The sequence below is a fragment of the Delphinus delphis genome, chromosome 1, assembly GCF_949987515.2.
Source record: "Delphinus delphis chromosome 1, mDelDel1.2, whole genome shotgun sequence".
Lineage (NCBI taxonomy): Eukaryota > Metazoa > Chordata > Mammalia > Artiodactyla > Delphinidae > Delphinus > Delphinus delphis.
In genome coordinates, this window is record NC_082683.1 from 91,017,902 (window position 1) to 91,089,990 (window position 72,089).

The window sequence follows — 72,089 nt, forward strand, 5'->3', positions numbered from 1 at the left end:
CCTAGCTTTCTTCATTAAATATTAAAGCCATCAGATTTTAACAAGGACATTTAAAACAATAAGTAATATTTTAGTTGAGATGGCACAGATGGAAAATGGTTGCTTTACTGTTAAAGTCTAAAACCTGTAATCTAAAACGTACCGTCCTCTTGCTTTTTGACCACCTAGAGGGGTGGGATAGGGAGGGTGGAAGGGAAGGAGATGCAAGAGGGAAGAGATATGGGGACATAAGTATATGTATAACTGATTCACTTTGTTATAAAGCAGAAACTGACACACCATTGTAAAGCAATTATACTCCAATAAAGATGTTTAAAAAAATAAAGCAGAAAGTTAAAAACAAAAATGTACCATCTTCTAGTAGCTGTTTTCTCACATATTTGTAATTAATCTCAAATAAAACAAACAAAAAATAAGTTGAACTAATAGCTGAACCAAACAACTTAGTCCATTCTCTCAATTTGTATAAGCAAAGTTATACTTCTATTAATTTAAAATGCCTTCTGAAACTATTAAATTTTACTCAGTTCGACAAAATTCTTGATGTTTTTGCTACATGGAATGTATAATATTAGGAGGCAAGAATGAGCAGAAAGGTAAAAAGATGTGGTTTCTACTCTTAATGTAAGCTTATAAAGTATTTTAAATCATGTAATGTAAGCTTAGACAAAGTATTTGTCTAAGTAGACTACATGAATTGTCAATACAGTTACATGTTTTGGTAAAAGGTGAGGAATTAATGAACAAAAATGGAAAAGAGATCTGACAACTTGCTGGGGAGTACAGAGAAATAGTTTCAAATGAACTGGAAGATTCAGGGAACTCTAGAGAGATGCCACTGGAGCTAGAAATTGGAGATTGTGATAGATTTTAAAAGATGGAGAATGGGGGTGGGCTAAACCAGGGGATTATGCTTTCCAATCAAAGGGGACAACCTAAGCAAAAATAATTTATCAGTTGGGCTTCCCTGGTGGCGCAGTGGTTGAGAGTCCACCTGCCGATGCAGGGGACATGGGTTCATGCCCTGGTCCGGGAAGATCCCACATGCCGCAGAGCGGCTGGGCCCGTGAGCCATGACCGCTGAGCCTGCGCGTCCGGAGCCTGTGCACCACAATGGGAGAGGCCACAACAGTGAGAGGCCCACGTACTGCAAAAAAAAAAAAAAAAAAAAAAATTATCAGTTATCTATTACTTCATAACAAATATTCCAAGAAGAAATTCCACCTGTGGATGGCAGCATCTGCTCCTGCCTAAAAGTTTCCAGTCTGCAGGCCTTCCCTACAAATGTCAGACTCACCAGCCTCCGTAATTACAAAAGCCAGTTCCTAGAAATAAATCTCTTTATATATATATATGTGTGTGTATACACATGCACATGTATATACATAATTATAATATATATACATAATTTTAAAATATATTTACCTGATATACCTGACATAACCTGACCCTCCCCTGGTACTATTCCTTGGGGAAAAATGGAACACTGGGGAGCTTGCCCTTATTTTTGCCTTTCATTTCCGTTCTCTCAGTGAGGGAATAAAAGCTTGATTATTACTTCCAAAAAACAAAAATAAAAACAAAAAAATACTCCTAAATTTAGTGGCTTTAAACTTATTTTAATACTTAGGTATTTGCACTTTGGGCAGGGGTTATCTGGTGTTGCTTGCCTTTGCTCCAGGAGGTTTTAACTGAGGTAAATCCACTGTCAGTATGGCTCACTGTCATAGTTGGAAGGTAAGTGCTTACAGTCTGCTGGAAGCTCAGTGGGGCTGTAGGCCAGAGGGATGTCTGACGGCAGTGATCCAAAAGTGAAGATTTCAAGAGAACAAGGCAAAAATGCAGGATATTTTTATGGTCTAGCCTTGCAAGTCATATAACATCACTTCCACCATGCTGTAATGGTCTGGGTTGTCACAAAAGCCCACACAATTTCAAGGAGCTAGTACCTAGACTCTACCTCTTGGTGGGTTAATTTCTAATTTCTAGAAAACATGTGGCAGAGAGCAGTATGGTGCTTGCTAGGGGCTATAGGGTGGGGGAAATGAGGAAAGGTTAGTAAAATATTGCAAACTTCCAGTTATAAGATAAAGTCTGACCATTTATATGTATAGCATGTATAGTGTGGTGACTATAGTTGATAATACTGTCTTATATAATTGAAATTGGCTAAGAGAGTAGATCTTAAGCATTCTCACCCAAAAAAAACCCAGAAAAGATAAATATGTAAGATGCTGCATGTGTTAACTAGATGTGAGAATTCTTTCACAATGTATATATAATACCAAATCATCACATTGTGCACCTTAAATACATTACAATTTTATTTGTCAATTATTCCTCAATAAAGCTAAATAAAGACATAGAAAACATGTAGGACAGGAGCATTTTTGTGTTCTTCTTTGAAAAAGAAAATATGCCACTGATGCCATTTCTGTCCTCTGACCACAATAAATATCGTTCTTCACGTTTATAAATTCTCCCCTCCTCCCTCAACCCCTCCACATTATCACTGTATTATGGAATAAGCCTCACACTCAGACTTCAGGTTTCTTAGTTCCATGTGTACTATTTTTTTTTACTTAAAAAATCAGTGAACTAAAGAGATGATTATGACCTCTCCATACACTCAGCCCATAATGATAGGACTGGCATAAGACAATCAGTATAGACATTCCTGCTCAAAACAAAGGGAAATAGGAGGTTCACAGCAGTCCCTGGTCCATGTCAATCCTAAAACCCAACTGGGCACATACTATATCAGTTTCTTGATTATGGATAATTACTACTCTGACTGTTGTTCTCTGGGATCTTGGTCTGTCTGCCTGAGATCTTATTTCATTCTTTCTTTTCCATAAAAACAACAAACAAACAAAAATTTAAAAAACCTGAGATTGAAACTGAGTTACCTTCTCATCCTGCTTCATGTCCATAAAATGATGGAGATTCAAGGACCTTTATCCATTTTGTACTGTGTCTGTCCCTTTTAGTACAAGCTGACAGTACTTCCGCCAATATATTTCTCTTAAAATGTTGTGGATTATTCTATGAATCTTACTGTGATTCCCTCCTCTAGACAGATCCACAACCTTATGAAGCTGTTGTGAGACAATGTATCTAAGATTCTTAGAAGTTCTGTTGTTTAGTAGAGAGAATCTGTGAATCATTTCTTTATGATCTTTAGGGGACCCTTTGTCTGAAAGGCTCTATGAGTCCCAGACTTATATCTTTCCGAGGGCTTAAAAAGGATCCTAGATTCCCACTCAGGATTTGATTAGCCTGAGGTCCTTTCTTAATCTGAAAATCATTTGTCAAGATTATCTAAAAATGAGAATCAATTTTATTTTTAATCCAGTACATCTTGGCTTTTTTATATTTAACAGATTCTCTTTAGCTCATTTCTATCTTCCTACATTTTGCCAGGAGCAACAAGAAAAATACAGGCATTACTTTCAATATTTTGCCTTTAACTGTGCTTAGCTGTATCATCACAATCATCAAGTACATTTCCTGTTATCTACTTTCCTGCAGGTGACGGAGTTGGCAGTCTTTCTGTCACACAGATCTCCTTCCCTTCAATTTTTAATATCATTTTTCTTACTTTCCTGTAAGTCTTCACCAAGAGCCTCCTTGAAGCCCTTCAGGGCCTTAGAGTTTACTAACAGTCTCCTCAAGCCCTTCAAGCTTCTGCCCGCTGCTCAGTCCCAAAGACAATGCTACTACATTTGAGGATTTTTGGGGCAGCAACCTAGATGCAGTTGCTAAAATCTATTACAGCTCATATTCCTGCATAATAAACCACCCCAACATTTTATTACCACACACATTCTATGAATCAGACATTTGGGAAGAGGCTAGATGAATGGTTCTTGTTTGAGTCTCTCATGAAGCCATGGTCAGATAGTAGCTAAAATGGAGGAGTTGGAAGTTGGTTGGGCATTTCTCTCTCTTCACACAGTCACACAGATTCTCCGTGTTTTCTCCATGTGGGGTAGTTCGGGCTTCCTTTCCATGTGACAGCCTCAGGACTTCAGCATGAGTGTTTCAGTAAGCAAGGTGAGCAATGCATAGTCTTTTCTTACTTAGCCTTGGGGGTCATGCAGCATGATATCCATCACATTCTATTGGTTATAAGTAAGTCATAAATCCATAGATTTAAGGGGAAGGAAATTGGATTCCACACGTGAAGGATGTGTCAAGTTTCTAGAACAGAGTTTGACAAAGTTTCTGCAAAAGGGCAAAGAGTAAATATTTTAGGCTTTGCTGGCCACATACAATCTCTGTCACATATTCTTAATTATTTTATAACTGTTAAAAATGTGGAAAAAAATCCTTGCTTGTGAGCAGTAAAAATCAAAAGAACAAGGTGGTATAAATCTAAGCTGATTTTCTTCATACTCTGTAGCTTGGCAAGTTCCGTTCTAGAAGAACATGTGGGATGAAGGATATTGTTGCTGCAGCATCTTTAGAAAATACTGTATGCCACAACAATAAATATGAAAGAGACTCTCAGACAAGATGACCACTGGGGCTGGATATCAGAGTGTATAAAGTAGAGTAGAAAATTAGACTCAGTGTAAAGAATAATAGACCATGCATACTTAATAATGTTTTAATATTTTATTCTACACATTCATTGTCAGTTCTTATGTCCATATTTATAAAATAGCTTCTAAGTTCTGGAAGCTGTATGAGGCATTGGTAATATACAGGTGAGACTAAGGTATGAACCCTATATTTGAAGAGTTTACATTCTGTTAGAGGGACACACACATAGATACATGATAGAAAAGCATGATCAGTGTTGTAGGAAACATTTATGCAAAGTGCTGTCAGAGACTAGTGCATAGAAGGAAAATTAGTTTTGTCTTGAGGGATGACCTCAAAGAAGAGGGAGTATTTGAAGGATGAATTTAAGTTATTAAGCATGGAAAGGGAAAAAAGAAAGAAGAAATGCAAAATAAAATAGATATGAAAATACATGCTAAGGATTTCCCTGGCAGTCCAATGGTTAAGACTGCACTTCCACTTCAGGGGGCACCGATTCGATCCCTGGTCAGGGAAATACGATCCCGCATGGCACGTGATGAGGCCAAAAATAAACAAACAAAAAACCCCAACAAAATGGAAAATGCATGCTATATTCAATGAAATGTTATTAGGTTAGGATTGCAAAGTTTTGAATAACTGGTGTGAGAATAGTAAAAAAAAATAGATAAAACCAGTTTAGGAAGGATCTTCAATAGCATACTAAAAAGTTTGAGGTTTTTGACCAGGATTTTCAGATCCTTTATCTTGAATTCTTAGGATTCATCAGAGGTGTTCCAGAATGTAGTGAATAAGAAGATTCATTGGGTGAAACTCTAGACCCTCCACCCTCTACCACTCCCATGCCTACTTTGGCTCAAGAAACTCTCTTTTTATCTATGGACTTCATTGCAGAGAAAACAATAAAGAGCCATTGTTAACATGATAAAATAAACTGATAATCACTGCTATATGCAAAGAGGAGCCATCAAGTGTTTTAAAGAAGGGGAATGATGTGCTGAATTATGGGTTTTTTAACTTTTTTTTTTTTAATTGGAGTATAGTTGCTTTACAATATTGTGTTAGTTTCTGCTGTACAATGAAGTGAATCAGCTATATGTATACATATATTGCCTCCCTCTTGGACCTCCCTCCCACGCCCATCATCCCACCCATCTAGGTCATGACAGAGCACCAAGCTGAGCTCCCTGTGCTATACAGCAGGTTCCCACTAGCTATCTATTTTACACATGGTAGTGTATATATGAATTATGTGTTTTAAAGTGCTATTCTGATGATCTTGTGGAGAATGTGCAGTTTGGAGGAAGTAGACATGGAAAGCATGGACACCAGTTAGGAGGCTGGTGAGTTGAAAAAGCCTCAGTTAAAGGCAGTGGTAGTGCAGTTTATAATAAATGCATTTAGGAAGCATTTTTAAGGTAATGCAGAAAAAAACTGGATGTGAATTAAAAAGGGAAAATGTAGCCAAATAATGATTCATAAGATAATTGCAAAATTTTCTCTGATGCAAATAGCATAAGAAAAGCAGGTTTGGAATTTAAGGAAGGTAATGAGATTCATTATGAACATATTAGGTTTGAGATATTATCAGAACAATAATACTTAGTAAGCAGTTGAAAATACAAATTGGAGCATGAAATAAAAGTTAGAATATCTTAAACGGAATCCAGATAAAGACTGGAGAGCAGACGACATGCCCATCGGACAAGTGTAACAAAAAAGAAAAATGAAACAAGACTGACCCCTAGGGAGTCAATCATTTAAGAGGTAGTGAAAGAGAGTAAAAACAAGAATTGAGAAACAGAGAAAAAGGATCAGGAAAGATCAATCAAAGAATCCAAACTAGAACAGAACACGAGAAAGAAGTAATCAACAGAATCAAATTCATCAGTGATGAAGTAATGTAAAATAACTCAAAAGAAGCCACTAGTTATTGGGATGAGAAAGTCATTAGGGAGTTTTGCAAAAAGTTTCGGTAGAAAGGTGGGGAAAGAAGTCATATTTGGTATGTAATTTCAGGGCTGTATTATCTTGGCTAATCCTGTATTTCATATTACTTGTTGGGTCAATTTATATTGACTTAACAAGTGCAGAAATTATCTCTGTTAGAAGTTCTCAAAGAAAAAAATAAAATCAATAGCACAAAAAAATTACTAAATTTTAAATTGTAAAATTAAAATTTTCATTTAAAATAAATCTCTGAAATTTTTCAAGTTTAATTTTTTCATAAAAATAGTTCCATAAGGAAATATTGAGAGAGCATACTATATATCTGAAAAATGTACATGGAACAGTAAACACAGACATTCTGATAAAACTACTAGATTATAATAGAAGGAAAATATCCTTTAGGCCTCTAGGAAATGTCACTTCTAAGTGAAGGAAATCAAATTATTATTAGACATTTCAATAATAATAATTTTATGCCAGAGGACAATGAAATAACACATTTAATACTCTAGGAAAGAAATGTGATCCTGTGACTTTATATCCAATTAACTGACTTTCAAATAAAAAGACTGTGCACTGTTATAAATATACAGGTACACAGTATCTTCACAATCACTTCCTCAGGAAGTATTATTTCCATACACATTTCCTGTGGAATCTGTTAAAGAATTAGATTAGCTTACTAAATGACAGAATAACATCAGCATGAGTACTGGTGACAAACATAAAAGATACATTTTCCTTCAGAACCAAGATTAGACAACGATTATAAAAAAGGACACAAGTGGTTATAATAACTATTATCAAGGAGTAAAGTATGGTATACCTATCGCTCTGATGATGTAGAAAGAGTATATTCATAAACAAATAAGAAGAAAAGTGAGAGGATCATATGAAAGGTAGAATAAACTTGTTTCAAAATTATTAATTGAGACTAAAATTTGTTATTATATATCAGATACTGTGGGAAAGGGAGGGGAGGTCTAACAGCTAATTTCCTTCTTGCTCACAGGAGGGTACCAATACACAATGAAAGGAAAAAAAGGTCATCAACTTTATATATAGTTATTAATGAAAAGCAAGCATTGAAATAAAAATAAAAACCCTTTTATATATAAAAATAAACGTTGAGTAAATAAATAAACCTCATAATGAAATGATTATATAAACTATATAAAATGGTTAACACAGAACAAACATATCAATCATATCAACAAGTGCAAATGAGCTTAACTAACCTATTGAGTAAGAATATTTTCATATTGCCTGGCAAGCAGCATATTAGATAGTAAATTGGCAAAGCGTTTCATTTTTTTTTGTTTAGGCCTCGCCATGCAGTGTGCAGGGATCTTAGTTCCGCCCCCTGCATTGAGAATGTGGAGTCTTAGCTACTGGACCACCAGGGAAGTCTCTAAGGATTAGTCAAATAAAATATGGTATGTCCGCCAATGAGACAGGGCAATAGGTGGTGTGGATGTCACATAATTAGATGCAAATTATTTTTAGTTCATCTGAAGTACCCATCATTCTGAATCTTATATTCACTCTCTCCTTTATTTTATAGTAAAATTTTATTGCACCTATATGTGTACTATAGAGTATATTTTTGAATTTTAATTCTTTTGATTAATTAAAAATTATGTGTTGTGTCTTCTGTAGGACTTATTTTTCACTTCTATTAATGCTAACATCTATGTGGTTCTACTTCATTTGCTCTGCTTCATAATAGTTGTAGCTGTGTGTGTGTGTGTGTTTGTGTGTGTATGTGTGTGTTTGTAAACTTATTTGTCCTCTTTTCCATTGTTACCCACTTAAGTTTATTCTAGGTTTCTGCTATTGTAAATAGTTTTATTGTGGATGGATAATCCTGTACCTGAATGAGGTAAGGAACTATTTTCATCCTTTTTCACATAGTTAATTACGTTTTCTAACTTATTTTGTCACTCATTTGACCTGCCAACTCTGGCTTATTCCAAGTTTCATACTTGCATAGGTCAGTGTGTGGGCCCTCTATTCTGTCCCCTTGGTCTATTTCTGTCAATATATCAAAAGCTTAATTACTATGGTTTCATAAGTGCATGTCTCTGCTCTAGGATCCATCCTTCTATCTCTTCTTAGTTTCCTATTGTCTTTCAACAGATCCTCAGTCTTTCCTTGTCTTTCAGGATCTTGACACTTTTGAAGTACTGATAAGTTATTTTTCAAATTCTCTCAGTTTGGGTTTGTCTGATATTTTGTCATAATTGGACTGTGGTTATGTTTCTTTGGCAAAAATACCGTAGGAATCATATTGCATTGTATTGTATTGTACCATAGCAATGATACTGTGTTTTTCTGAGTACATCATATCATGGAGTTCATGATGATGATGTTTTTTACTGGTGATGTTGTCTACTGGTGACGTTGTCATTGATTACTTGGTGAAGGTGTCTTCTGTGGGCTTCCTCTACTGCAGGATTACCATCTATCACTTTTTTTTTTTTTTTTTTTTTTTTTTTTTTTTTGCGGTACACGGTCCTCTCACTGCTGCGGCCTCTCCCGTTGCGGAGCACAGGCCCCGGACGCGCAGGCCCAGAAGCCCTGGCCCACGGGCCCAGCCGCTCCGCGGCACGCGGGATCCTCCCGAGCCGGGGCACGAACCCGCGTCCCCCGCACCGGCAGGCAGACTCCCAACCACTGCGCCACCAGGGAAGCCCCATCTATCACTTTTTAGTTAATAAATATTTGGGGAGAGATACTTTGATATGATGCAAATCCCATTTCTCCTCAAGTTTACACTAACTTTAACATCCATCAGTAGATCTGGTCTGCAGAAATGATTACTATGATATTTGCTTAATGCTGATTTTCTATTTTCCTCTTTCCTTCCACATTTATTAACTGGAATTATATGATAAAGAAGAGCCATCTCTTATTTCCAAATTGAGTATTTATTTATATCAGTACAGACTTGTGGATATTTCTTTTACTTTATGGGTTAAATTTCAATATTATCATTATTTATTTTGATGTTCGGACTGTTCCAGTTTGGACCATTAGAAGTGCCCCCAGGTTGGCTTCTGTGTTCTTTTGCCAAGCCCTTATGTTTCTTTGAGCATTTTCTTATTTTCTGGAACCAGGCTCATTATTTTTTCTGCATAGTCCTGGAATTAACCACTTCTCCAAGAAGCTCCAGTTCTATTTATTGGTGAATATTTAGAAACCAAGATAGAGATGCTAGGTATGCATTTGGAGGCCATTTTGAATTTAAGAATCGCATAGTATGTTAAAAAGCAAGACTCACACTCACCAAAGAAAAGATGTTTTCACTCTGAGGGAAATATGGGAACTGAAAATGAGGGAGATTCAGATTTTATACACACATGAAGACCTGTTCTCATTGAGTATAATTGTCCACATTATTTTAAATATTAATTCCCTTTTCTCTTCATTAGTATATGCAGATGATTGTGTCTAAGTTAAGTTTATATAGTACAACCTCACCATAGTATGAAATTCCAGATTAGGGAAAAGTTTTCTCATCTTGAGGGAATCAGGGAAAATTATTCTTGTTCATTGACTCTTATTGGCAATTGAGAAAAATCCAATGTTACAAGCAAAAATTAAATATATAAACAAAATAGACAAGGAAAGGTGGTTTTTGTTTATAATTTCACATATCCTTGGGAAGTACAGGCCTCAGGGACAAGTGGAGCTAGGAGCCCATTTGAACATGTTCAGGACTCCGGCTCTGTCTAACGTTACAGCTTCTTTCTGTGTTGTTGGATACAGGTTTCAAATTACTTTTTTAGCAACTTCATTTCTGGCAGATGCCATGCCTCCTGTAGCATAGCTTAGTCATCAAATAGGAGCTGAATCTCTTTATGCAGCCCAATCAACAAAAGCATGAAAATAGACTATTTGGCATGGCTTGGACTATATGTCCCTGAACACATCAACAGGGATCAGGAGATGTAAATCCACAATTAGGACCCCTCACTAGAATCATATATGGTAGAAATATGGGAAAAATAGTTCCCCCCAAAATGGAATTCGGTCTCAGAGAATGAGTACTCAGAATAAAAACCAAGGTCTCTAGTCTTAGACAATAATTTAAAAAATAGCAACAAATCCATTACATGGGTGTGTGTGTGTGTTTATGTGTGTGTATTAGGGAATATTCTGTGCAAATGAAATTGGAACCTGGAAGTCAAGGAAGCACAGGAAATCATGACGTAATCAGAGGAGACTGGAAGGCAGAATGTATGTGGTGTACAGGATGTACAAGATGTAAGGAGATGAGGTGTGTGTAGCAAGAATATGAAGTATGTCACAGGAGATAAGTCCATAAAGAGTTGGGTTCACAATTTATTTATTTAATTTTTTAATTGAAGTATAGTTGTTGTACAATATTATTAAATTATAGGTATACAATATAGTGATTCAAAAATTTTAAAGGTTATATTCCATTTATAAGTTTTTATAAAATATTGGCTATATTTCAGTGTTGTACAATATATCCTTGTAGCTTAGTTTATATCTAATAGTTTTTACCTCTTATTCCCATACCCCTTTATTGTCCCTCCCCATTCCCTTTCCCCGCTGGTAACCACTAGTTTGTTTTCTATATCTGTGAGTCCGCTTCATGAAATGCTCAGAAGTTTGAACTTTATCCTGGAGTTGGTAAGATCTATTTATATATTTATTTTTGTCTTAACTAGGGCAGTGACATTATCAGATTGCATTTTGCAAAGCAATCACCTTGGCAGTGGTTATTGGATGGGTCAGGGGCAGAAACTCCTGTTTGGGTGAGGAAGGAGAGAGCTCCACCTAGGGGCAATAAAAAGGGGAATAAAAGGAAAATCAACAAATTCTTCAAGCTTATTTTATTTGAAGGAAATGGTAAGTCAAATAGGACTCCTGGTTTTGATTTGGCCAAATGAGCAAATGATTATATTATTCACAAATAGTGTGATCATCCATCCTCATTTGCCTAAGACTGCCCAAGTCTACATGCATTGTACCTGCATACGAATTAATTAGTGACCCCTTCACTCTCAAGTGTGTCTTGTCTTGGTCATAAGATTATTTATAGAGAATAAGATTACAGAAGCAGAAATGGGCTTGAGGGAGAAAATAAACTATTTTAGAATACATGTTTGTGCTACATCCAATTGCAAATGACCATACCAATCTGATTAAATGTGCCAGTGTACTATTAATTTACCTATGTTGATTAGATCAGTTATTTTGCATCCTGAATGAAATTTGGTTCCTAAGTGGAACTGTTTGCTTCACTTTGTTCCTTCTCTACCGACTACCTCTTTAGCTCTAACCAACTATCTTGCAAATGTACAGACTTAGGCACAGGAAAGCTTGAGTTAGAATATATGTATCGATTAGCACCAACTTACTACAATTCTTGGGAAAAACCTCACAAACTACAGTCCTAATGTTTATGGTCAATAGCTGCTTTTGCATGTGAAGTAAAGCATATGTGCAGTGAACATATTTTCTAAACCAAAACCTTAGATATTTGATCTGATAAAATTGTTTTGTGATGCTTCTTAATATAAAATGCAGAAAATGAAGTAGACTATAGATAGTAAAATATTATATTTTCTGGAATTTTAATGATTTACATGGACAAAGGAACGAAATATTTGAAAAAATACATTTTCCTTGAAGTATAGGAATTATAGCCATCATAAGATTTCAGGATAATTTAGGAAATATTCTTTTATTTCTTATCTTAATTAACATCTTTAATGTAAATTATACTGATTTTCTTACTTTCATTTACCCTTTCACATTTCATTCTGAACATCTTCCACAGAATATAAAATGTAGCACAGTAATTTAAAAATTATATATCCTTTCCCCTGAATTTAATTAAAAATATTTGCTTTGTTAGATTTCCTCCTATATTATGTATATACATCCCTTAGATGCAAAATAACAAATTAAAACAGAATATCTTGAAACGAAATTCATTTATTCTTCAAATACTTCACTCAGCTTCAGGATATATTCTTAAGTTTCAACAGCTATTTACTTCATAGTTTTATAAATGCTTCTGCTATTTTCCAACACAGTATTTATTGCCAAAAAATTTGTTATAGTTTTACAAATCACTTAAGAATATAAAAAATGCAAGTATATAAATATTCTTCCTAATTTTTGCCATGTGCAAAAATACCCTACAAAACCTTATCATTCCAATGAAACACTAATAGACATCTTGAAAAATAATGTTAAATATTCACCTGAACCCCCAAATCACTGTGAATTAGTGAACAGATATGGGATAAATTGAGCTTTAGTGATATACTATAAAAATAGTAGCTTAAGTATTTTTGGCTTTATAAAGAATGATAGAAAGTTTCCCCATGTGACTGATGGTAAATATTTTTAATATGAGAATGTAAGTTTAGGCTTCAAGAACTCATGGAGATGGGGAGATGTTAGTCAAAGGGTATTAATTTCCAGTTATAAAATGAATAATTTAATGTACAGGATGATGATTATAGTTTAATGATATTGTATACTTGAAATTTGCTAAGAGAGTAGACTTTAAATGTTCTCACCAAAAAGCAGAGAAACAAAATGGTAACTGTGTGAGATGGTAGATGTGTTAACTAACCTTACTGTGGTAATCTTTTTGCAATATACATATATATCAAATCAGCATATTGTATACCTTAGACTTACACTTACTTATGTCAATTATATCTCACTCAATAAAACTGAAGGAAAAGAGGCAACTGAACACTCAAATTATAAATAATGCACATTTGCTCATTTGAACAAAAAAGAATTCATGGAATGAGAATGTTGTGATTTATTTTTAAAAAGGAATAGGATTTTTAAGCTGAATCTACTGTGGTTCTGATAACAAAGCTGATGTGTAGGTGGTAGGTTGTTGTATTGAGCTAAAAAGGCATTTCATAAAAGGAAGAATCAGATAGGAAAGAGAAAGAGCAGGCAGAAGAAAGCAGAGTGAGTTGACTCAGGAAAGGGAGGCAGAGAAAACCTCATGAGAAAAGACATGACAGTAAGGAAGGAGACATGACAGGAGGAAGCCAAAGAAATAATAGGACAGATTTGGGTCTGCAAAGAGTGGAAAAAACATTGAAAGTGTTGCTAAAGTGTGATTCCACATAATAACTAATGGAAAAACCTGCTTCTGAAATGAAAAGAAATACTGGTCACATTTTTAACGTGGGCATTATTCTAGTTAAGATGGTGAGATAAGATACCTGTAGCCAAAATTGTGTGCTGTAGGAGTCATATGATTGACAACTACACTTTCCTTAGAAACTAAGAGATTTCCTATTATATGAGAAAGGCACATATATAGAACACGCAGGGCTATTCTTCCCTCCCTTTTCCATAGCAAATAGGTAATACCTTGTGATCCTTTTCTCTTTGGAGCCTGGATGTGGTCTCATGACACTTCTCATTACGGTGCTTCAGAGGACCACTGCCAACCAAAGCTGGCACATGACCGACAACCTCTTTCCCTGATCTATGTTGAATCTGTAAGCTTGTGCTAGTCAAAGCAACATAATATAATCATATTATATGGTTAGAAATGCATCAAACAACATTGGGTTTGTCACCTGCCCACAATTGTTGAATCTTTTCATTAGAACTTTCCCAAATTTTGACCTACAGTGCAGCTAAAAACAGAACCACTGGGAGAGGTATTATAAAGGAGGGAAAATTCTTAGGTCTAACATTTGGGCAGTTTGATGCTGTTTTCTATTTTCTTAATCTTCTTCCTAAGATGAGTATTATGGATTGAATTGTCCCTCTCAAATTAAGATATCAAAGCCCTTGTTTCCATTACCTTAGAATGTGACTGTATTTGGAGATAGAGCCTTTAAAGAGGTAAGTTAAAATGGGTTCATTAGTGTTGGTCCTAATCCAGTATGACTGCTGTCCTTATAAGAAGAGGATTAAACACAAGACAACACAAACTGAAAGGTGACCATGTGAGGACACAGAAAGAGGGAAGAAATCTTAGCTCTCACAAGAAATCAAGCCTACTGATACTTTGATGTTAGAACTCTAGCCTCCAGAATGGTACTTTTTTATGGCAGCCCTAGTAAACTAACAAAATGAGAAACATTTCTCAGTTCAACACATCACTTTAAAATGCAAAGATTTTAACTGGCAGATCACTCCATTTTTATAAATTCTGCTTTTTCCCCCCCATGACTACTTTTTAGAGGTAAAATTGCCATGAAATCAAGCCAAGAATTTATCAAAAGCTTTATTTTTAACTGAATGTTATGTGTAGCAGATGATTTTATTAGAGGAGTCTCCTATCAACACTACATTTTGTGTCTTTAACTATTGTATATTGTGAATTAGCAAAGTATTATCTCTTTCCTTCATTTCATTGCATAGTATATTTTTACAAAAATATAATGCATAGCATATTTATACAAAAATATATTTTTTCCCGTTCATTTTATCCAAATGTATTCCATTGTATTTAATTATCTTGGTCATAATTTTCACTGAATATACTTTCTCTTTATACACAAATAGTATACTAGAACTACTTTTTACCTTTCTTTTGAATTATATATTTCTATTTGTTGCTTTTGGCTAGTTTTGAAACCTGATAAAGCACTTAAGATGCTATTTTCACATTTTGTATAATTTCATGTTTAACATTCATAGTCTGTGCATTGATATATAGACATTTGATGATATAATTGGTGTTTCTGATTTTCTAATTATACTTTTAAGTTAATTAATAGGAAAATTGTTCATCATGAGGTTTTGTTATTTTTTTACAGCCCCTTCCTCCTGTTCCCATATCATTAGTGGAGTTCTATATAGTACACTTTTCATGCATATATCTGAATATATTTTTCCCTTTAAAATCAGGTCACAAATACTCATATCAAAAAGACATATTCTTTCTAATAGTTTTCTCAATAACTTTGGTATGTGGGTATCCTCATCCTTATTTTACAGATGTGAAAATGTGGTGAAGATAATGGGTTTATGTCCAGGAATAGAATTGCTCTTAAAAACTAGGAGTAATATCACTTAAGAATCCTAAAGAAAAAGAATTGGTCATCAAGGCACATCTGACTCAACTGGTCATATCTGTGAATCTACAAAGATTTTTTAAAATTAATAAGCTCATTATTTTTCTTCACATCCACAAACAACACCAGCATCTTCTGGCTTCTTTTCAAGCAGGAAAGATAACCCATTACCCAATGAGACACAGATATGTGTGCATATTTATACATTCAGACACACATGAACGACAATTTTAAATTCTATATCTTACCAAAATAACTGCAAATCACTCTCAAAGTAACATGCTTAGGTTTTTGAACCATCTACCATGCTTGTTTACCTGCTGAATATGCAATTAGCCTTCAAAACTCAGATCAAGGATTAACTTTTTTTAATTAATTAATTAATTAATTAATTTATGGCTGTGTTGGGGCTTCGTTTCTGTGTGAGGGCCCTCTCTAGTTGTGGCAAGCGGGGGCCACTCTTCATCATGGTGCGCGGGCCCCTCACCATTGCGGCCTCTCTTGTTGCGGAGCACAGGCTCCAGATGCACAGGCTCAGCAGTTGTGGCCCACGGGCCTAGCCGCTCCGCGGCATGTGGGATCCCCCCAGACCAGGGCTCAAACCCGCGTCCCCTGCATCAGCAGGCAGACTCTCAACCACAGCGCCACCAGGGAAGCCCCAAGGCTTATCTTTTTATAAAGCATCTGCTGACTCTCTCTGATTAGCAAGGACTACTTCTTTCTATGTAAAACTTTGTATTGTTGAACATTTGATATCCTAGTCTGTATTTATTTGCATTACTGCATTTTATTAGACCATAAAAGCTCCTTGAGTATAAGAACTTATTCATCTTTATTTTTTTTTTTTTCGGTATGCGGGCCTCTCACTGTTGTGGCCTCTCCTGTTGCGGACCACAGGCTCCGGACGCGCAGGCTCAGCGGCCATGGCTCACGGGCCCAGCCCCTCCGCGGCATGTGGGATCTTCCCAGACCGGGGCACGAACCCGTGTCCCCTGCATCGGCAGGCAGACTCTCAACTACTGCGCCACCAGGGAAGCCCAGAACTTATTCATCTTTATATGTTCAGCATTTAGCACTGTTTGGCAAATAAGTACTCAAAAATGTGTGTTGGATTAAAGAATAAATATATATGAAGTGAAGTCTCTAGATATAAGCCAAATGAATATGGTTTTTGCAGGGTTCAGACAACCTAAAAAATTGTGTGCTTGCATTTTTACATTGAAAAGTGAAGTGTGTTAATGTCTTTTAACTGTTAAGAGATGGAGCTGGGCTATTAGAAATAGACTAATGAGTTTAATGCACATGGACCATATCTCATTTTTGCGCCCCAGCGCCTACTACAATAGCAGTAAGGGAAATGATTAATGGATAAAAAGATGATTATGTGTTCATTTTTTACCAAGAAAATAAGAATATTTGCAGTTTTGAATGAGGTAATATGGAGTCAATATATTTTTGAAATTGCTAAAAGTGTTAAATAGCAAATATAGAATATGTAGCACACTGAGTTTTAAAAAATCAAATCTCTGATTATGTAATAAACTGGTTTGCTTACCTCTCACTCTTGGCACAATTAGTATATAAGGTGAAAGAAAAAGAATACACCTATTCAGATAGAATTGTGTTTTCCTAAAATAGATAGAATTCTTTGCCAGGATTCTGAGGGACAGTAGTGTTACGACTAATTGTATGTAAGGGCAATTTAACTGAAATATCTTCCATATTTCTGATCACTGGTGGTAGTCTGGTTGGCTCATGAGCATCTACATCCTTGCTCAGAGCTCATGATTGTTCCTTTTGCTTTGCCACACAATACCAGGGTATGACTGTTCCAGAAGGAGGATAAATATTCTTTAGTCAAGGATATAGAAAATGAAGCTAAAAAGGAAGGAGAGAATTTTATAATATAATTTCAGCATATTTGCATTTCATCATCATTTATGTACTTCACTTTCTATATATTTCTAACTAGCAGTCTCTATTTCTGCCGTCAGGAATCTATGCATTGCAAACTCAGACTTGTGTAAAATGATGAAATTCTGCTTCCTGAATTTTAAATGCAAAATCTGGCATGCTCATTTACATGAGAGGAAATTTGTGGTTATGGCCAACAGCCACATTTCAGTACATTCAAAAACATATTTAATTATGAACAAAAAAGTATAATATTTAAACAAATCAAATGGCATACTTTTTGTACACAAATCAGTTGCATTTTTGGTTATTTCCTCCTATTATTATCTGACATTTATATTCTGCTTTGGTGAACTTTGTTTCCTCACTGTCTCCCACTTGCCATCATTCTTCAAACTTTGCCTGTGGATTTCTAACAATCTGGAGCACCCTCACCTTTCTTTTCTTCACTGTTCAAGTTCGCCATATTTTATAAGACTAACCATTTGTTTTCTTCTTACCAAAAGCCTTCCAGAAATATTTCAGTCTCACTTAAATTTCCTTTTTGCCCCTAATGACAATCACCTCCTTACTCCTTCTTAATTGTTTTAAATAAATATATCTTATTTCTCTATAATAATAATGAGACTTTTAATGACAAGGATTATGTCCTATAAATTTTTAGTGTTTTCCATTTCACTAAACTTAGTGGTAAGAACAAGATTCAACAAATATTATCTGAACTGAAAAAAACAGGTCTTGAAAAATGTATTTTATAGTAGAAAAATAGTTATCAAATCTTTATGACAAATGCTTTAAGACTGAGGAAGAATAAAATTGACATGGCAGTATAATAGAGGTTACTAAATTGGAAGCTGACATTGTGATCACAGAAATTGTATACCCTGATGAGGAGGTTAATATAGAATGCACTCTATTTTGGTTATCTATTGCTGAATAACAAACCTCAAACCTTAAACTAACAACAGCCATTTATTGTCTTTCATGGTTTTATGATTTGTCTAAACATGTTTGAGTGGATCTTCTGTTGCATGTGGACTTGACTGGGGCTGCAATCACCTGGAAGCTACGTGGAAACATCCAAAGTGGCTGACTTGCATGTCTGACAGTTTAGTAATGGCTGTTGTCTGGGAACTCAGGTGAGGCTGTTGAGCAAAGAGCCCTAGTTCTCACTACGTGGCCTCCCCCTATAGTTTTAGGGACAGCAGTGTCTCCCTCCCTATTAGTAGAGAGGACCTCTCTCTATAGCTTGGGTTTTTCACAGAATTACAGTTAGATTCTAAAATGGAGCGTGGCAGGTGTGTGAAAGTAGAAACCACAAATCTCTTCAGGTACAGCTTTAGAAGTTACATAGTATCACTGCCTCCAGATTCTGTTGATTAAAACAAGTAACAAGGCCAGACAAGAAGAAATAAGGGAAAACATGCCATTTCTTGATAGGAGGAGTGGCAAAGAATTTGCTGCCATCTTTAATAAAAAATCATCTCTTTGATTTTCAACTAAAATCCTGGACATTCATCAAATGACTACCTAATTAGCTGATATTTTGGAGTTAGACTTTTCAACTTTTAAAAGTTAATGTAAATGACTGCACTGGATTTTCTATCTTGCAATGTTAAATTGCACTTAGATGACTAAAGTATTATTTTTAGTAAGGAATATTTCATAATATTAATGTGCTTTATAAGATTTGTGTAAAGCAAGTATAATTACCTCTCTTCCTATACTTGTACTATCATATATATAACTTTTAATTTTTGTTCATTTTTTCACCTGTCCACTGAAGAAGACAAAATCCAGAGATTTCTTACAGACTGTGCATCCCAAATGGTGGTCCCAGACAACAAGTCAATCAGCAGCATATATCATTAAAAGCTAGAATGGTTTCAGGTCATTGCCTATTTATTTTTCCAGTTTGACAGACCTAGCTGACATCATTCTCTGAGATTCCCACAAAGTCTTCTAAGGTGATATGATGCTAATAACTCTGTGAGTCCCTGAAATGTTAGGATATAATCTTAGTATAGAAACCACAGAAAACTGAAAGCACCATCAGACATTTTCAGTACTGAATTGAGAATCTAGCATAATTTATCAGAGTTAGCAGTACAAATAAAATAGTTACTTGTGGTTTCTTATAAAAAGACTACTGTCATGGCTAGACTTAGAAAAACAGTATCATTTTCATCAGCAACTACAAACCAAATACTATAAAGATTGTCTTAAATTTTCTTTCACACTGACCCTATGACTTAAAATGTACATTTTAGAGAAAAATATATAAATAGTTAAATTATAATACTTATATAATTATAGGATATGTTTCTAGCTTAGGGAAACAGAAGACACATTATTAAACTACTTTTATAATTTGTACTACATTTTTATCATTCAGTTTTTTTAATTCTTCATTTTGAAATAAATTCAGACTTACAAAAAGTTACAAAAATAGTCATAGGATTCTTATACGCCTGACATTCAGTCTCCCAAAATGTTAAAGTCTTATATAACCACAGTGTGATTATCTAAACCAGGAGATTAATACTGATATAATACTGTTAAATAATCTACAGTCCTTATTTAACTAACATTAATTGTCTCAGTATCCAATTCAAGATCACAAACTGAATTTAGTTATCATGTCCATTTAGCTTCCTTTAATCCCAGACAGTTTCTTAAATTGAAGTCATTTCTATCTGCATTGAGAGAATGAAAAAAGTTCCTAAAAATAGGAAACCATAAACAAGACCAAAAGATAACCCTCAGAATGGGAGAAAATATTTGCGAATGAAGCAACTGACAAAGGATTAATCTCCAAAATTTACAAGCAGCTCATGCAGCTCAATAACAGAAAAACAAACAACCCAATCCAAAAAATGGGCAGAAAACCTAAATAGACATTTCTCCAAAGAAGATATACAGAGTGCCAACAAACACATGAAAAAATGCTCAACATCATTAACCATTAGAGAAATGCAAATCAAAACTACAATGAGATATCATCTCACACCAGTCAGAATGGCCATGATCAAAAAAATCTAGAAACAATAAATGCTGGAGAGGGTGTGGAGAAAAGCAACCCTCTTGCACTGTTGGTGGGAATGTAAATTGATACAGCCATTATGGAGAACAGTATGGAGGTTCCTTAAAAAACTACAAATAGAACTACCATATGACCCAGCAATCCCACTACTGGGCATATACCCTGAGAAAACCATAATTCAAAAAGAGTCATGTACCAAAATGTTAATTCCAGCTCTATTTACAATAGCCAGGACATGGAAGCAACCTAAGTGTCCATCAACAGATGAATGGATAAAGAAGATGTGGCACATATATACAATGGAATATTACTCAGTCATAAAAAGAAATGAAATTGAGTTATTTGTAGTGAGGTGGATGGACCTAGAGTCTGTCATACAGAGTCAAGTAAGTCAGAAAGAGAAAAACAAATACCATATGCTAACACATATATATGGAATCTAAGAAAAAAAAAAAAAGGTCATGAAGTACCTAGGGGTAAGAAGGGAATAAAGACACAGACCTACTAGAGCATGGACTTGAGGATATGGGGAGGGGGAAGGGTAATCTGTGACAAAGTGAGAGAGTGGCATGGACATATATACACTACCAAAAGTAAAATAGATAGCTAGTGGGAAGCAGCTGCATAGCACAGCGAGATCAGCTAGGTGGTTTGTGACCACCTAGAAGGGTGGGATAGGGAGGGTGGGAGGGAGGGAGATGCAAGAGGGAAGAGATATGAGAACAGATGTATATGTATAACTGATTCACTTTGTTATAAAGCAGAAACTAGCATGCCATTGTAAAGCAATTATACTCCAATAAAGATGTTAAAAAAAAAATCAACCCCCCCCCAAAAAAAATACATGCAATATTATCATCATTTTTCAAGTATCAGTATTAATTCCCCTTTATGTATTAGGATCTGAAAATAATTGTGAAACTGTGCTCAGTTGCTTTTTAGTCCCCAAAATAGCTTCTTACGAAGTGAGAGAGTGGCATAGACTACCAAATGTAAAATAGCTAGTGGGAAACAGCCGCATAGCACAGGGAGATTAGCTCAGTTCTTTGTGACCACCTAGAGGGGTGGGATAGGGAGGGTGGGAGGGAGATGCAAGAGGGAGGGGATATGGAGATATATGTATACGTATAGCTGATTCACTTTGTTATAAAGCAGAAACTAACACACCATTGTAAAACAATTATACTCCAATAAAGATGTTAAAAAATAAAATAAAATTTAAACCAGTTTAAAAAAAAAAAAAGCTTCTTACAGATAGATGATATCCAAGGTAACTCAACCATTTCAAGGACATGAGTTTGGCCACTAGATGACAATAGAGTCCTTTTCTTTCAGACTTGCCTAGGTTTCCAGTTTAAGGATTACCACCAGTGGCATCTTAACCAAAGGCTTTATAATATTCTAATACTATCTGGAGATGACACATTATGCTAGAAGATTCAACATTGTACAGATCACATTGTCTTATAATTATCTGTTTTAGTGTCTGTCTCCCCTACTACACTGTGAAGTACTTAATGAACGTAGTTATCTTTTATTTATTCTTACATTTATGATATCCAATACTACAGCCAATAATTTATAGTTGACTGTAAGTACATGCTTAATATATACATTGCATATATATTTTATATATATATATATATATATATATATGTATAAAATGTACTCTCTCTATATATGTCCATTATACCTTTAAAACAACTTTCAAACAAAATAAGGATTAATAAATTGCCAAATGTTTTATGTACACTCTATACCATTTAATGCTTTGTTTTTCAACAGAATTGAGATTTATCTCTAAATTTGTTCTTTGCAGGCTGGTTTGGAATTCTTTATTGGTCAGTTGCACCAGAAAACAGTACTTAGTAATTGTCTAGTCTTAATGTTGAAGGGTATTCTATCTGACCCATGCAATCTTCTTGATCAGCTTTTAACCAATAGTGACAATATAATCTAGGTTTAGACCAATTAAATGTAAATAGAAGTACACTGTGAGCTTCATATAGAGCTTTTGCTTTTCTTATATAGATGTCATCTTGTTCCCTTCTTTCATCTTTCCATTGAAATGAGTGCAATAAGACTCCTTTATAATGAGGTGCTACATTAGTCATCTTCTGATCATAGGAGACACAAGTGAAAGCCAAGGACAACAGCCAAGATTATAGTTCCACCTTTATTGAGCTCCTGAAGAAATGACAGCAATTGCCTACATCTGGAGTGTTTGTATATGAGATAAATAAGCCCTATATGTTTGTGCCACTGTATCTGGGCTTTCTGTTACTTAAAAGCTTGATTCATTCCAAATGGATAAAAAGTCTGTAAGTACTTTGGAAGTAAAAGCTATTATTCTTTGTTAACCAGTTTTTAAATTCCATGAACAGGTAACATGTTTAACCTTTATCGTGACTAGTAGAGAGCCTCATACATATTAGGGAGCTGAAAAATATTTGCTTAGTAAATTTATGAATGAATAATTTCTGAAATTTCTAGGCGAAGCTTATTTTAAATTGAAGTATTTTTTTGAGATGGCCATCCTTACTCAGAAATAAATAAATAAATAAACAAATAAATAAATAAATATTTCAGGAATCAATAAAAATATAAAACAAAAGGATAACCTATTGAATGGGAGAAAATATTTGCAAATGATATGACATGTAAGGGGTGAATATACAACATACATAAACAGCTCATACAACTCAACATCAAAAAAACAAACAACCTGATTTAAAAAATGGGCAGAGACCTGAATAGTCATTTTTCCGAAAAGGACATGCAGATGGCCAACAGGCACATGAAAAGATGCTCAACATTAGCTAATCATCAGGTAGCTACAAATCAAAACCACAATGAGATATAACCTCACAGCATGAAAAAAAACACAAATAACAAATGTTGGCAAGGATGTGGAGAAACGGAACCCCTTGTACACTGTTGGCCAGAATGTAAATTTGTGCAGCCACTGTGGGAAACAGTATGGAGGTTTCTCAGAAAACTAAAAACAGAACTAACATATATGACCCAGCAATTCCACTCCTTGGTATATATCTGAAAAAAAGGAAAAACACTAATTTGAAAAGATACATGCACCCCAATGTTCACAGCAGCAACTATTTACAATTGCCAATATATGGAAGCCACCTAAGTGTCTATCAACACTTTATATGAATGGATAAAGAAGATGTGGTATATATATATATATGTACAATGGAATACTACTGAGCCGTAAAAGAGAATTAAATTTTGCCATTTGCAGCAACATGAATGGATTTGGAGCGTATTAAGCTAAGTGAAATAAGTCATGTATCAATGTCTTTTGGAATTAGAGTTTTCTCTCTCCAATCCCAGGAATGGGATTGCAGGATCATGTGGTAACTCTATTTTTAGTTTTTTAAGGAACCTCCATACTGTTCTCCCCTGTGGCTGCACTAAATTACATTCCCACCAAGAGAGCAGGAGGGTTCCTTTTTCTCCACACCCTCTCCAGCACTTATTATTTGTAGACTTTTTAATGATAGCCATTCTGACTGTTGTGAGGTGATACCTTATTGCAGTTTTGATTTGCATTTCTCTAATAATTAGAAAACTTGAGCATCTTTTCATGTGCTTATTTGCCATCTACATGTCTGCTTTGGTGAGATGTCTTTTCAGAACTTTTGACCAGTTCTCAATTGGGTTGTTTTCTTATTCTTGAGTTTTAAGAGATCTTTATATGTTTTGGATACCAGTACTTTATCAGCTATGTGTTTGCAAATATTTTCTCCCACTCTGTGTCTTGTCTTTTTGTTCTCCTAAAAATAATTTATTTTTCAAGAAAATAAATTTGAAGAACAATAATATAACAATTTTAAGCTGTAGTCATAATTTGTAGAGATTCTCCACAGCAATAAAACATTATGTAACTATAAGTATTTACATGACTAAGGAAATATAATAAATAATATAATATTAAATAATCCTCAACTATTTCTGGGCAAATTACCTCCCATTATTTGAAATAATTTCTGAAAAAAATGTGTGCTTATGGTAGTGTTAGGTACTGGTATTGTTGATTAATGGAGGTAAAAGAAATAAGATGCTTCCAGGGTTTTTAGAATATAATGTTGCCGTAACTGACAAATGGTTTATAACTATGAGCTCTTCCTTGTTTCTAAGTATTTACACCACAAGCAGAGGCTTGGAACTTTTTTAGTGTTACAGATGAGAGTGGGTTTCATGAACTATTTATTGATAAACAACCTATTTATTATTGAAAAATAAGGAATTCAATAATGCAAAAAGAGTTAATTCAATGTAAGTTTTGCTCAGTGGCCCAATTATAGGTTGATTTTGATCAAGTAACTGAGAATACAGCTGTATTAGGCAGGATTCCCAGTTTCAAGCAAGCTACCTCTGGTCCATTTAAGCAAAACAAACAAACTTTTTAACATATTCATAGCACAATGTGAGAAAGATGGATAGCTATGGAACAGATTTGTACTTTCTATTCTGTCGGATAGAGTTGTTGCTGAGGAACTGCTGCAAATTATGGACTGTATCTCCCTTCACCTGTGAATCCATGTGGGTCTGGTGGCTGGATCTCATCTAGGATTGTGGGGATAAAGTGATGTGTGTCACTTCATAGAATGGCTTTAAAATGGAGTACTTCTTCATTCCCATTTGTTCTTGCTTTAACTGCAGATGCTGACAAAGCCTTAGTGGGAGATAGAACATAAAGATGAAAACAGCCCAAGCCATCCACCGTTGAAGTTCAGTGAGTTGATGAGAAATAAACTTCTATATTGTAAACCACTGAAGTTTTGAGTAGTTCATTCAAGAAGCTACAGTTACCTTAACTGATATTTGCATGGAGTTGCTGGAATTCTAGATGAACAGGCTTGGAAAACTGGCAATGATAATGGAAAAGTAAAAGTGAAAACCACAGCCAAATCTTACCACTGAATCAGTTGGGTGAAGACACTTCTGTTTCCACAGCTGAACACTAGAAATTGTAACTTTGCCACTGGCACTGGACACTGGGTTCAGCTGCTGGCTCTGTGGCCCCTGGAACACCAGGATACTTGAAGTTGCTGCAATCTCTGCAGCAACTATTAGAATTTATTTTCTATCACATTTGATTTATTGTATAAATAACTTCTGACTCAAAGTCCCAGGTGAAATTGGATGAGACACACATACAGGTGTCTAGTGTGCAATGTTGGGTGTTGGAAAAATGAGTATCTGCCCTTTTGGGCCTTTATAGTGGGAGGTGATCACCTAAATTTCTATGCTGAAGAGTCATCTGATTATTAGGCTATTCAGATATACACTAAACTAGCAATTAAGACATGAATTCTGAGACGTGTACTAGTTACCCATTACTGCACAACAGATTAATCCCAAATATGAAGGACTAAAACAATAAAATTTAGTATCTCACAGTTTCTATGAGTTAGGAATACATGACAACTTAGCTGAGCCTTTGTGTCTCACAGCCTCTTACGAGAGACCTGATAGGGGCTGCAGGAATCTGCTGGCTTGATAGGAGCTAGAGGATCTGTTCATAAGATGGCTCACTCACAGGGTTGTTGGTAGGGAGCATGGGTGGACCTCTTCATAGGATCACCAGGTGACCTCATGACATAGAAGCTAGCTTTCCCCAAACTACATAATCCAAGACAGAGCAAGAGAGGCAAATGCCACAATTTCCATTATGACTTAGCCTTATAATTCATACACCATAACCTGTCATATTTTATAGGTCACAGAGACAAACCATGAAGCAATATCAGAGAGGACTACACAATGATGTGAATGTTGGGAGATAAGGATCATGGGGAGCTATTTTTTGGACAGTGGCCACCACAGGAAGAGTGGAATTTTGTCACTCTATACTTCAGATTTCACTACAGAATTTTAATTGTGGAATCAGTAAGCTACAAATAAGAAGAGGTTATTTTATTGATCTGGTTACTACCAACTATTTCTCTGAGTTTAACTCTTTAATTGCTATACCTACCGATTTCTAGGGTTCCAGTCAATTTTGCAGGGAGGGGAAGAGCTCATCTCAGCTCTTAAAAATGACTGCCAAGACGGAAGAGAGAAGCCGAGTCCAGCCTCATTTCCGGTCCCGCCGCCTGCCAAGCCACTTCCGGTCCAGCGTCCAGAGCTGGGTGTGGCTCTGAGCGTCGCGTGTCGCCCCCGCTGGCTGGGTGTGGTGGTGGGCGCCGCCCCGACTCTCCAGTCTTGTGGTTCCCAGGGCAAGGTGGCAGTAATGCTGACGCTGGCAAGCCCACTGAGGCGGGATGATGGTTGGTCTCAAAGGGTCGCTCCCGGGAGTCAGCCAAAGCCTCTGACTCCCTCAGCGGGTTTCGGCGAGAGACAGTCTACTTGTTAAAGAGACTGCACAACTTGAAGCTAATTTACCTTGTACATGTAAAGTGCATTTTCCTCAACCAAACAAGCTTCATTGCTTTCAGCTAACTGTAACCCCAGGATTTTTCTTTTTTTTTTTTTTTTGGTTTTGTGTTTTTTGATAGATGAGGGTTACGACGAGGGTGGAAAATTTCGATTTGATACTGAAGTTCCTGATATGTACAACGTGGTGCCTCCCACAGTGAAATGCTTGACCAGGATCTGGCACCCCAACATCATAGAGACAGGCGAAGTATGTCTGAGTTTACTGAGAGAACGTTTGATTGACAGCACCGGCTGCGCTCCCACGAGGACACTGAAGGATGTTGTTCGGGGATTCAACGCTTTGTTAAGTGATCTTTTGAATTTTGATGATCCACTGCATATTGAAGCTGCAGAACATCATTTGCCAGACAAGGAGGACTTCCAGAATAAAGTTAAAGAGTACATGAAACATGCCAGAGGATAAGACGAGAAGACTGCAGCGCCGTGGACTGTGCATTATAAGTTTGTCTCCAACTGAAACAAAAAGGGAGCCTCTTCCTCAGTCCTCGCGCTCCCCTCGGTCCCATTGGGTCCTCAAGTCCTGTGACTATGTTGTCCTGAGGAAGAACCTCTTAATGACTGCCCATTGTAGATGGAGAGTTCTACATAAATACAGCAAGAGAATGTGTTTGGGGTTCTCAAGAGTTGTCCCCTTACCTTAACATGCTTACTTTTTTGCAACTGTACTCTATAGGCTGGTGGTGAGATTCTCGAGAAGTTGTAATGAACTCAGAATTGAGGCTAGATCTTGCTTCTTTCCCTTCTCCCAAAGTCAGTTCCCTGCACAGGTCATGCTAATAATGTGCTCAGTGTAGCTCACAGATTGGCAATCAGAAACCCACTACAAACTGTGATTGGATGCAAATTCTCTTAGTTCCTTCCACAAATGTTAGCCTTGCCTAGATGTCGTGAAGCTTCCTAAAATGCATAACCATTCACTGTAGATCACTTACTGAAATGCATATTTTATTTAATGTAAGTATATTTTGGAACATTTGTAATTTGTACGATTTAGTGCTTTAATTATTTTTTTCTATTCTCAATTTAGTTTGTATTTTCATTATATAGAGCAGAGAGAAGGATGTTGAGTCAAGCAACTATTGAAGAGAAATACAAAGAAAATATGAAAGAAAAAAAAATGACTGCCAAAAGCATTGCTAATAATTTCTATACCTTCATATTTCCAAGGCAGTATCAAGCAAATGGGCTGGTAAGAACTGGTAAGAATGAAGAGGTAAGATGAGAAGTTGATGCTATTCAGTTGTCTGGATGACAGTTAAAGCACATCATTTAGATGCCAATGCCTGTGGGAGAAAATATTACAGAAATACGGTGAGTATCCAAAAATAATGATGGACATTTAGGACCAGGATGGAATGCATGTATATTGGGAAAATACCAGCAGAGGAAAGAATGCATGGTTGGAGCAGGTAACAAGGAAAAGTGCAGAAGGATATAAGGCATAAAGTGGAATGGGGGAACAGATCATTTAGGGTTTTATAGGCAATTATAAAGACACTGGATTTTACTTTGATATAAGAATATTTTGGAGGGATTTAAGTAAATCAAAAACATTTAAAAATAGTTTAAGGAATAAGTGAATGCAAAGAAATAGAATAAGAAGATGATGCAATGATAGAAGCAAGAAATAATGGTTGGTTGAACTCTAATAATATCTCGGAGTTGGTGAGGATGGATCAGATACTGGATATATTTTGATGGTGCATATGATGTGAGGTATGAGAGAAACAGATAAGCCACAGATGATATCAGGAGGTTTGCCTTGAGCTCCTAAAGTAAGGGAAAGTTTTTTTTAAAGAAAAACCTTCTTTTATTAATGGTGGGGAAGATCAAGAGGTTGGTTTTGAACTTGTTACATTTTTTTAAGGCAAGCGAAACATCTGGGGAAATTTTGATTAGGCAGTTTGATATACTAAACCTGGACATTCTGAAGTGTAGAGGAAGAGGATGGAGAATCAGAAAGGAGACTGGGAAAGAGACAGGGTGGTGTCTCAGAAGCCAGTTGTAGAAAGTGAGTCAAGAGAATGGAACCATTAAATTGTACTAAAGGGTTGAATATGGTGAAAACTGAGTTTAGTCACATTGTGGCCACTAACGACCTTGACAAGCTTTGTTTTAGATGAATAGAGACTGCAGTCCTACTGGAGTGAGATCAAAGAGAATGGGAAGAAATGAATAAAAAGTAGCAAGGAGATATACGGCAAAGGAGAGTAAACAAAGGAATGATGTCTGTAGAGGGATGGGTGGGAATGGGGGGAAAGAGAGGGAGAGGGAGAGAGAGAGAGATTTATTTTTCCCAAGAGGGAGAACCCAAAGCCAAGTAGAAGTGTCTGGTACCTAATCAGTTTGTGGAATTGAGACTCTTTATTTATACTTATTTAATCCTTCCTTGGTTTTCATAAAGGGATAGTTTACATATAACTGAATTTTCATTCTAAGCAGCTGAGACAAAATAGAAGTAAGAAGAAGATTGATTTTGTTGAAAAATCATAAGAAATCTGCAGCTATACTCTCTTAGAAAACTCAGAAATGCATGGTATATAGTTAAAATCTTAAGTTTAAATACAAGTCTTAAAGGTCTCAAAGTTTTATTCATATATTTGTCCACCAAAAATGTTCTTTTTGGGACAACAGATTTAGTTTCAGGGTGAAACAAATTCCGCTGGCTGCTGGCACAGAGTTTCTCAATCTGTGAGCCACTGGACCCGGTGTTTTGGTAAGAAGTTCGCAAAATCTAGTATAAGCATTCCATTGTCTGCAGACCAATAAATAAAGGCATTGTACCTTTAATATGTGACATAAGTAAAGATATCATCCAAATCAAAAGATTGGGAACCACAATTTAGGGCTATAAAATATACATATCTATCTCATTCTTGAGTCTATAAATTCATCCAACTATGCTCTGAGTTTCTAATTTTGTGCAAAGCAATGTACACAAATAAAAAATGTATTAACCCTAAACAATTGTAATTTGCATGTTGTGCCTTAAAATAGGCTTTCAAAGTTATTTGAATAGAGTTTTACTGGGATCTGATAGTATCTTCTTTCTGCAGGAGACAAATTAGTTTAGAGCCTGTATCTTGGCTTATATAGTAATTACTTTTTAATCAGTTAGAAGTTGACAATTTACTACACTTTCTTACTTACATTATCTGGTTTTGGAGTCAGTAATAGCAACAAGATACCTTGATCAGGAAAATCCTGGTATTTACAGTTGAGGTAATAGCAAAATAAGATAGTCCTTATCTGATAAAAATACATGCAAAGCAGCATTTTTGTCTTACACAGTAGAAAAATAAGAAACAGGTTAGTTCCCTTCTCTTTGTTCCCATAGCTTTAGAACTGTTTACCTACACACAATATAAAGCAGATTAGTTTCTGATTACATAGAAGGTGATTCGTGCTATTTGAGGGATTACATTATATTTTTAGGATTATACCATATTACAATATGTTTTTATTGTGAACATTTGTACAGGAACATTATGGAATAATGAATGACTATATCCTAAAAAAATACAATACACATTGACTTAATTCCTTGAAAATACTTTATAATAAGTATTTCTTACGATTTATATGTCATTGAACTCCTAACTCTGTCTGTCTTTCTCTCTGCTTTTTAGGTTTTAACGTCCAGGGAATCTGTCTGGCATTTTACACTTTATACACAATTCTTCCTTCTCAGATGCTGTCCTCTCTGGGCATCTGTGACAATACAGCTTTTGGATCTCTTACCTTTCTGAGTCATCTTTCTCAGTTTCTTATTTATTTATCTGCTTGTTTGATTTTTAAAATTTTTATGCTCTTTGTTCATTGTTTGTTTGTTTGTTTATACTCTTTCTTATCCTGATCTTTAGATATTTTTTACTCTAAAGGCTTTTGCATTCAGGTGACATCTTTAATTTTTTTTTTTTTTTAAACTCACCAGTACAGTATTCCTTAATTCTGACTTTGAATTACAATCACCAGGGGAGATTTTACAAAACAGGATTGCCTGCCCCCCACCACAGAGATGTTGCTTCAGAATTTCTCAGGTAGATCCTGGGTGTTTTTATTTTTTTAAAAGCTCCGTAGGTAATTTTAAAGTATAGCCAGATTTGAGAACCAGTGCTATTTACATTCTCCCGGAGTGATCTCATCCACTCATAAAGCTTCAACTACCTGCTCTACACAGAAGATTTATAAATATATATCAGCAGCTCTAGCTTCTCTCCTGAGCCACAGGCTTGTTATAGATAATTGCTCAGTTTGCATTCCTTCTTTTCTTCACTCCCTGAATGTTTTTGAGTGCTACCAAGTGCTAGGTGCTCAGCTAGACAGAGGGATTCAGAAATGAGCTAGATATTGTTACTGCCCTCAGGGAATTTAAGTAATATATGAAATAAAGACAAATAAATAGACAACTAAGTACTGTGTTGTCATAGCCACTACAGAGGAAAGACGAGAACGTAGGATATACACCTAACCCAGATGGGGCAGACTTGTAGAACTCGGGGGACTTTTGTCTCAGGTATGTACAGAAGATAAAGTATGTCTCGAAATATGGAAATATATTTTCTAGGTGTAAAAGATGGTGATATGGGGAGAGAGAGGATTATTCACAGAAATAGGGACAAAGAAAACTGGGATATATCTAGGGAAGTACACATACAGCTTTCTGTGGCAGAACTGTCTCCTCTTCATGATTTCCCATTAAAATAGTTCTGCTAATTTTATAACTAAACTTCATAGAACAATTATATCTATCAGTTAAAGGGTCTTAGTGAAAACTCATATAAGAAAAATGTATATTTATGAACTCAAAATAATATGTGGGAAGTTGCCAGTTATATTCTAAAACATAATTGGTAGAATGTTAGATATCTATTCATGTGTAGATATTTTAAAAACCACATTGAATATAAACGGGGGACACACATCTTCACTGCTACTAGTCCTGAGAAAGGCAATCACACTCCCATATGTAGTCTGTGATATTCTCTGTCACTGTGTACTGTCATTGTCTTGAATATTTCAACTGTTTCTTTCATATTTAGCTTTTGTTTTTGCCTAGAGTTATATAATGAGTCACAAAAGTTTTTAAAAAGTTGAAATAAAATTCAAACAGAAGGTAGCAAGGAGCATGACAAAAGGGATTAAGACAGAAACACTACAGCACCATACAAAGAAAATCAGTAACAGGAATATGAACATAACTGCATTTTGCAATTCTCTCATGCTAGAGCATCAACCATGTGCCCTGATGATTTACCAACCTTTTTTGTGATAGAGTTCTTTCAGGTGCGCCAAAATGATGGAGACTATCAGATCCTCTGAATCTGATAATTGGTCTAAAATATTCCCTTCATCACTCAACTATTCAGCATCATAAACTTTCTTTTACAAAATTTTGGGGTTATAATTCATGTATCATGCAATTAACCCACTTATGGTATACAATTCAATCATTTTTATTATATTCACAAAGTTGTGCAACCATTAGTCACCATAATTTTAGAACATTTTCACTACCTCAAAAAGAAAACCTGCACTACTTAGCCCCCAGCTCCTAAGCCCTCATCTCCCCAGCCCTAGGCAATAACAGATTTACTTTTTGTCTCTGTAGGTTTGCATGTGTGTGTGTGTGTGTGTGTGTGTGTGTGTGTGTGTGTGTATGTATTTCATATAAATGGAATCATACACTCTGTGGTTCTTTATGACTGGCTTCTTTCACTTTAGCTTGTTTTTAAGGTTCACCCATGTTGTAGCATACATCTGTATTCATTCCTTTTTTTACATCAAAAATTTGGTTTATTTTTAGTGGTCTCATAACTATTTTAGTAAAGTTGATTTCCTTTGGAATCCAATGAATTTAGCTATTTTTTTGTGGTAAAATACAATAAGATGTACCATTTAACCCATTTTAAAGTGTACAATTCAGTGGCCCAAGTATATTCACAATGTTGTGCAACCATCATGACTATCTTGTACCAGAACTTTTCTATCACCCCAAATGAAAACCCATTAAGTAGCCACTCCCATCTCCTTCCCTACAGTCTCTGGCAATCACCCATCTGCTTCTGTCTCTATGTATTTGGCTATTCTGGATATTTCATATAAATGGAATCATTATAATATGTGACCTTTTGTCTCTGACGTCTTTCATTAATTTAATTTAATGTTTAATGATGTTATTCTGAGCAGGGACCTATGACACCATAGTGAACTGTAACTTGTAAATGGACAAAAGAAGATTTACAGCAAACTTCTCATTGCACAAACTGGCTTTTAGCAAGAGAAAAAAATGCTTATTGAGTTTGTGTTATGTGCTAGTAGTGAGGTCTAAGTACTTTGCAAGTATTTTTCCATCTTTATTGAGCTATAATTGACAAATAAAAATTGTATATATTTAAGGTATAAGACTTGATGTTTTGATATACATATACCTTGTGAAATAATCCCCACAGTCAAGCTAATTAACATGTCCATTACCTCACATAGTGACCATTCCTTTCTGTGTGTATGTGATCTACACATTTAGCAAATTTCAAGTATACAATTACAGTATTGTTAGCCATATTCATACTGCTCTACATTAGATCTCCAGAATTTATTCATCTTGCATAATGGAAACTTTGTATCCTTTGATCATCTCTCCCCATTTCCCCTTATCCCCAGGCCCTGGCAACCACCATTCTACTGTATGCTTCTATGAATTTGACTATTTTAGATTCCTCTTATAACAGAGATCATACAATATTTGTCTTTCTGTGTCTGGTTTATTTCACTTAGCATAATGTCTTCTAGTTTCATCCATGTTGTCACAAAGTTCAGGATTTCCTTTATTTTTAAAGCTGAATATTATTCCATGTCTGTATAATATCTCATGTATGGATATACAATGTTTATTCATTCATCAGTTGATGGACATTGGTGTTGTATCCACCTTTTGGCTATTAGGAGTAATATTGTTATAAACCTATGTACCTGTGGTCAACTGATTTTCAATGAGTGTGCCAAGACCATTCAATGGGAAAAGAATAGTCTTTCCAACAAATAGTCATGAGGCAACTGGATATCCATATTCAAAACAATGACTTTGGACCCGTACTTCACACAATATATAAAAGTTAACTCAAAATGAATCAAAGACCTAAATATAAGAGCTGAAACTAGAAAACTCTTGGGAGGAAAAATAGGTGTAAGTCTTATGACTTTGGATTAGACAAGGACTTCTTAATTATGACATCCAAAGCACAAGCAACAAAAGAAAACACAAATAAGTTGAACTTCACTGAAATTAAAAACTTTTGGCTCAAAGGGAACCATCAAAAAAGTGAAAAGGTAACCCTCAGAAGGGGAGGCAATATTTACAAATCATATAATTGATAATGGGATATTACCAATTATAAATAAACAATTCTTATAACTCAAGACAAAAGACAAAAACCCAATTTAAAAATGAGCAAAAGACTTAAATAGACATTTTTTCCAAGGAAGATACACATAATTAACAAGTACTTGAAAAGATACTCAACATCATTAGTCATCAGGGAAGAGTTTTAAAACCACAATGAAATACCACTTTATACCCACTAGGAAGCTGATTTTTTTAAAAAGGAAAAGGAAATTAACAAGTTTTAACAAAGATGTGGAGAAATTGGAATCCTAAATCCACTGCTGGTAGGAATATAAAGTGGTATAGCCCCTGTGGAAAACATTTGATATTTCCTCAAAAAGTTGATAAAGTTACCATACAATCCAGCATTTCCACTTGTTGGAATTGCTACCAAGTACACAAAGAAAATTGAAGACATATGTCCATACAAAACCCAGTATCATAAACTTTCACAGCCAGTGATAAACTGTGTCTGCTTCAAGTCTCCCTCCTCAACGTTTTTCATGCTTCAATTTTCTTTCTCATTTGGCAGTAAAAGTTCTTTTTGTGGAATCACTTAGCTTTTTTATTGAATATATTTAATGTATTTTGGTCTAACAAAAATTCATTTATTTGTGTTTTGGTTTTGCCTTGCTGTACTGTAAATGATAACATTTATGGCCTGACATACAAACAATATGTGTTATTGCATAAAAGTCAACATCTTGTTAACAAATATATTGAGTTTTAGCAATAAAATGGAGATATTTTAAGCATTGTGCATCTTAACACTATCAACTGTTATATGTTTTATTACACTTTTCTGAAATTGGTTAGGGATTTTAGCTTGATAACCAAATGTTGATTAATTTTTTCATTGGGAAATGGGGCCCTAATTGGCATTTTCATACATTGCCTAATTTTAGGGAAAGGATTACTGATGTTATGTTAAAAAAACAATGCCTTTATTTCATTGTGCCCAGAAAACAGAGCTTCAAGGTGCTGGCCTGTTGAAAAAAGACATAGACAGGTTTTAGATCATAATGAATTGTATCTACCATGATAATATATATATATATATATATATATATATATATATATATATATATATATAAAGGTGGCTTTGGAAAGTCTTTGAATGATCTTAGTGATATGAATTTGTTTGAACTTGGAAAATTTCTTCTACTGTCAGTGTTGAGACAGGAAGAAAGGGGCAATACTGGAGGTACTGGGAGTAGCTAAAAGACTGTAGTGGTAATCTGTACAAAAAATTCTGAGAAATTTTACAGAAGCAAAGAAAAGGAGGATAGGAAGTAGGTGACAGATTTTAGAAGTGTTAAGGAGGTAGACTCAAGTGTACAGGAGGCCAACAAAGGGTGAGCATAAAATATTAGTGTCCAAACTGGGATAATTTTCAAAGTTAAAGTGGCCACTATTGTTAATTGCACTGTGTACGCATACATAGTCTGTGTGTTCTGAGGAAATCAGAGACCTATAGCCATCCTAATGATGTATCATGGAAAATAATAATAAGAGAAAACATTTCACAAGAGCATGTATGTGTCAGACATCATGGTAAGTATATTCCATAGGTCCTATTATGTAATTCAAATACCTATCCCCTACTTATGCCCACTTTACAGATGATAAACACATCAGATAAGTTAAAAACTTTCCAAAAGTGACATCTGAACATCTGCTTTTCTGATTAGGAAGCATATTCCCTTAATTTTTGCATCATTGCCCTATTATTCTGAATTACTGATAAAGGAGTAACTCTTCCTCAAAATAACATGCCCAGACAAAATGAGTAATACTATCTTGACAGATGTAATTGGTCCTCATCATGAGGAGGGGGTAAGGCTCTTGTTACATTTTAGGGTAAGGGAGAAATTTATTTGGCACCACATGATCCATATGAGCTCTTCTTGGCTTCCACTTGCTCAATTTTGATGGGAAATGGACAAGTGTAGCAACCCCAATTGGAAAAGAGCATCATGACAATGTGCTCAGATCCCTCATATCAGGCCACCAGGAAAATAACCGGAAGGCCCCTTCCCTAACACAGTCAATAGGAGAGACAAGTGAAGTGGACTTTCTCCATCTTACTCCAAAAGAAAACCCCTGGAGGAAACTTGGAAAAGTCAGTGGGACGAACAGCAGTGCCCCCCACTGTAGCTGGTTCCAATTGAAGCCACAAATAACATTAATCATCTTCCTCCTGTATACCCAGTCCAGACTTCCCTCACCCTCAGCACCTCTTCTGGTCTTGAAACTGAGTGGGACCCTGTGGGGCTCCTGGGTACAAATCCTTTCCGTGTCCCCCATTTTTTGTTTTTGGCTGCACCACGCTGCACGAGGGATCTTAGTTCCCAAATCAGGGATCAAACCCGTGCCCCCTGCAGTGAAAGCGTGGAGTCTTAACCACTGGACTGCCAAGGAAGTCCCTGGTGTCCCCCATTTCTTGTTTGTAGGAAATAGGCTTTATTCACCCTCCTTGACCTTCCCTGAGTTCCAAAGGGCAGATTCAAACAGTAGCTAATCAGGGAAGGGAGGGGAGGCAGAAACTATGGGGGGAGGAATCAAGAAACAATAGTGCAGCCTTGGGACAGTATCCTGGTTCCTCCTCAAGGAATATACATAAAAATATCTTTGAGTTCTTCAGCAGAAACTAAGGCCCCCACCCAGGTGGAGGATAGTAACTTCAGGCTGAGCACAGGATTCCTGGAACACCACCATGTTACATCACCACCAACCAGTCAGAAGAAAGTCACACACCCGGCAGCCCTCACCCTAGATTTTGTGTTCCTTTTCTGGGCCCGGTGGTGACCATCCTGTTGGACCTCCTGTTTGGCCCTTGTCTGTTTCAGCTGCTCACAAAGTTTATCTCGGACAGGCTCCAACATTTTCAGACTAAGTTGTTGTTACTACAAGGGTGGAAGCCGAATTCGGACATGAAATACCTCAGTTTAGATAAGGTAGAGAGAGACTTCTACTCTCCTAGCCAGGATGGCACCCACTTCCAGGAAGAAGTAGTTACAGAAGAAAGAGACCTCCGCCCCAATTCCCAAGAAGTATCTTGAGTATGAAGTCTCTCGGTAGGGGGGAGTTGTTAGGGAACCATTGACAGAAAACACCTGCCCTGGCTAGCTTGCATGGATTATTTCACAACAGGAAGTCCCGATAAGGAACATGGAACTGACCAGCTGCAGCCAACCAGAATTCGGGGGTGGGGGGGCAAAAGCAGGGAGGAGAAGCCAACCCATATATGTCTTGCTGAAAACCATCTTGACTGAGAGATGCGTGCGCTGCCTGGAAAGTCCTTTAATTGGACCACATATAGGCACAGGCAAGATGGTTGGCCAGAGACAACCCAAAAGACTAACCCCACCTCCATAAAACCCTGAGACTGTGAGGCACTTGGCAGAGCAGTCCTCCTGGGTTCCGTTACCCTGCTACTCTCTGCTCCAGAGCTCTCTGCTTTGTCAGTATGTGTGTCTCCTCAGACAATTCATTTCCTAGTGTTAGATGAGAATCCACTCTCGGCCCTAGAAGTAGTCACCCTTCCCGTAACAACTGCAGATATAAAACCTAGACAGAATGCCCAGAGCAACTGTTTGAGGATTTGAAAAGTAAAAAGTAGCAGGGGAAGAAAAAACAGAACTCAGAACCTGAGGTAAGTATACCTTTGTTTTTGTTTTACTTTGGTATGATCTAACCTGAGCTCAATGTTGCCTGAAGCACAGACATGGCCACCGGAGCACAGACAGGAAGAGAGCCAAAAAAAACAAGCTAGTTTTGGCTCGAAGAACATAGAAAACCCTCATTTTTCCATTCTTTCCTTTTCTCAATTCCCTCTCACCCTAGGCCCACAGTCATCCTATGGTGGCAGTGGCAGCCCTGTCAGCAGGATTCCCAAGGAACCAAAATTCTTAAGGAGGGAATCTTCCTCTGATCAGTGGGACTGTAGCCCCAAGGGGTGAGGCAGGGGGCGTGAAACCCTGTTAGTGTTTTTCTTCTCTGCTCTCCTGCTGCTTGATCCCAAATGCAAATGCAGCAATGGAAAAGCATGGCAGTGGGGTAATAAGCTGCAAGTTTCTGACTGGAATAATGAAAAAGGGACCACTAGAAAACCAGAAAGTACTGGAGAGACTGTGGAGAGGGGGTTGTTCTGGGCAAGCAGACCCCAAGAGCTGTGTATGAAGTCCTGCACTTACTCCTGTGCTGCACAGGCAGAGACCTGATCCTCATTAGTATATCAAAGACTGGAGAACTGGACTAAGAGACCATCTGTTGGCCAGTGGTAGAGCTCATGTGGGAGAGACCCAAATCGTCCATCAAAGATTTTGAACACTGAGGTGACATTGGAACCACAGTCTACAGACGGTGGTTGGAATTGTGACCTGAAGAGGCTTTGTATTTTAGAGGAAAGAGAAATTCTAGTTAGAAGATGAAATGGGTACTCAAATACACAAAGCACTAGATTAGACACAAGCCTGAGATAAGTATACAATTTGTTCAAATGGCAAACTGGATTAGTGCCTGTTGATACCAAGCAGGACCCTGTGGGACTCCTGGGCACAAAGCCTTTCTGTGTCCTGCATTTATTTGATTACAAGAAACAGCCTTCACACAGCCTTCACTCAGCCTCCATGACCTTCCCGGAGTTCCAATGGTCAGATTCAAGCGGTTGCTAATTAGGGAACGCAGTGGATGTGAGACCCGGGAGAAACAGTCAAGAGAAACAACAATGCAGCCTTGGGGCAAGGTCCTGTTTTCCCTGGTTTCCCATACACAAAACAATATCTTTGAGCTGTGTTGCAGATACTGAAACCTCCTCCAGGCAGGAGAAGCTAACAATTAATTATGGTATGCTGCACACAAGCATGTAGACCCCAGACCAGTTGGAACCTGAAGGTTGATGATGCTGACTCCTGCCTACCTCACCACCAAACCATCAGAAGAATATCCATTAGCTGATCACGCTCTCTTTGAACCATTATTGTAAAACTTCTCACTATCCACTGCAAGTGGGGACACATAGTTTTTTGAGACAGAAATCTGCTATGTCCCCCTTTGCCTGGCAAAGTAATAAAGCTATCCTTTTCTATTTCACCTAAAACTCTGTCTCCAAGATTTGATTTGGCACCAGTGTACAGAGAAGCTGAGCTTTCGGCATCACTGTCTTTGAACAGAAAAAGAGATTTATACTTACATCCACTGTCAAAAATAAGCCAGCAACTGTAGTGCTGTCAGAAAAGTGTTTAAAGGGAGTTCCCTGGTGGTCTAGTGGTTAGGACTTGGCACTTTCACTGCTGTGGGCTGGGTTCGATCCCTGGTTGGGAACTAAGATCCTGAAATGAAAGCCTAGTGGCACAGCAAAAAAAAAAAAAAAAAAAGGTGATTAAGCAGTAACATAAGAAACATAAAAACAAAACATCACATCTGATCTGTTAAGTTTTTCCAGATGTTTATAATACAATTTTATGAAATACATTTAATAATTGAAATCCTAGAACATCAATGCATTTTAAAATTACAGGTCAGATTAACTGTACTAAACTCTTAATCCTAGAGGTTTGTGTTGCATACTTCCAAAGATTTAATTTTTTTTTAAAACAAATATATATTTTTAAAACAAATCTTTGTGAGTTATATTTTGGTTTTTAAGTGTGAGTAAATAGTTATTACTAAATATTGGTGCTCAATTTTCTTTTTTTATTTTTTTCTAAGAAAATATTAGAGGAAACACTAGATATTAATTGCAGAACTGAATGATTTCCCAAGGAGAATAGTTATTTATTCATGAATGATAAAGCACAAATTATTTCTGGCACACTAAAATAGGGCTTACATTTGAACTTCAGCTAACAAACTAAGAATTTTCCCTTATGAATCTAATTATAAATGTCATTTCAAAAACTACTTTTACTTCTGCTTTGGCTTAGTGATACTTTTAATTTCTAATAATTGGAGTATATTTAAAGTTTCAAAAGGTAAACAAGATATAGGTTTATCTTTCTCATTTTATAAGTTAAGGATGCATTTTTCTGATCCCTTTTCTCACACTCACCAAAGAGGAAAAGAGAAAACAATATAATTGATACTTGGTAAGGAATTAAATAAAATTATCTTGTTCAGATGCCTTATTTGTTGGGATATGTTTTAATACAGTTTCAGTTTCTTTAATGGCTTTTAACCTATCCAGATTTACTATTTCTTCTTGTTTATATTATGATATTGTTTATTTTTGAAGAGAAACACCTCTTTAATCTATATATTTTAAGATGCTTAAATTTATACAACTGTTATATTTTAAATGTAACTATATCTGTATATGACATCTTTTTTATTACCAATATTATTTCATTAGACAGTCTGTCCTCTTAGTTTTAGCCCTGTAAGTAGTTTGCCAATTTTAATTCATCTTTTCAAAATCTATGTTTATTCTTTGTTCAATTTAATGTGTGATTTTACCTTATTATTTTGTCCCTCACTATGTTTTAATGAATTATTTTCTCACTGCTACTTCTTGAATCCCACTTCTTCCTTCTGGCTTCATTTTTCTTTTTGTTGAAGGGATAATTTGTGAGTCTAAATGTCTTAAAATGTCTTTATTTTTGCATGTACTCTTTTTTTCTTTTTTTGTGGTACGCGGGCCTCTCACTGTTGTGGCCTCTCCCATTGCAGAGCACAGGCTCCGGACGCACAGGCTCAACGGCCATGGCTCATGGGCCCAGCCGCTCTGTGGCATGTGGGATCTTCCTGGACCAGGGCACAAACCTGTGTCCCCTGCATCGGCAGGTGGACTCTCAACCACTGCGCCACCAGGGAAGCCCTGCATGTACCCTTAACAATAATTTTACAGTACATATTGTGTCTACAGTTCTATTCTCTCAGTACATTTCTCATGGCATCTACATTTATTTTCTGGTAATTTGGGGTATTTTCTTTAATTCTTCATGTTCACCAGCTTTTCAATGATATGTCTAGATACTAGTTGAAAAAAAACTCTATATTTTGTGGATTTTTCAACTCATGAAATTTTTCAACATATGGAATTTTTTTCTCATAGATTCTGGGAAAGGCACACCCACAACACACACACTGTCATTATCTCATCGAATATCACTTGTCTCTGCTTCTTTATTAGAATATGTTGAGACTTCTTGCTCATCTTCCATATTTCTTAGTGTCTCTTAATTATCATTCATTATTTAACTTCTCTGTGCTGCATTCTTAGAGAGTTTCACCATTATAATGTAATCAATAAATTCTCTTTAACTATGTGCAGTTGTTAAATTATTTTAGTTGTTATCAAGTTTTCATATATATATATATATACACACATATATGTATATATACATATATTTATGTTGGCATTTTTACTATATTTTTAATTTCCAAAGTTCCTATAAAAAATTTACCTTGTTTTCAATTTCATAACTGCCCTTTAACATTTAATAAATTCTAGTTGTTTATAAACATTATTTCATTATTTATCTATGTAAGAATTATAGAGTTGCTCTATTATCTTCTTTTTTTGACATTTTGTTCAATCTGTTGAAAGTCTTTCATGGAAGCAGATATTCTTTTGTGTTTGGAATTTCATGTTTAAGAGCTAATCTGCTGAGCAAGCCCCTCCCTGTATTGTGATTGGGTTTTAGGCAAACCCTGGTCCTGTGGAATGTGTAGTTCTTTAGTTAGAAGCTTTGCTTGTGAATATGGGTGGTAGACTTTTAGGGTTTGGTCCCATATGCTCACAACTTGTACAGTCCATCAGAGCTCTTGAGTCATCTTTTATGTATGAAAAACACAATTCCAGCTTTAGACTTCATGAGTGTATGCCAATTATAATTTCCTGCCAAATGCAAGGTGTTTATCTTCTGTCCTCAGCTGGCCTTAGAATTCTTATGCCATATGTCTCACTCACCATAGTGAGTTTCATTTTTATTTTTAATCAAGCTATTTCTTTCTTATTTTTAAACATGGCAATGTGTTTTTTAACCTGACAGTATTTTTTGTATAAGTATAATTTGTGTACCATGAATGTACTCATTTTTCTTTTGGCCATGCCATGAAGCATGTGGCATCTTAGTTCCCCGACCAGGGATCAAGCCCATGCCCCCTGCAGTGGGAGCATGGAGTGTTAACTACTGAACCACCAGGGAAGTCCCGGAATGTACTCATTTTAAATGTACAGTTCATTGAGTTTTGACAAATGTATAGATAATCAAGATATATAATAGTTCCATGACCATATAAATTTACCTCAAGTCTATTTTTATTTTTAATACAAGTTTAAAAACAATTTCAAACTTTATAGAAAAGTTGCAGGTATAATACAAATAACTTTCTTTCCTAAACCATTTGAAAATAAATTGCCAAACAATGCCACATCACCCTGAATATGTTGTGGGTAATTTCTTATGGAACCACAATACAGCTATCAAAATCAGAAAATTAACACTAATCAGTAATTACATTACTAAATCTAATCTTCAGACCCCACTCAAACTTTGCCAATTATTACAATAATGTCCTTTACAGCAAGAGGATACAGTTGAGAATTATGCTATTTAGTTATCAGGTCTTTACAGACTCCTTCAGTCAGAAATTGTTCTTCAGTCTTCCTTTGCCTTCTATGACTTCAAAATTTGAGGGTACAGATCAGTTATTCTGTAGAATGTCCTTTGATTTGGTTTTGTCTCATATTTTCTCATAACTTGATTTAGATAACGTTTCATTGACAAGAATACTAGACGAGTGACGTGTATTCTTCTCATTGCATTTTATCATTTATACACAGATTCGGGTTATCTTAGTACTGTGCTGTTCACTTTGATCTTTTCATTAACAGTCATGTCTTATGGTTTCCTCTATTTGCAAACATTTTCTTTTGCCCTTTGTGATTTTTATGTATTTTGTGGAGAGATACTTTGGAATAACTCATTACTCATCCAACTCTCAATTTATTCATTTATTTATTTCAGTGTGGACGCACGTACCCTCATTTATTCAATACATAATGATTTACTTTTAATTTTGATACTGATATTGTCCCAGAGTTGGCCAGTTAGAGAAAGCTCCTTTAAACTGGCTGTTTTGTCCTCTTGGCATGTCTCCATTTTATTTTAAGCAGTTGTTTGTTTTCTGGCACAATGAACGTTCCAGGCTCATCTTGTAATCTCCCTGTTATACCCCTGGATTCAGCCATTTCTCCAAGAAGCCCTCATTTCATTTAGTGGATAATGATATTTATAATCCAGCATGTGAGTACTCTGTGTGCTCATTGCTATGGGGATTTCATCTACACAAGCTCCTGTCCTTTAACCTAAAATACCTGTGTCCACACTGCCTCCAACTCGTGTCACTCCTTTATTTTTTTTTAACATTTTATTGGAGTATAATTGCTTTACAATATTGTGTAAGTTTCTGCTGTATAAAAAAGTAATCAGCTATATGTATACTTATTTGTGTCACTCCATCTTTCTCCTTCATTTCACTTTTAGACATTTTTAAAGTCTATATTTTCTCTCTTCCTGCTTTAATCTCATCTTGCTTTTAATCTCCTTATTCTACTTCACAATTTAAATCAGCCTCCTACTTTGGTTTTCATGTTGTAGTCCTTAACATTACCATATTGTTCTTGAATAACGTATAAAAATGCAAAAAGTATCACTGAGGAAATTACTATGGCTGCTAAAATTATGAGCTATTCTAATCTACTTATAATATATGACATCTCAATATATCAAAAGAAAATATTCTTAAAAATGCAAAAATATTGAGATATCAGAACTTTCAAATTAATTTACTTACTTCTGGGCTTAATAATACCTTTTAAAATTTAAATAATATAAATGGAAAAAATGATAATTATTTTATATCACACACCATATAATGCTAATAAGATTGTGATACCAGTTGCTTCCAATCTACTCAACTTTTACAAAATTATGTTAGGAAAGAATTTTAACTTTGATTAGGTAGAGTGTAAAATTTAACTTAAATTTTCATATCAATAACATTTTTTTACTTTCATACTACATTGTCAGTGAAAAAATGGGTAATTTCTATTCATGGTAAAGGAAACCTCTTGTAGTGCCTTGAAAACCTTCAGGAAAAAGTCAGTCATGGGATAGCTCAAGAAAAATATACAAAAGGTACAATGTATTATAAATTTACAAAAATATGAGTGCCAGAACAGATGATTTTAATAAGACTGACTTTATCTAGATGAATCTTGAGGCACCCAAATTTATAAATATTTGGTGAGAATACTCAAGCACATTTATATTTCCCTTGTTTAAAAGACCAATCACATCCTGGCAAGGGCTAATATTGTCTGGTTCACCGATTTAACATCCAAATATTTGCCTGCAAGCAAGCTGTGTAAGCGTGCTTCATTATAACTGGTAATTGGCAAAGGATAGATAACCTTGCAAGAAAAGGAAACACAAAAGAGATTTGAGGCTTGTTATCAACACACCCCAATCCCAAGATTCACATTCACGGTAAAATTTGGTGCTTTATAACTACACTAGCAAGTTAAAGATTAGTTATTTTACAAATACTTGTTGAGCACCTACTATGTCACTGTGCTAGTTGCTGGAAGGGCAAAATTGAATAAGATTGAATAACATATAGTTGCCCTCAAGGACTGATCTTATAATTTAGTAGGTTTAGTGCTTATAAATATACAAACAGTACATTTCATTATCAGTTTAGAAGCACTGTGATAAGGATATGTTCAGGATGTCTTCCCACTGATGAAGACAATACCCATCCTGGGGGGACCACACTTTCATACACAAGTCATTTTGTGTGAAGATGTCATCTTTTTGCCATAGATGCTCCTCTAGAGTGATTTATGCCTCTACATCTTAGATATAAATCTGCTCATGTGACCTGTCTATAAAATAGGTGGTTGAATTTAGACATCAGTACTCTGTATAAGATGTGGATATATGATAGACTTTTAGTTGGAGCTATTTGTTTTAAAATGTCTTCTCACTCTTGAAACGTTGCAGTAGACAAATCATGAAAGCACCTGATCAGTTTTGATGTGGCAGTTTACATAGCCATGCCTGCTTGACTGTTGCATTAAATCACAGCCTCACTCAACTGTCTGAGGTGGGGAATCCAAGAATCACTCTCCCTAGTATTCTGAGACAATTAGACATTGCAGCCTTCAGGTAGAACTGCTATCCATCTGGCCAAGAGAGGACAATTTGTCTCCTTCTCAACCATCTGGATGCCATATATCTTGCTTGGAATAATGAACACCAGTGATTCTTTCCTCTCCTCTTTGACTAGGAACATTTCCCTTTCCTAATAAGGTCTCTGAAGGATTGGGAAGCAATCTTCTGTAAGCAAATTTAATCCACATTTTTTTTATTATTAATATATTGGAAAAACATTTTCAAAAGTATCTGTATTTTATCTTTATTGCTTTATATGTCTGTTTCTCATTTTTATTATTTGGAGCTTCAGTAATTTTATTATTTGTATAAAATTAAACATTTTTAAAACTTTATTGAAGCATATTTTACCTGCCGTATTATCCATACACATCAATGGCTTTTGAAATAAATTTACCCAATTGTACAAATATCACCAGAAATCAGTATTAGAATAGTTTCATCACCCCATTAAGATCCATAATGCCCACTAATTATTAGTCCTCACCCTGCTGCTCATCACGCCCTACCCTAGACAACCATTAATCTATTTTCTCTCTATAGATTTGCCTTTTCTGGATGTTTCATATAAATTGGAACCAAGAAATATGTGATGTCTTTTATCTGGCTTATTTCAATAATTTATTCTTTATCAATAATTTGTATGTATCAATAATTTATTCTATAATAATAAATCATTAATAATTTATTTAATAATAAATAAAATAATTTGTTTATTATTAAAATAATTTATTCTTTAATAAATCAATAATTTATTCTTTTTTATTCACATACTTGTTTTATTTATTCTAAATTTTTGGTTGTTGATTTTTTTTCTTTTTTTAATTGAAGTATAGTTGATTTACAATATTGTGTTAATTTCAGGTATACAGCATTATGATTCAATTTTATATATATATAAATATAAATATATTTTCAGAATCTTTTCCCTTATAGGTTATTACAACATATTGAGTATAGTTCCCTGTGCTATACAGTAGGTCCTTGTTGGTTATCTATTTTATATACAGTAGTATGTATATGGTAATCCCAACCTCCTAATTTATCCTCCCCCCCCCCACTACTGAACAATATTCCATTGTAAGGGTATTCCATTGATTTGTCTATCATTTTACCAGTTGATGAACATTTAGGTTGCTTACAATTTTTGACTTATAAACAATGCTGTTAAGAGCACTCATGTGCAGGGCTTCTTTGGTGGCACAGTGGTTGAGAATCTGCCTGCCAATGCAGGGGACACAGGTTCAAGCCCTGGACCGGGAGGATCTCACATGCTGCGGAGCAACTAGGCCCATGCGCCAGAACTACTGATCCTGCACTCTAGAGCCCGTGAGCCACAACTACTGAGCCTGCATGCACAACTACTGAAGCCTGCACACCTAGAGCCCATGCTCCACAACAAGAGAAGCCACCGCAACGAGAAGCCTGCACACTGTAACGAAGAGTAGACCCTGCTTGATGCAACTAGAGAAAGCCCAAGCACAGCAATGAAGACCCAACGCAGCCAAAAATAAATTAAATAAATAAATAAATTTTAAAAAAAGAACACTCATGTGAAAGTCTTTGTGTGGATATGTAAAAGTTAACATTTTTTGAAATGGTGTTGATGTCATCAATTTGATAACATTTGACATCAAAATGCAAGTCTTTTTTCAGGCTGTGCTGTGTGGTATGCTGGATTTTAATTCCCTGACTGGGGATTGAACCCATGCCCCCTGCATTGGGAGGATGGAGTCTTAAGCACTGGACCACCAGGGAAGTCTCAACAAGTATGTTTGTTTATTGTTCATATGGTTATTGTGAGGATCAGTGCAATATATAAAATGGAATTACTGTTTTCTTTTGTTTTTGTTTTTTTACTTTTCAGTACTCACCTCTGGGTTTAATTATAAATTGGAATTTACAATTTTTAAAAAATGTTTTCCTCATTTCTCATAATTTTGTGTTATTGTACACTTCCACTGCCTTCATGGAAAGTTTCTGTTTTCTTTTTTGTCACTGTTTCTGCTTTTCATACCAAAAATCCTGTTCCTTGCTGTTTTCAATGTCTCCAAGGTGAATTTTGTAATTATTTATAATAATTTTGATATATTAAAAAAAATAATTCCACTTTCAGCTCATCTTGCCATCTCCTCATGAATCTCAGTTTCTATCATTTTCTACCTTGTTTAGTCTACCAAATAGATACTGTCTCTGATTTTTATCTTTTTATATTATTTGAGCTTTCTGAGTTAAGAATCCAGGCCATCACTTATTCGACTACTCAGTGTCTCAACTTTCCTATCTGTAAAATGAGAAAATAATAATTATAGTAATAATGCCTACCACATTGATTCATAGTCAAGAATAATGACACATTACTTTCCAGATAGAACAGGACATGGTACAAAAGAAATGCTCAAAGGAGAATAATCTAGGCAAAATACTACTGTTTTGCCTTTGGGAATCATTCTTTACCTAAAACTGGATGCACAATAACAAATGATAAAAGAATGATTTAACTTCAGCCAGAATTTCAGCTCTTGCTAGGAAAGAAATTAAGTTTTTTGAGTACCTGAGGTATCCCTGATCTATATTAGGCTCTTTGGATATTTTAAATAATTGAATCTCATTTCACTGTAATGTAACTTACACAGCCTTTTCTCCCTCACTGAGGAAACTAATGTTCAGAAAGATCAAGAAACTTTCTTAAAGTCACACAGCTATGAGAATATATATGTGAAACTGGATTTATAACTTAGATCTGTTAAAACATAAAACCCATGTTCTTTTCACTATATTACACTAACATTTATTATAATAGTTTAGATAAAGCTTATCTTTAGTCAATCACTTGACATAATCTTGTGGTTTTATTTTACAAATTTTTACATTTTCTCTGATTGAAAACAAACAGATATTGTGGATTTCATTATGCTCTAAAAATATATGGAAACATGGGGTGCCCACCCTATCCTGTCTCATGGATGCCACGCCAAAGCCTTCCTATTGCCTCCTCCAGTGACCCATTCATTTCTTGAGAACTTTCTCTGGTGGATGTTCTTTTACAGGAGAGTTCTAAGGAGTTAGTTTCCCGGAGAGCAGTCTTCGAGCACTGAATTTCTTCCCCTTCTGATGTGAAAATGGTGAAGGGTATTATATATAATCTCTCGAGCTCCTAAAGATGCTTGAAACTAAAGTACAAAGTGAGAGTTTACTTATTAATATTAATTAACATACTCTTTTATTAGCTTTTTTCCTATCCTTGTTGCCCCACCGGTGCTTCCTGAAATCAGATCCTCTCCCAAATAAACTCTGTGTGCTCAAATCCATATCTCAGGGAACTCAAACTAAGACAAGTGGGTCCATCGTAAAAATATAAATTGTTTCAAAATTTATATAAATTCTTGGCTGATGCATAATGAATTAGTCAGACAATTGAATTATCTTTGATATTCAATCTTTTTTTTTTTTTGGCTGTGCCACACTGCTTACGGGATCTTAGTTCCCTGACCACGCCCTCAGCAGTGAAAGAGTCCTAACCACTGGACCCCCAGGAAATTCCCTCAATCTTTAATATTTGAATTAAGATAATTGATTTACTAGACAAAAAAATGAATCAGTATTTCCTTGTCAGTCTTTTATGTTTTTTTTAACAGACCACATAAAGCCATATAGAACTAAAAATTCTGTGAACTAATTGGGCATTTAATTTCTAGTCATTAAACATATAAATAATTGGTACTATAGTTTTAATATACTGAATATTTCATATTATATCAAAATATCTGTTATTATAAATACCTTGTGTATTAATATTAATTCCTTTTAACAAATACCGCTAGAAGACATTTGCAACAGACCATTATATTTAAGTATATTAATTTAATAGCTATTTTAGTATTATTATTGTAACTTTATTGCTAGCTATTAAAAGTGTATATATATCTTTACACTAAGTATAGATTTTTCTGTAGTAAACATTCTGAATTTTTTCCTAATAATAAAAGTCCCTTAGGTATTAGATACTATACATTCAGATATGTAAAAGATGTAATTTGACTCCAGGATTTGGAGTTAAACATCTGTCTAATTATGTTTTTACATATTTTGGGAGGAAATTACTCTTATCATGTTAAGAGTGTTAGAAATACAGAAATGATTAGTACACACCAGACAAAAACTGAATAAACTAGGACTGCACTCTTTACTCTTTATTCTTAGAAGTGTTTCATTTCTAGAGAAACATCCTGCTGCTGTGCTTGTCTTCTTCAGAGCTTGCTCAAATTCCCCAAGGACTTTTTTTGGATCGCTTGCCACAAAGATTACATTCTCTTTGGAGTTCAGACACCATACGTCAAAACACTGGAGGTTTTGCAAGTTTTCTTTCAACAGGGGAAATATATCCCCTACAGACTACAAGCAAAGCCAAAAGAGCAGTAAACAACTTCCTAACTCTCTTCTCCTAGTTTCCTTCATTAAAGAATATGACTATCCTGTTCCTTTCTTATAGTATGTTTCGTCATTATTACTAAATCAATGAGATGAATATTGCAAATGTGGAATTACAGTAGACCAATTCTTACTGCTTGTTTGTTTGCTTTTTCTTGGTACATGGCTTGATTAAATATAAACAAGAAATATAAACAGGAAACAATCTCAAGATTGTTTCTGAAACAAATATTTTCTAAATTTAATTATTGCATGTTTCCAAGTAGACTAAAAATGAAACTTTCTGGAATAATATAATGCAAGACTACAAACAGAAGCAAATCACATCAATTTGTTTTTTTTATTATTATTTAATTGTGCTTGAGCTCCTTATGTTTTATTTTATCTGCTTCTGAAAATAGGAATCATCTGAGTTCTAAAATTGATTTATTAGCATCCATGTCATTATTACATCTATGCAATTTGGGAAAAGTTATGGTGATGATTCCCAATATAACTGTACTTTTAACAAGTTCATTCATTTCTAATTATGATTTTTTTTATTTTTTTATCTGCTTTTTACTTTCTGTATATAGATTTATGACTCATATCTCCATCATAAGCCTGCATTTTAATTACCCAATGTCATCTTTATCCTGTTTATTGTTTTTAATCTTTTAAGATTTTCCACCTTGTCTAATATTAGACAAAGGCAACCGTTCTTATTTGCCTTTTGTTTGCATATCTATTTGTTCATCTCTTAATTTTAACTTTTATTTTTCACCATGCTTAGAGTATGTTTGTTATAAATATCATCTAAGTTATTTTCCTTTAACTTCAATCTGATAATTTTTGTATTTTAATGGAAAGATTTAGTCTGTTAACACTGTATGTAATGATATTATTTATTTTATTTTCCTTCATGTTTATTACTTGTTTTATTTTATTGTTTCCTCATTTTCATGTCATCTGCTTTTTTGTTCAAGGTGTTCATTTCACTTTCTTTTCCTTGCTAATAAAGAATTTCTATTGTCTTTTTCCATCTATTAATTGTTACATTTCTTTTCCCTGATCTTGTAATCAAGCACTCTGTATCAAATATTTCTCAGTGTAAGATGCTCAAATTCCCTTCTCTTTCTTTGAACACAAATAAGATAGATCTTTCCAATATTCTTATTTCCAGTACTTTCATCTTTTCTCTTTTGCTTTTACCACTCCTTTTCTGTTCTGTAGACATCACTGTAATTATTTTATTTCTCTCCCTCTCTTCACTTGCCCTCAATATTTTGTTGTTATGGTGATATTCTTTTTTTTTATTCACTAATTACTTTATTAACACTAAACTAAAATTTTAAAACAACTAAGAATCTTAGAGGTTATATTCCAGTGGACTCACTATAAAATAGTCAGAGTTATAACTTCAACTGATTAACAAATAACTTTACTGTTTTCCAAAGTTTTATGTAAAAAAAAAATTTTTAACATCTTTATTGGAGTATAATTACTTTACAATGTTGTGTTAGTTTCTGCTGTATAACAAAGTGAATCAGCTGTATGTATACATATATCCCCATATCTCCTCCCTCTTGCATCTCCCTCCCACCCTCCCTATCCCACCTTTCTTTTTTTTTTTTTAACATCTTTATTGGGGTATAATTGCTTTACAATGGTGTGTTAGTTTCTGCTTTACAACAAAGTGAATCAGTTATACATATACATATGTTCTCTTATCTCTTCTTTCTTGTGTCTCCCTCCCTCCCACCCTCCCTATCCCACCTAGGTGGTCACAAAGCACCGAGCTGATCTCCCTGTGCTATGTGGCTGCTTCCCACCAGCTGTCTATTTTACATTTGGTAGTGTATATATGTCAGTGCTACTCTCTCACTTTGTCCCAGCTTACCCTTCGCCCTCCCTGTGTCCTCAAGTCCATTTTCTATGTCTGCATCTTTATTCCTGTCCTGCCCCTAGGTTCATCAGAACCATTTTTTTTTTAGATTCCATGTATATGTGTTAGCATACAGTACTTGTTTTTCTCTTTCTGACTTACTTCACTCTGTGTGACAGACTCTAGGTCCATCCACCTCACTACAAATAACTCAATTTCACTTCTTTTTATGGCTGAATAACATTCCATTGTATATATATGACACATCTTTATCCATTCATTTGTCAATAGACACTAAGGTTGCTTCCATGTCCTGGCTATTGTAAATAGTGCTTCAGTGAACATTGTGGTACATGTCTCTTTTTGAATGATGGTTTTCTCAGGGTATATGCCCAGTAGTGGGATTGCTGGGTCATATAGTAGTTCTATTTTTAGTTTTTTAAGGAACCTCCATGGCTGTTATTCTAATACTAACCAGAATTTTCCTTATAGTAACTTACTTTTATTTCAAAAGTTCTTTTTTTAGCTTTTACATTCCCCATTTCTATGCTGTCTATCCTTATAAATAAGTATATCTCAAAATGTTCTTTGCTTACTTCTTTTCTTTCTTCTTTTCTTAGCTTGAAATCTTTTCAATTTTTCATCTTATGTTTGATTAGAATCTTTTTTCAAGTATTTTTCTCAACTTTGGAGTATGACTGTCAATTGCTTAGAATTTTCTTATGCCTGCCATCAGATATCTTTCTATATTTTCTTTCTAGGTAAGCTTTTTTTCTTCTATCTAGAAGATTGTGGTATTTCTCTTCAATCTAACACGTTTAATTAGGATTTGAATTGTTGTGCATCTAGCCTGGAACTTAGGGAGCTCTTTCAGTCTATAAACTAATGTTTATTTGGTTGATAGTTTTACTTCTATCATTTGTTTAATTATTGCCTCAATTTTATTAATCTTTGTTTTTTTTTCACTTGTTCTTCTTCTGAAGCTCCTAAGTATTAGGTCTCCTGAATCTACCCTCATGTCTTTTTATTTTTGTCTTATGATTTTTGCACTGTGCTTTGAGATATTTGTTGCACTGGATCCTCTGTGCTACTAATCCATGTCTCACCAGTGACTATACTCTCTGTAAATTTATCTACTAAGATTTTAAGTGGAAAAATCATGGGTTCCTTAGTCATCAAATCTCTTGGTGTGTGTGTGTGTGTGTGTGTGTGTGTGTGTGTGTGTGTGTGTGTATTTCACTTGAATATCCTTAAACTCTCTTATTTTCTTTTTTTTTGAATTTTATTTTATTTTTTATACAGCAGGTTCTTATCTGTTATCTATTTTGTACATATTAGTATATATATGTCAATCCCAATCTCCCAATTCATCCCACCACCACCAACCTCACCACCACTTTCCTCCATTGGTGTCCATACATTTGTTCTCTACATATGTGTCTCTATTTCCGCCCTGCAAGCCGGTTCATCTGTACCATTTTTCTAGGTTCCACATGTATGCGTTAATACACGATATTTGTTTTTCTCTTTCTGACTTACTTCACTGTGTATGACAGTCTCTAGATCCATTCACATCTCTACAAATGACCCAATTTCATTCCTTTTTATGGTTGAGTAATATTCCATTTTATATATGTACCACATCTTCTTTATCCATTTGTCTGTCAGTGGGTGTTTAGGTAAACGCTCTTATTTTCATAGCCAGGTTTTCAGCAGTTCTGTTTTGCTACTGTGTATTATAACAATAATAATGTGTTTTATTATTGTTGTTCGGCCAACTCTTCCTTGACCTGGCTGCTTGGGTCCTTTGAAGGAGTTGTTAGTTTTGTTGTTGGTTTGACTTATTTGACTTGGGTCTAGTTATTGAAGTATTAAGACAAAAACAAAAAAGATTGAAGAAGGGTAAGGGGCTTCTATCCCAGGGAATCTATATTGTATTATATAAACATGTAGGCTGTCAGTTACTGGATAAAACACCTGAGCAAAATCTTCTTATGCCTTGACCCCCTGAACTCACCAAGCCTGACCTTTTGGTGAGAGCAAGGCCGTTCAAGTGAAGCTGATACTTTTTTTTTTGGTAAGTCCTCTAATCTTTGCAAAGATCTTCTGTAGTTCAAGTATTTCAGTTTCTTACACCTTATTTTTTGACACTGTTTTCTGAGTCTTTTTCTCCAATACTTGGTCATTTTCTGAAGGAGGAAGTCCAATGCCAATTCTTTTGTTTTCTATGTTGGAACATCAACAGAGTTCCTGGCCTTATTCAAAGAATATGTGTCTGAAGTCTCCAGAAGTTGGTTCCCTTCATCTACAACACAAGGCATTCTAAAGCTGTAAAATTTTTGCCTCAGAGCAAGTATCCAAGAAATGCAAGGACCCTTGGATTTCATCAATAATGTGATTTTTCACATGAAGTTTTAGCTATCATGTAGTTTCATATTTGTAGAAAAGGAGTTTCAAAGCCACTAATAGAAGATGAACAGAAAGTAGCCATTGTCAGGGCTGTTGCTGCATGTTGTCCTCTCTGTCACATGTTCTAGGAGCTGTTGCAACCATAGATCTAGGAAGAACTGCTAAGTAAAGTCAATCAACAACAAATAGGGATCTATAAAACTTCCAGTTTTCCATGAGTCTCTCTAAAATCTTGGTCCAAAGAGAACAAAATGCATACTCATAAAGTTATGGTGAGCCCAGAGTACCTAGAGGACCAATTTTAAAGCTTTTTATCTATTTCCTTGTGGTTCCAAGATTATCCCTGTCCTATTTTTATTTATAATGTGGAAATAAAATATTTTATTTTAGAGTATATTATTTTCCAGGTTCTAGGGTCTTTATATGCATTATCTTATATAATGTAAGCTTTATGGTAAGCTAACTATGTAGCTCTATTTTATAGACGTGAAATGAAAGCTTGCAGAAGTTAAATGCTAGACTGAAGGTTACAAATAGCTAGTGGTAGGGCTAAGCATATCCACCGCAGAGACAGAAAATTGACAATGGTAAATGAGAGGCCTTATCAGAATGCTATTTGATTTCTGAAGGAAAGATGTTATGTAAGTCAAGAGTTACTAAAATTACATGTGCCTTTTCAACCTTACACAGATAAAAGCAACTTATATTACTTCAAATGCCAATCTGCTTCTGGGGACACACACTTTCTGGAAACAGAATTGCTTAATAAAGTACTTGGTTACTCCATTTGTGACAAGTGTATTTAAAAATGTTGTGAAATAGCCATAGATTATGAACCTCATCACACACATGGCTATTAATGCAATGAGACATGACAGAGCATGAAATATGCAATATTCATTCACATTGAAGGCTAAGTGTCATCAATGCATCTATCTGTGAATTAATATAGTATAACACACTCCTGGCTATGGAATGTCACACAGTGATGGTGATTGGGATTGTAAAATGCCTTAATCAAATATTATTTGGAAAGAACAAGTAGATGCTGTCACATCAATGACAAGGTTTAAATGTGTTCAGCTAAATAAATTATGCTGCACTATAGTCACTGCCCATTAATCCCATCAATTGTGTAATTATTTTGAATTCCCTTATTTGAACTACATTTCAATTCTGAAATCTTATATAAATCACAGGACATTGAAAAGGTAAATTAAAATCAGCAGTATAGCTTTTTAATTCCATGTTCAGAAATTTAAGCATATGTAAAATATAAATTGGATCATATTCGCTGTTATGTATCTGAGGACAGAGTCATGCTCCACTGTAATTTTGTTTTTCTCTCTCTCTCTCTCTCTCTCTCTCTCTCTCTCTCTCTCATATTTGAGATTTCTCTTTTTTTATTAGCTACTTCCCCACAGTCTATGTATAAGTGCTTCAGTAATTTTCATATTTAAAATTTACCTCCTTAGGTCTGGCAGGGCCCATTTTTCTACTGTTAACAGGAAACATTCTCAAGTATAATTCCCATTGACTATCATCACTACCTCACCTCCCACTCCATTGTCAACTGAAAACAACCATCTGTCTACCTAATACCTCTACTCCCATCTCAAACCCCAATCATTATACTGTAATTGCTGTAACTAAAGTCAACAATAATTTCTCAATTAATTATTTATAAGGAATTACTTTCAATTCTGTGAGTCTTGTTTGACCCCTTTTGTGTTTGACAATATCCATCACTCCCTTTCTGAAAAATTTCTCCTCCTTGGTTTCCATTACACTACTTCTAGTAGGTCCCCTTTGGTATCTTTGGTTATTCCTTCTTGGCCTTCTCCTCTTCCTCTTCACATTCTTTAAATATTCCTGTTTTCTACAATTCTGTTCTTGCCCTTCTTTGTTATCTCACTGCACTCACGCTGGGAAAGTTTCTTCATACCCTGAGTTTTCAGTGGTCGTTATTCAAACATGAACACTAGCCTGCAGCTCTCTGAGCTGTAGTCTCATATATTTGCTGCCTACTAGACACCTCCATCTATGGGATCTTTAAATTCAACATAGCCTAAATAATTATCCTTCCATTTATCACTTCATTTATTTTACTGTAATCCCCATCTTGATGAATTGTTTCACCATTAACCCATTTATCTAAGCCTAATACCTAAGACTCATCTTGTTTCCCACTTTCTCTACCTCCTTCACCATAAAGAAGTCTCTATTGGCTACTTTCTCTAAGTAATGGAACATTACTTTCTCTAAGTAATGGAACATTACATCGTCAATCTATGATTTTTACTAGCTCTGGATGTCATGACTTGGCCTTTTATACAAGTAGAAATATTTTTGTGGTAGGTAATTTTTCTTTCAATGTTTTAGTGTATTTTTAAATTTTGGTTAGATTCAGTGCATTAGATAAATTTATTACTTGAAATTAGGTTTTACATATAGCATTCCTAAATTCTTTATAGTAATTTTTTAATGATTGGTTATACTTTATCAAGGACATATTTTCAAAGCTAACTCAATGTTTCTCAATATTTTGTATTCTACCCAGTTTGAAAATGTCATTTTGTTGTATGTGTGTTTGTGTGCATTTTGGGTTTTATACAATTTTATTATATGTGTAGGTTCATACATCTACCAACACAGTCAAAATACAGAACAGTTACATCACCAAAAGGATCCTTCATATCACTTTTTTATTATCACACTCATGTACCTTCTTCCCTTCTCTGTCTTCTTATTCCTAAGCCCTAGCAACTACTGATCAATTTTCCATTTCTATAATTTTATCATTTCAAGAATATTGTATAAATTGAATCATACAGTATGTAATTTTTTTAACTCAGAATAATTCCCTTGAGATTCTTCCAAGTTGTTTTATATACCAATAGTTTATTACCTTTTATTGTTGAGTAATCTTCCATGGTATAGATATATGCTATGTATTTTAATAATCAGGAGCTATATTATAATATTTGCTAAGTTTGTTGTTATTATCATGATGGCAAGTTGCATTATGGAAGAAAATCACCAAAACATAAAATAGAAAGAAATGTCAATCATATAAAATTAATTTTCATATTAAAGATAGTGCACTAATAAGGAAAAAATGGAACAATTATGGTTAAAATACTAGTTTTCAAAATAAAATTAACAATTTCCCCCCAAATCAGTATGAGTCAAATATAAACACAAAATAAGAAATCTCATTTCTTAATTTTTTTCATAACAATTGTGAAATTTAGGTAAGAATACTGTATTGTTTTTCTAATGATGTGTAACAAATTACCAAAACTTAGCAATTTAAAACAACCCTCATTTATTATCACAGTTCTGTTGGTCAGAAGGTCAAGTGAACTCACCTGGATTTTTTGTTGTAGGTGTTACAAGACCAAAATCAAAGTGTCCACTGGGCTGGGTTTTATCTGGAGATTCAGGTGGAGAATCCACTTCTAAGCTTACACAGGTTGTTGGCAGGATTCATTTCCTTGTGGCTGTAGATCTGATATCCCATTCTCTCAACAGCTATCAGCCAGGCTCCACCATCTCTCCTAAAGGTACCTCCATTTCATCTCATGTGGCTCCTTCCATCTTCAAAATAGCAATGGCTCATTAAGTCTTTCTCACTCTTCAAATCCCTCTGACTTCTTCTGCTACCAGAGTGAGAAAATTTTTCTTTTAAAGGGACTTAAATTTCAGTTCCCTTTAGTGCCACTAACTGACAATGGGGTTAACAGACACCTTATATTGGGTGGGGCTTCTAATAAATTTTGCTTTGCTCAGCCTTAGCCCTGAGAACATCTGCTGGTCCGGAAGGAGGGACTCACTCTTCTGAACTTGTAAAATAGATCTTAGCTTCAGGACAATCAGCTACATCTGATATGAAAGGCAAGGCAATCTTTAAAAATCCTCAGGAATTTGCTAGGGAAAGATGGAAGTAGATGGGATATCAGAAGTGAATCTTAGAGTTCTGTGACAGATAGGGCTGCACAGGAGGGAGAATTGTGAGAGGCAGTCATATTGGCCATCACCCTCATGCTTTACCCTTCAGAATGTGTCCAGGTGTGTGTCAAGCACAAAATAGGTAAATCTACTGGGAAGGGAAGACAGGTCCTGGAAATGGAACTGTTAAACAGTAAAACTCCCAAGTGACTATAGCAAAGGTACATGTTTAATTATTTTACTTAAGAGATGGAATGTTAGCCATATTTTTTTGAATTGTGGGGAAAGAGTTTGAATTTCTGGACCAGTCCAATATAGTCTTCTAATCAAAAATTAAGCAGGTAAGAGACTTGTTTTCATCACTGTGGGGAGAAAAATCAGACGCAGCTGCATGAGGAACATAGACATATGAATCTTCAGGGTCAAGCACATAGGGAGAAAAGTCATGTCTGGATAAAAAGAAATGGACAATACATCTTCTAGAGGGTGAATGAATCTCTCTGAAAGTACAAGTAATAAATAGTATGACTTTATTTTGAACAAACGTTTAAATGGATCTAAGTATTTTTAGTTGAATGTAAGAACCATAAGGCAGCAGTCCTCAACCTTTTTGGCACCAGGGACCAGTTTCGTGGAAGACAATTTTTCCACAGTTGGGGCGGGAGTGGGAGGGGGATGGTTCAGGCAGTAATGTGAGCAATGGGGAGCAGCAGATGAAGCTTCACTCACTCACCTGCCACTCACCTCCTGCTGTGCGACCCAGTTCCTAACAGGCCTCTGACCAGTATCGGTCCGAGGCCCAGGGATTGGGGACACCTGCCATAAGGTAAAACATGCTTACCTCACTTTCCTAGTAGAGAACAATATTAAGCTGGAAAAAAAAGATCCAGGGGCTTCACTGGTGGCTCAGTGGTTGAGAGTCCGCCTGCCGATGCAGGGGACGCGGGTTCGTGCCCCGGTCCGGGAAGATCCCACATGCCGCGGAGCAGCTGGGCCCGTGAGCCATGGCCGCTGAGCCTGTGCGTCCGGAACCTGTGCTCCACAACGGGAGAGTCCATGGCAGTGAGAGGCCCGCTTACCACACACACACAAAAAAGAAAAGATCCAGAATATCTATAGAAAATATAAATGAGAAATTAAGACAGTAAATAGAGATATTGTTTAAGTTCACCTTGCTAAAAGTTTTAAGCAATTCCTAGGAGGAAAAAATTGAAGATAGGAAAACACAATAATTCTAGGCTTTTAAATTTTTTTTTTATTGGAGTATAGCTGGTTTACAATATTTTATGAGTTTCTGCTGTACAGCAAAGTGAATCAGTTATACATATACAAATATCCACTCCTTTTTAGATTCTTTTCCCATGTAGGACATTACAGAGTATTGAGAAGAGTTTCCTGTGCTATACAGGAGGTCCTTATTAGTTACCTATTTTATATATAGTAGTGTGTATATGTTAATTCCAATCTCCCAATTTATCCCTCCCCCCCTTTTAACCATAAGTTTGTTTTCTACATCTGTGACTCTATTTCTGTTTGGTAAATATGTTCATTTGTACCACTGTTTTAGATTCCACGTATAAACGATATCATATGATATTTGTCTTGCTCTGACTTACTTCACTCAGTATGACAATCTCTAGGCCCATCCATGTTGCTGCAAATGGCATTGTTTCATTCTTTTTATGGCTGAGTAATATTCCATTGTATATATATACCACATCTTCTTTATCCATTCCTATGTCAATGGACATTTAGGTTGCTTCCATATCCTTGTTATTGTAAATAGTGCTGTGGTGAACATTGGGGTGCATGTATCATTTTGAATTATGGTTTAATCTACTGTTTTTGAAAACCTATTTGTTTAAAATATACAAATAATGACTATAGCATGAGTTAGTCATTCTCAATACACTAAAGCACCCATGTATGTCTTAATATAAAACAAAGCTAATTGAGAGAGCCAAAGCTATCCTGGAATGGTCCCTGTGCCACATATATCCTATTCATAACCCAGTGTGGAAGGAAGCATTTGGGACCACTGAAATATGTACCCACACTTCCTAGATAATTTCAGAAAAGACAATCAGGATAAGTCACAATTTGCTCCATATCCTTGTTTACTTCAGTCGCCAGAAGAGGAAGAGCACCTGTGTCCACACCAGGGTCCAGAAAGGGGAAACTATACCAGTTATTTGAACAATGGGGATTCAATATAAATAATTGTTAACTAGATACAAAGTTGTTAATGAGATAACTGAAAGAGTAAAAAGAGAAAAGAAATGTAGCAACTATAGAAGCAGCTATCAACTTGAGAGCTGAGGGAACAAAGAGAAAGGTTTGGAATTACTCTTGGTAATTTAGAACAATTTCCTCTTTAAAATGAGGCTAATATTCTCTAAAATATGTGCTTTAGAATTCTGTGATTCCATAAATTATGCTCAATTAATCATTGTATGATAAAAAAGCTAGGGTTATTAAAACCTAAAAAAATAGTTTAAAAAATATAAGGGCTTGCATATTAGTATAATGCTATCTAATGCATGAAATAAACCCAAAATTATAATGGCCCAACCATTATTGAAGCATATTTCTTGCTCACTTAAAAGCTGTAAAAAGATGTCTCTGGTTATTGAAGAGATACTCCTCTACTTACTGACTTAGGGACCCAGGTCCTCTCATCTATGGCTCCCCTATTCCATCAGTCAGTATGCTCATCTGTATCAAACTGGGAGGAGAAAGAATACCTAGGATTTATACATGGTTAATTTTTATGATCAAGCTTTCAAGTGGTGCTCATTATTTCCACTCACATTCTATTAGTGAAAATTCAGTCACTGTCTAGACTAACTGAAAGGAATGTAGGATAATTTAGTCTACCTCTGTTCCCAGTAGGAAAAGAAAAATGTTTGGTTATCCCCTAAAAATCTCTGCTACAGCTAGCTTTATGAAAATGTCTAAAGAAATGACATTTTGAGGTCTAAAATTTCTAAGTTAAGTTGCTTAGTTAAAAACCTATTGGGTTTTTTTTCCCCAAAACATATCCAAATTATTTTATTTTTTAAAAATTTGATTATCCCTTTTAAAAAATTTCTTTAGAATTCAATATTTTACTTAAAAATAAATCACTATACATCAACTAATTTTGTCTTACTTGTATTCAAAATGAAATTTTTTTTTTTTTTTTTTGCGGTACGCGGGCCTCTCACTGCTGTGGCCTCTCCCGCCGCGGAGCACAGGCTCCTGACGCGCAGGCTCAGCGGCCATGGCTCACGGGCCCAGCCGCTCCGCGGCATGTGGGATCTTCCCAGACCGGGGCACAAACCCGTGTCCCCTGCATCGGCAGGCGGACTCTCAACCACTGCACCACCAGGGAAGCCCCAAAATGAAATGATTTTTAGTACCAAGTTATCACATTATGTTGAAATATTGTATTTATATATTAATCTCTCCTACTGAAATTTAAGCCATTCTGTTCAGGGACTATATCTTTCTCATCTTATGTATCCTTAGCATCAACTAATGCAAAATAAAACCATTTAAACTGTAATAAATGACCTTAAGTGAAGTAAATGCTTTAAATCTTCTAATTTATACATTTATCAAACATATTCAAGACTATTAGTGCTATAAAAGGTATTTTTAAAAAATGAGCACCATGAAATTACGTACAGACTTGGAAACAATCATGGAATACAAACAGGACTGTCAATACATCTGCAGGAAATGTGTTCTTTCTTTCCCTAACCAAAATCTGGACCCAGAGCCAAAATTAATATGATACCTTCCCTCAGTCTGATACTCCATTGTGATGGTTAATTTTGTGTGTCAACTTGAAAATACCACTGACTGTCCTAGTTCTCCAGTTTGTAGATGCCAGATTATGGGACTTCTTGGCTTTCATGATCACATGAGCCAACTCCTATGATAAATTTCTCTCTCTCTATATATATATACATATATGTACATCAACATACTGAAGAATCAACATACCCAATAGGTTTGTTTCTCCCCAGATAAGGATCAAGAATAAACCTATTAACTATTCTTGAAACTTAACCTTTACCCCCATTGTCTAGGCTCAAAAAGGGAAATGGAGCTGTACTTCAGTGAAGGTGAGTGAGTGAGCTGCCAGAAATGAGCAGCCAGTAGGCTCTGACTCTTGAAAGGAAAATGTAAAGTCTAGAGGCTTGAAGGATGGGTTTTATCTAAAAGCTTTGTGGATTTTGGCAAAAAAAACTATTTTTGCCTTAGTTTCTTCGATTTGGACTAAATAATTTCTAAGGTAACTTTATTTCTAAATTCTAATAAATGTGGTAGTTAGGGACTTTTGCTCTAGAGAGAAAGGACCTGGATTTGAATATTGACTCTCACTCTGTAAGCATGGGTGAGTGATTTCATCTCTCTAAATCTTAATGTCCTCATTAACAAAATGGGGATTATAAGAGCACATTCATTATAGGTTAGCATACTGACTCACCTATAAAAATAGCTGAATAAAATTTAGTTATTAAAATTTCTATTACTGGATGTCAATCTCTCCAACTTCTCATAAAGTAACACTTTTTCAAATACCTCATTTATGTAAAATCTGAAAATCAATAAGATTGTTATGAGGGTTACAGGGGAGAAAACATGAAATAATTCTGTATAAAATAAAGTATATGCATTGTTATTAACTGCAGAGTATTTATCCTTCAAGAATATGGCTTTACTTGGTAATTATAAATTTATTCATCACTTTCTGCTCACCCCACATATATGGTATACATGGTGGGGAGAGTTGTAAAGACAACCTAACAGTTTGACTCAAAATGATTAATTGTTTTTCTTCACTAGAATCAGAGACAAAAATTAATTGGGAGATACAAATGAATTATAGTCTTTCATTCACATAGGTGAATGTTTAGATGCTAAAATATATAGTCTTGAGAATAACACAAAACACTGCAAAACAGGTGGAAAATCTGAGTGGGCCTTTTGGGATAAGTAGCACTTCCTTAGCTACAAATGTTAACAATACTATAATAGAGTGGGGAGAGAGAAGGGAGTGGTGGCTGTGGAGAACATGCCATGGCCACAAGAAAGCAAAGAATAAAAGGGCAAGACACACTGAAGAGAACTTCTGAAAGTAATTACAGTAATTTTCAGGCTGGAAATTTGTATTAAATGAAATCAAATCCCAACTTATGATTATGAAAAATAAGTGGAGTTTTAGGAAAAGCCTTTGTGGGGAAGATAAAAATGAGATTAGCAAACCAGTGCTGCTCAAATGAACAAGCAGGAAAAAAGCAAGTATATACCAATGCTGTTTCTTACCTAGAAATTAATAGGTGTTTCAGCAAAGCTTTAACTCCAAAATGCTAAACTCCTAACTTTTAGTTTTGCTATGGTCACATCACAATAAATATTCACCAAATAGGAAATTTAAAAGAAATGCTGTGTGAATTAAACTGTACTTTCAAATCCCGGTTTTTGATACCCAGATGTACCTAATTTTGTTGAAGGTACCAGGTAGTCTGAAGTTAGATTTCACAGGAAGTTTGAGATTCTCCTTTCTTTCTTGAACTCAGTGAAATTCTTCAGCACTGTAAATCCCTTTGAAGTCAGGTTGATATGCCAATGTTGAATCAAATTTTGTGAACTTCAAAGCTCACTCTGTTGTAGAGGATATCTTGGTGAGGCTAGATATTGCAAAAAGAAATGAGAATACGACCTGAACATTTTAACTAACTTGGTTTCTAAAGTAGTCTGTTAATTTCTTATTTGTTGAATATTCACCTTTTTTATATACTTAAAATATCTAATACTGAAGTATTATTACTTACAGTATTTTGGAATACTGAAGTATTCCAAAATCTTACTTTGTACTTATTTTATGCCATAGAAGTCTGATGAACTTACTTTATATGGGAATTTTACTTTTTTCTTACATGAAAGGGTTTTGGAAGGAACATAGAATTTAGAATCTTAGAATCTTCATGAAGACTTCAGCTATGCATTCTTGGGTAAATTCATTCAAAAATTAATAAGAACATATAATTACAAAATTTTTATAAGAAAGAAATAATGTATGTATAAGTGTTTAGCATTCAATTATAATACATTTAGAACCTTTGACTAAAGTTAATTTCTTTCCTTTGTTTCCTCTCCAGGAAACACTGAAAATTTTCAGGACCATGAATGTTCAGATTAGGTTACTTTGATTAACCACCCAAAGTGACAGATATTTGGGCAACACACTTCTCCCTTTTGTATTAGAGAGAGATGCTATTATATTAAAATGCTATTGTAGAGCCATCATCAAACAAATCAAAAGCTATTATAAAAAATGACATTAAGCCTTACTATACCACTTGAGAGCAAACACTTGTTATTTAATTAAATGACCAGATCCATTCTTTATCAAAGAAGTATTGAGAGTCAATTCTGTACTAGAAACTATTTTTGTCAAAAATAAGTGAAACAAACACCCCTGTTGTTGTGGAGCTCATATTTTAACTGTGATAAGAGGCAATAAAGAAAAGAATAAGAAATAAATTCTATAAAGTAGGAAACGCTATAGGAAAAAAATGCCCAGCAGAGTTAGGTGGATCAGCAGTGGAGGGTTTCCCTTGAATGTGGGTTGAATTTTGTATAAATTAGTAGGGTAAACATTACTAAGCCTGTAATGTTTGAGCCAAGACTTGAAGCTGAGAGAGCAGGGGCAAGCACTGTGAATACCTGGTGAGGGAGTCCATTTGAAGCAGAGGCAGTGACAGTATGAAGGCCCTAAAGCAGGAAGGAGTATAATTCTAACGTTTGATGAGTCTGGTTTGCTGGAAGCAAGAAGGAGAATAGTAGGAGATGGGAAGGGGGGGTAATTATGTAGGATTAATAAATCTATTTTAAGAACTTTTAATTATACTGTAAGTGAATTAGCAAGAGCCATGGGTGGGATTTGTGGAGAAAACAGAAATGCTTTGGTTTGTATTTTAAAAGGACAGCTCTGACAGCTGTGTTGAAATAAATAGTAGAAGGACAAGGATGGAAGCAGGGAGAGCTGTGAGGAGCTACGGCAGTCCTCAGAGGGAGGGATGAAAGTGGCTCCCAAGAGAGTGCTAGCAGTGCAGGAGATGGGGAAGTAGTCGTAGTAGTCGGGTTCAGTATTACATTTCTGGGATCATAGAGTATTAATAAACCTACAAGGAAAGGCTGATATCTTCAGATAAAACTTGGCACAAAGTATGGTTTCTCATAGCTCATATTGAATGTAATTCTGTCAGGCAAATTCAAAATATCATCTCAGATTTTTTTCTTTATTAGTGTTAATAGTTGGTATTTAATTAGATGGATAGGTGTTAGAGAAAGAATTAAACGTATTGAGAAAAAATGAATTACTTGCCATGAAAGTGAAGTTTTAGGGTATTTTAATATAATGTAAAGTGTCTTTTGGATGGTATTGTATAGAATAAGTGAAATAAAATATCAAAAATAATTACTAACTTTTTAAAGTCAGTTAATGCTAAAGCCAGAATCTTACAGATTATCAAGGGCAATTCAGTTCATAATGGGTGAAGTAGTGGTTAAAAACTGTTTTTAGAGCTAGAAATATTTTGGATAAAACTCAAATGTTGGATGTATTTAGGTATTTTTAGCTTCCTTCTCTTAACAAATGAGATGATAATGATCACCTTTTTAGGATTTCGTAAAATTATTTGGTATGCAAATAATTTTAATAAAATTGCATGTAATTATGTGTAAGATACATAAAATTACTTAGCACAGTACCTAATATCTAGAAAGTGGATACCCCACGGCCAGCCTTCCTTTTCCTTATAAAATTAAATTCTGATTTTCTTTTGGAAGGAGAATCTGTTAGCTATTGAATAAAATCTGTTGAAACTATAGTCAGGAACTGTTTCAGTTAGGGCTGACTCAACTTCTATAAAAAAAATAAAACAAACACAAAAACATCAATAGCTCCAAGTATAGTAGAAGTGTATTTGTCACTCGTATATGAGTCAAGGGTAGGTGTTTCAGGATGTGAGAAGTTCTCCTCAAAATAGTGATTTGGAGATTCACAGTATTTTCCATTTTGCAATTCTACTACACCTTGAAGGTTGTTGGAAATCTGTACTCAGCCAGCAGAAGGGTAAATAGAACAGAAGGAATTATGTCTACTTCCTAAGAGACCAGGGCTTTCTGCTTATAGTCCATTGATAAAAACTAGTCATATGGCCACACCCAAGAGTAAAGGGAAGCTGAAAAATAGAGCCCTCGGCTACTTTAGCTATTTCTCAGCTATAACTTTATATACTGTGGAAATGGAAAAAGAATTTTGGTGGATAGCTTGTCATTTGCCAAAGTCATTGAACCATAGGTCAAATGTCAGCACCTGAACTAATGTTGGTCAAGTGGACGCTATTCTCTTTCTAGCATATGTTTTTTTGGAGTTATTTTCTTACTGGTTGATTTGTGGATTACAGCATGCATCTCAATTTATCCAAATCTACTTGAGATTTACACAAACAATTGCAGCGAGATATACACAATTTGCTCACTATAGTTTTCTTCACTTCCCTGCCTTTGTGCTAGCATTGTCAAATATCTTATATCTATACATGTTATTAATCCAACAATACAGTGTTATAATCATTGCTTTATAAAATTTTAAGTTTCTTGAAGAAATTAAGAGAAGATAGGAGAAAATATATTTATGTTTCTTTTAAATTTACCTTTTTATTTACCATTTCTTGTACTCTTCACTTGTTCCTGTTGAATAGTGTTACTAACTGATGTCACTTCCTTACTTCACTGTAGCTTATACCCACCCCCCTCTTTTGTCCTGTTATTGTTAAAGAGGATATATCTCTATATGCTATAGGACCAAAAATTTCATTTTATAGATATTTCTTATTGTATTATTTTTAAGATCAATTAAGACAAGAAAGGAGAAGAAATATATAATTATACTGTCTTTTATAGTTACCAGGTAATTCTATGTAATTATCTTTATTGGTAGTCTTTATATCAACTGGAATTACTATCTGGTGACTCTTCCTTTTAGCACAAATAACTTCTTTTAGTATTTTTTTAAGGCACATTTACTAGCAACAAATTCTCTCAGTCTGTTTCATTTTACCTTCATTTTGAGATAGTGTTGCTGCATATAGGATTCTTGCTCTTTTCTTTAAGCACCTTGAGTATGTCATCCTACTGCCTTTTGGCTTCTATAGTTTCTGATAAGAAATCAATGATCAATCTTACTGGCGTTCTCTTGTACATTGTTATGTTGTTTTTCTCTTGCCGCTTTTAAGATTTTCTCTATATCATTAGCTGTCAACATTTTGACTATGACATGTCTAGATACGGATCTTTTAAAATTTATCCTACTTGAGGTTTGTTCAACTTCATAAATGTGAAGATTAATATTTTTATCATATTTGGGAAGTTTTCAGCCATTATTTCTTTTGATAATTTTTATGCCGCTTTCTCTTTCTCCTTTTCTTCTGGTACTTCCATTAGGCATATTTTGATATTCTCAGTGGTGTCTTAAAGGTCTCTGAGGTTCTATTTATTTTCCTGCAATTTTTTTCTTTCAATTCTTCACTGTATGCTCCAATAATCTGTCTTCAAATTTGCTTGTTCTTTGTCCTGCCAGTTCAAATCTGTCCTTTTAGTGAATTTTTCATTTCCATTATTGCAATTTCAACTCCAGAATATCCATGCAGTTCATTTTTAAAAATAATTTTCACCTCTTTATTTATAATCTCTATTTGATGATTCACTGCCATAATATTTTCCTTTAATTCTTTAGATACAATTTCCTTTCGTTCTTTGAACGTATTTATAATATCTGCTTTGTAGTCTTTGTCTGCTTAGTCTAAAATCTGGCTCCCCCAAAGCAGTTTCTATTGCTTGCTTTTTCTTCTGTGTATAAAGTACACATAACCCTGTTTCTTTGTTTCATAATTTTTTTCTTGAAAACTGGACATTTTAGATAGCATATTTTAGCAATGCTTCCCCTCCTTCCCACCAGGAGTTGTTAATGTGATTGTTTTATGTTAGTTTATTTGTTTAATGACTTAGACTAACTCTAGGAAGTCTATTTTCTTTGTAATGTGAAGCCTCAGATGCCACTCCTTTTTATTCCCCCCCCCCAATTTTTATTTTTACGCTTGGCTGCCTAAGAGCCACCCTAGGTCAACACAGCTTAATGTTCACCCAGTGACTGATTGATCAAAGGTTGTGATTATGTGTTACTTTTTGTTATGATTAATTTCATTGTGCTATTAGCCTTCTCTTCATTTCTCACAACTCAGATCTCTACTTTTTTTTTTTTTGACAATGCCTTAAGGTATGTATTCCTCCACACTCTGTTCCAAATAAAGTAATCCACCTCAGCAAAGCTGTAGAGCTGCCAGTCCTTCTGTCTAACCTCTTACCAAGGCAGAACCTCTGCACTATTGCACTGGAAGTGGGGGTAATGGCCAGTTCCTCTCTCTACCTTATAACCAGGAACCAAGAAGGGATGGTAACCCCTGATTTCTCAGCTTGCCTCTCCCAGCATACAACCTCTGCTCTACAGGTAGGTACTGGGGAATGCAGGCAATCAGGAACCCAGTATTCTTGGTCACCCTGCTTGGGGTAGAGACTCTGTCCTGTGAGTGGAAATTGGGTAGGGAAGGGCCTTAAACAATGGGTATTTTCACAAATCTGAATCCTTATAAAACTTGAAATTTCAGAATACTACTTTGTTTACATTTATTCACCCAATTTTATTTGCAAAACATCATCTTTTTCTCTCTTCATTTTTTTCTTTAAAGAAAAAGAGTCTGAAAATATGCCAACATTTTAATACCAAAGGAAAGAATTTTAAAAGATGGAAGCTATATTAACTGTTTAGGTGAACACTATATACAATTGCTACTTTTTTTTTTTCTCCAGATGTCTCATTTCCTTTAAATGAAAAATACATCATTTGCATACATTGGTCTCCACATGTTTCATCTTTATAAGCAAGTTCAATAAAATATTTTGTACCTCTAAACCTTTCTTTATTTGACTAGATTTTAAATCTGTGAAAGAATAACAAAACTTTTCAATTCCATGGGATATCAATTAAGTGCCTGCTGAGATTCTGCCCTAGTAGCCAGATGAAGCATCACTGCTCTGAAAATTAAATGGGGCCGTTCGCTCTGGTTGTAAGTTATAACCCTATGCCAGATAAACAAGTGATTGGCTCTTAAGTTATACAAGGAAGGTTTTGCATTTCTTTTGTGGGATTGACTTTCACAGTTGGTTATTGAGAATAATATTATAAAGTGCCATTTATAATCTTTCTTAATATAATGTGGTAATTTACATTTCTATCCTCAGGGACCTGAAATTTGAAATTTATTGAGAAATTTTTGTAATTTTCCCTTAACAGAGGATTGTATTATTTGAGAAGAAAGAAGCCAGTTATGGTTTTCAGATTGCTGTGTGACTATGTAAAACATATTTGGGGAAGTGATAGGATGTATTTATTAACTAAAGAATGACAGCCTGCTTTTTAAATCCAAGATTTTAGCTCTCATGTTAGTTAAAGCAGTATGCACACTTCAACCAACTGAATCATCTGTGGAAGCAGACAGCTACTGTCAGACACACAGTATGGAGCCCCAGGCCCCTTTCCTTGCCAGCAGACCTGTAACTCCTTAGGCATTAAGTGTGACGGGAACACCTGCTTCTTTCTTCATAATTGTCCTTTCCTTAATAATGACATTCATTTGCAATATCATACCATATAAAACTTTGCACCCAGTAAAACATAGAGTTGATTAAAAGAAATAGAGATGAAGTTTTGTGCTACTATAAACTGTTTAATAGAGTATGAAAGTGAGGTGAATCTCAGTTCTGATTTTTATTATAAAGATTACATATCTCATGACTTGATTTCAAAGGTTTAGAGCCAGTAAACCTGACCTTGTCGTCAACGTGTAAAATAGAGAAGCAGCACATATTCATACTTACAACCAAGGGCATAGGAGACAAAGTCCCTACAACTCATTTCCATTTTCTGCTTACATAATTTTCTGTTGGTCAATTTAGATCATGCATCAATAAAAATGAACACAAAGGCAATCCTTCAGTGTGTGTGAAGTTATTAGAGATGGGAAATTGAGAGTCAATAAAACTAGTACCTTTAGTTCTTTTGTATTCAAACAGAAACCTGAAGAACACAGGTATACATGGAGTCCTTTCCATTTCACAAAGTCGGCCACCGTTGCGTCCTCACCATGCATTAGGCATTGTAAAAAGTGAAGAGATAGAGTTCATTCAATGAGCTATCCAGTTACCTATTTTTAATTAATTAATTCAAACCAGATACTGTTCTTTATTTTTTGACAGACCATTTAAAATTTTTATTTTTATTGGAGTATGGTTGCTTTACAATGTTGTGTTACTTTCTGCTATACAGCAAAGTGAGTCAGCTATATATATATATATATATATATATATATATATATATATATATATATATCCCCTCTTTTTTGGACTTCCTTCCCATTTAGGTCACCACAGAGCACTGAGTAGAGTTCCCTGTGCTATACAGTAGGTTCTCATTAGTTATCTATTTTATACATAGTAGTGTATATATGTCAATCCCAGTCTCCCAGTTCATCCCATCCCCCCCAAACTCCCTTGGTGATCATATGTTTTTTTTCTGCGCCTGCGTATCTATTTCTGCTTTGCAAATTAGTTCATCTGTATCATTTTTCTAGATTTCACATATAAGGGATATTATATGATATTTATTTTTCTCTTTCTGACTTACTTCACTCTATATGACAGTCTCTAATTCCATCCACATCTCTACAAATGGCACAATTCCGTTCCTTTTCATGGCTGAGTAATATTCCATTGCATATATGTACCACATCTTTATCCATTCCTCTGTTGATGGACATTTAGGTTGCTTCCATCTCCTGGCTATTATAAATAGTGCTGCAATGAACATTGGGATGCATGTATCTTTTTGAATTACGGTTTTCTCTAAGTATATGACCAGGAGTGCTAGATGATATGGTAGTTCTATTTTTAGTTTTTCAAGGAACCTCCATAGTGTTCTCCATAGTGGCTGTATCAATTTATATTCCCACCAACAGTGCAGAAGTGTTCCCTTTTCTCCACACCCAATCCAGCATTTACTGTTTGTAGATTTTTTGATGATGGCCATTCTGACCGGTGTGAGGTGATATCTCATTGTAGTCTTGATTTGCATTTCCCTAATAATTAGTGATGTTGAGCATATTTTCATGTGTTTGTTAGCCATCTGTATGTCTTCTTTGGAGAAATGTCTAGTTAGGTCTTCCACCCAAGTTGTGATTGGGCTGTTTTGTTTGATATTGAGCTGCATAAGCTGTTTGTATATTTTGGAGATTAATCCCTTGTCAGTTGCTTTGTTTGAAAATATTTTCTTCCATTTTGAGGGTTGTCTTTTCACCTTGGTTTATGGTTTCCTTTGATGTGCAAAAGATTTTAAGTTTCATTAGGTCTTATTTGTTTATTTTTGGTTCTATTTTCATTACTCTAGGAGGTGGATCAAAAAAGATCTTGCTACAATTTATGTAAAAGAGTGTTCTGCCTGTGTATTCCTCTAAGAGTTTTATAGTGTCTGACCTTACATTTAGATCTTTAATCCATTTGAAGTTTATTTTTGTGTATGGTGTTAGGAAGTGTTCTAATTTCATGTTTTTACATGTAGTTGTCCAGTTTTCCCAACACCACTTATTGAAAAGACTGTTTTTTTCTCCATTGTATATTCTTGCCTCCTTTGTCATAGATTAGGTGAACTTGGTGTGTGGGTTTATCTCTGGGCTTTCTATCCTGTTCCACTAATCTATATTTCTGTTTTTGTGCCAGTACCATACTGTCT

The 72,089-nt window shown here is 35.2% G+C and overlaps 1 pseudogene; it reads left to right on the top strand.

Moving 5' to 3' along the window:
- Positions 1-26,761: 26,761 nt before the first annotated feature.
- LOC132422642 (NEDD8-conjugating enzyme UBE2F-like) lies at positions 26,762-27,370 on the top strand (annotated as a pseudogene).
- Positions 27,371-72,089: the final 44,719 nt, after the last annotated feature.